At 39.8% G+C, this 72089-nt stretch overlaps 2 protein-coding genes across 3 annotated transcripts; both read right to left on the bottom strand.

Annotated features, from left to right (window-relative positions):
* Nucleotides 1-14135: 14135 nt before the first annotated feature.
* Nucleotides 14136-16907, bottom strand: LOC127649237 (BMP and activin membrane-bound inhibitor homolog). The gene is made up of 3 exons (XM_052134249.1): nt 16210-16907; nt 15409-15690; nt 14136-15195 (listed from the first exon to the last, which is right to left on the bottom strand). The coding sequence occupies exons 1-3, from the start codon at nt 16283-16285 to the stop codon at nt 14780-14782; spliced, it is 774 nt and encodes a 257-aa protein (XP_051990209.1). The 5' UTR covers nt 16286-16907; the 3' UTR covers nt 14136-14779.
* Nucleotides 16908-18706: 1799 nt separating this feature from the next.
* LOC127649784 (WW domain-containing adapter protein with coiled-coil-like) lies at nt 18707-41843 on the bottom strand. 2 transcript variants are annotated; one of them, XM_052135015.1, is made up of 13 exons: nt 41617-41843; nt 41379-41412; nt 40585-40774; nt 36632-36708; nt 33763-33878; nt 33566-33678; nt 31049-31285; nt 28919-29041; nt 22208-22353; nt 21303-21394; nt 20547-20715; nt 20301-20428; nt 18708-20177 (listed from the first exon to the last, which is right to left on the bottom strand). In XM_052135015.1, the coding sequence occupies exons 1-13, from the start codon at nt 41655-41657 to the stop codon at nt 20108-20110; spliced, it is 1536 nt and encodes a 511-aa protein (XP_051990975.1). In that variant the 5' UTR covers nt 41658-41843; the 3' UTR covers nt 18708-20107. The 2 variants fall into 2 exon arrangements, with proteins under 2 accessions (XP_051990976.1, XP_051990975.1); XM_052135016.1 differs by lacking the exon at nt 28919-29041 and having other exon boundaries at nt 18707-20177.
* Nucleotides 41844-72089: the final 30246 nt, after the last annotated feature.

The raw sequence follows: 72089 nt of genomic DNA, 5'->3' as shown, positions 1-72089 counted from the left end.
ATACCATGCAACCCTGAACTGATCATCTGCTGTTTTACATGTGATTTGTTTAAGAGGGAAGAAAAGTCATTGTTTTTGAATAGCTTATAGTGTTAATTTCACCAGGACACTACCGTACAAAAAGGCATGTTAAAAAATTGCCAACATGTGGGTGTGATAATTTTATTCCGTGAGACCAGGTTAAAATGTGATCATGTTTTCATCATCAGTGATTTCAGGAAGAAATACAGGGTTAATGTTTAATAAATACTTTTTTCGGACAGGGAGGAAGTTTTGAAATATGGAAATTACAGTATGATTTCATTGAAAAATGGATTTATCTAAAAACATCAAGGGAAGGATTTCTTGTAACATAACCTTAAAAACACTGCAGCATTATTCAATGTAATTTAAACGTTATTCTAGTGAATTTAGACTTTTTACTGTGACTCTTATAACACCCACTTTAAAAAAACAAAAGCAAAAATTAAGGTACAAATATTTTGCACTTTTATATACAGTTCTCAAAAGAGACCCTGTTTTCCTTCATTCTCCAGCACAGGCACAGATGCAGCACTGTAATCTTGGCTGGCCTGTGGAGATGACTTCAAACCCTACAATCTTCCGGACCCATAATTAGAAGCATCGGGCGCTGGCTTGACTTAGAAAGAGAGGGTGAGAGAGAGAGAGCGCTCGGCACATTCAGGCTGGCTTCAAAGCTATACTATAATACAATGCAGCCCAGGGGAAGGACTAGTTTTAAAAGCAAAATTAAATTATCTCTCCCAGTTTCTACTGAGTCACCCTATTATCCAGCTTGTCCAGCTCACTTGGTTTCACGCTCAAATGTCTTTTGAGTGAAGCCTTATGGATTTTATTTCTGCTATCTGCCCTCTGTAATTTAGCAATTTTTAATGACCTTAGCGCCAGATTTTTTTAACCCTGAGGGTCCATGGAGATGATAGCTTACATAAAAAAATACAAAAATAATTGCACATTGTAAAAATGTTTTGTGAGGCAACCTAAAAATGTGCTTAATGTGGTAACATAAATAACTTAAATAAAATAAACTAATCTAAATGTATTACTACTAAAATATAAATGTATACTAAATGTATTAATAACTAAAGTTATATAATCTGACTTAATCAACCTGACAAAGTAAGTAACAGCAGCGAAAGTAATTTTATGGGTTATAACCCAATCATTATATAAATACGCACAAACATATCCTCGTGAAACCCCATTTACACATGTGTGGATGTTGTGTTTTGGCTTTGCTATATTCAACACAGTTTAAATTAATTTAAACCAACTGATCTCAGTTCAGAAGACTCTGTGCTGTTAATAAAGATTTAAACCTTTTGTAAGAAACCTCATTAAGTTTTTACATTGAAACAAAAACAGTCAAAAGAGTAGAATCTCTAGTTTCATCCGATATGCCATTTTTAAAGCAATTTCTCGCAAAAGGCCATTCTTTTCAACACAACACTAATATTTACTTCAGTGCATTTTTTCCTTTATAGAGAGCTAGTTTACAACTATCTCTCTCTCCCGCACAGTCCTCCGCAGTTGGCCTTTATCCCTCTCGGAGGCTTGATTAGCCTGATAAGGGACCGGGTGCATATGATCACGACCCGGCCCCTCCCTCCACTCTGCCACAGTATAATTTTATTTTAACATGGTTGCAGTGACTGGATGGTGTTGACCATAACTTTGAATCAGAAATAATTATGCTAATTTCTGATGTATTTCTGTAAGATCTCAAAAACATGAATAGCCATCACACCTGGAAACCTGATGAACAATTTGACAAATCTGACAAATTTTGACAAAAAGACAAATCTGACTTTCTATAGCTTGGTATTATTTAAAATTTCACAACTTAGTCCCACTGTCCACGTACACTGATGAGCCAAAACATTATGGCCACTCACAAGTGAAGCGAATAACGTTGATCAACTCCTAAAAAGGCCACATTTATGGGTCTGGGTAGATTAGATGGTAAGCGAACAATCAGTTCTCGTAGTAAACATGTTGAATGCAGGAGGAATGGGCAGGAATAACGACCTGAGCGACTTTGACTTGGGCCAAATTGTTATGGCCAGATGACTGGGTCAGAGCATCTCTGAAATGGCAAGGCTTGTGGGGTGCTCCCGGTCAGCAGTGGTAAGTAAATACCGACAGTGGCTGAGGAGGGACAAACCACAAACCGGCGACAGGATGTTGGGCGCCCAAGTCTCATCGATGCACAAGGGCAATGAAGGCTATGCCGTCTGGTCCGAACTGACAGAAGGTCTACTGTGCCACAAGTCTCAGAAAAATGTTAATGATGGTTACGGGATGAATGTGTCACAACTCACAGTGCATCGCACCCTGCTGCGTATGGGGCTACGCATCCGCAGACTGTTCATAGTGCCCACGATGACCCCTGTTCACCGTCAAAAGTGCCTACCATGGGCACTTGAGTGTCAGAACTAGACCTTGGAACAGTGGAAGAAGGTCACCCGATCAAATGAGTCCCGTTTTCCTTTACATCGTTTACCTGGTGAAGTGATGGTGCCAGGATGCACTGTGGGAAGACAACAAGCCAGTGGAGAGAGTGTGATGCTATGGGAAATGTTCTTCTAGGAAACCCTGGGTCTGGCCATTCATGTGGACATCAAACTGACAAGTGCCACCTACCTAAACATCATTGCAGACCAGGTACACCCCTTCATGGTAATGGTATTCCCTGATGGCAGTGACCTCATTCAGCAGGACAGTGCGCCCTGCCACACTGAACACATAGTTCAGGAATGGATTGAGGAACATGATGAAGAGTTCAAGGTGTTGCCATGGCCTCCAAATTTCCCAGAACTAAATCCTATTGAGCATCTGTGGGATGTGCTGGAACAAAATGGAAATCAAAAAGAGAAATGGAAAAGGCTCGCAGCAGTCATGCTCGGGTTTCAGGAGAACCTAAACATAAATATATGAACATAAATATATAAACTCTTCATTAACTGCAAGAGAAACACACGCTTTACAAAACTGCCTTCAGGAAAAAAAAAAGTAATCAGTGTACTGATTCCATCTCTTCCTGTTTCTCAAACACAATGTCATGCAATCCAGCCACCATCTCTATGACCACGTCATGGAACTGGTTGGTTGCCTGATCTCCATCATCACTACCAAATGTGCCCTATCAATAGTGTTTTTTTAAGCACTCATACTTACTCAGCTTAAGGCTCTTATTTTCATTTTACACAAGGCCTCTCACCACTCACAGTAACACAGTATGTCAAAGTTTAATAATGGTACAATTCACTTTTTCAATAGGGCCGTGGAGGAAAGCTTGTGAATTCTGTCCTGTCTTCTAATTAAATTAAACCCTTAACAAATAAAGTAACAAGAAAGAAGAACATCTCAAGTCAGTTTACATGCTTCTCCTTAGTTCTTGTAGACATTTGGGCTAACACAAACCAAATGGAGGAGAATAAATAGGAATGGATCACTTGCGTATGTCTGGCAGCCACTCTACAAACATGGCCTTTTGTTTGAGCTGAATATGCAAATTTGAAACAAAATATAAGTCTGTTTCTTTTACAATAATGACTATGAAATGTGTATGTAATGTGTCATGCATACACAGTGCCCATATACTATGTCTAGGTTATGTGTGATATTCAAAACCAGCTGATGTGTTTAGGTGACATCTGGTTTTGGTTGGTCATTGGGAGTCATTTTGTTGGCCATAAGGCAAAGTGACATCCTACCAACAGGAACAAACATCCCAGCATGTTATTAAGTTCTTAGCCACTGGAATGCACTCCATCCCATGTGACTAGGAACTACAGTTTAATGTCAAAGGTATGTGTGTAAGTGCATGTTTATCTTCTCTGTGTGTACCTGAGATAGAGAGAGGGAGACGATAATGTGGACTCTAAGAGCTCGGCTCAGAAGCAGACAGCTTTGTGTAATTACGAGCATGACAGGACATGATGGGGAAGATCTGTTGTCGGCTGCAGTAAGCCTCTAATGAGCTGTGTGCTCCCTTGATCAGCTTCTATCAGCCCTATACTTCACGTCCCACAAGTCAACACAACAGCTATTTACAGACAGCTTCCCAAAGTATAGTGTGTTGAAAGCATATACTCAGAAAGTTGCCTGATTTCTGCCCCGTTTACAATGACAGCAACCAAGGCAACATGAGTAAGAGCGATCATTGGCGATGTGTTGGAGGCATGTCCAGCAATGCAACAAAGTTGCTGAAAGTTTCTCTATGCAAATGAGTAGCGACGTGATATATCAACTACAAATAGGAGAGAAGACAATGGAGCACACATTACATGACTCATTTTCTGTTAGATTCTGTAGTCGAGTGCAAGAAAGACGGAGGATAATTTAATTTTACGCCGAACACTTACTACCATTTTTTTGTGATTTGTCTCTGCTTATATGCAGGGATATACTGTAATAAACAAAATTATGCATGGAAACATTGTTGGCAATCTGTTAGAGTTTGATTCATGCATGAAAGGTGCTGCAAGCAATTTTAGCCATTCTGCAATTTCCATAAGCCGAGCCACTGGATTAGCCACACCCCATCTGTCCAAAACCCGCAATTCAAAGATACCAAGTGAGCTTTATTCCCTGACAGCACATGTACATCATGCACCCAGACGAATATTTGATGTGTCTGTTTACATCTGCAAGACATATTTTTTACGATGTTTGCTCATCTGCAATACGTCTATAAGACATATGTCAATAAGTATGTCTTGGATGTAAATGAGACATTCAGCAGTTGTCTTTGAGACGTTTATAATTTAGAATGTTAATAAATCTGATCTTTATGTAGATGTTAATCAGATATTAATTATATTGTGATGCTTTCCAGATGAAAAGATCAAAAACAGACATCTTGGATATGTATGTGTACTCTCTGGGTTGAAACAACAGCAGCAAATAGCGCCCTTATCTGTCAACGGTTATGAGCAACATGGCATAAAAATGATATTAAGTCTTAATAATTCGCTGCAACTACAATTCTATGAGAATGCATAAATGATTGGCAGGCAGAAAGTGTCAGAGATCTTGGACACATTTTAGTTTTTTGTTTACAGAGTCTTGTGCTGTCACAGAGACCTGTGAGATATTTCACAACACTTATTTAATAAATATATTTGTTTTGCATAACTTTCCATGAAAAAAAAATCACTTATAGCACCTTTGAAATTTACAAACAAAAGCTATCCTCTGCAGAATATAATTTTTTTTTAATCAAGAATAAGAATTTTATATTTACTGGCAATATATCTAATTTGTGAAAATAATTTCAAAAGTTATGGACAGTTGCACAGCTCACAAGGGCCAGAAACATACTTTATGCAAGTACGCATACATAGATTAGCTTGGCCAATGTGCAGTTTGGTTTAACATGCTTAACATGCATTCTTGTGAGATACGTTTCCGCAACGTACTCTAAGCGGATAGAGTTACCTTCAAAAGTCTGCTGTTAAACTGGATGTTTTATTATTCAGGTAAGTTGCTATAAATATATTGACTTTAACTAACTTGCTCAGCAATTTTCTCTTCAAACTGTTGCTCTGCCATGACAGTAAAAAAGAAAACTCACAGTAGAAGTGAACAGTTCAGCGTAATGTTAGCTATAGCGCCTCTTGTGGCTGAGTTGAGAATGCAATGTGTACTTGTGTTTTGTAGTGAATTGCGATGACAAATATTGTAATCCAACAATGCATGAATTGGAGCTTTCATAGCTAGAAGTGTCTGTGTTTTTCATGTACTTGCGTGAAGTATGTTTCAGCTAGATAAAGTTAACCATCCAGCGGCAGGAACGTCTCAACAGTAGGCTACAGCGACCTGGCAATTGCTGGCAATAAAATTTCTCAGTAAACCCCTAACCCAATTCTTAACATAACCATAAAGCATAAAGCATAACCCTACTACTGATTTTAGCAGTAAAATTACTGTTGTCTACCATGGAAGAAAGAAAACCTCTGGGTATTGAATGAGCATTCTTACAAGTTTAACCTTTACCTAAAATCTAAATCTTAACCTAACCACACAGTCTAACCCCTTACACAGCCCCTAAACCTAAATAAAGTGATGGATAGAAAGCTAGCTAAAATGCGATGCCTGTATTGGATCAAATTGAAATTCTGTTATATACGAATGAGCCAAGTTGTACAACATCTTAAGATTTTGTGATCTCTTATGATTTTTTACTAGTCATGAGACTTTGTTGCAAACTTACCACAGAAAAAATTCAAAGATCAAAAAGCAGTTTGTGGCTCTCGTGTGCAAACAACCATTTTTAGAAACACAAAGGGAAACTGATCCTAGATCAGCACATCTGAGACACCCTGCAGCACAGCTGTGCCACTACTGCACAATAAATCCTCCTGTCCTCAGCTCAAAACCTTATGTACACCAACTAACCAGTATTTAACGAAGGCCACAAGGCGATGGAAGCCAGGAAGAAAAATGCTGTGGAGGAAAAGGGTGGTGCTGCTATACAGACAATTTTACTCAAATAAGAGCTTTCATAGCTCAGATCCTCTCTCCCCTCATCCGCCGGTAACAACTGCCTTTGTGAAGTAAATATTGTTTTTCAGCAGTTAGCATGAGGCTTTGATAAACAAGAACATAGTAGTTTCTGTAGAGTGGCTTTGTAAAGATCTGTCATTTTCAAACTTGCATTTAAAACTTGAATCCATCATCCAAGAAAATTACAGTTGTGAAAATCACTCCCTCGCTTAAAAAGGAGGCAGAAAATAAAATAACTGCAGTTGGGTTTCTCAACGTGGCTCAAATATCTCCGGCTATTTATTAGCTAAACACAAGAGAAAAACAGATATTACACCTCTCTGGGTGTTTGTGTTGAAATCAAATAAGATACGGCCACATGTTCCTTCGTTCAGTTTTACGGCGTGACTGAAATTTTAGTGAGTGTTGCTGTACGTTTGAAGATAAACATTTGCATAACATTGTGTGAAATACATGTGCCAAGCTTGTTTCTTGGTTATAAGACAAAAGATGATATAAGGCAAAAAGTCCTAAAAATTGCTTAAACACAAGTTAAGATGGCTGCAAAAACTGCTGAGGAAAGCATTCAGTATATGTGTTTATGGTGGAATGTGTGGGATCAGTGGGATGAGAATTTTAAGTTGAAATCTCTGCCAATATCCATAAAATACCCAACCCAAGTTATACAATGGATTATACAGTTTATTGGGTCCAATATACTGGAGAAACATAATGTCTAAATTGACTGTCTATCTATAGTGACTGTTTACTCAGCATGATTGAAGACCATTTTGTTTTGAGAGTAGCCTACCGACATTTGACTTGTAATTGCAAATCAAAAGTTATTTATGGCTCACAGTCCACCTATATCTCTCAGTACACACATCTACAGTACACTGACACCCATGTATAAAAATGTAGCTGCTATTTCCTAACTTTGTTAGGAATCTTAGATGCGCCAATTTGAGCAACATACAGTATGATGTAATATTTACTCAATGTCCTTTCATTTAGAGGATCTAAAGAGTCTGGACTGAAAGTGCAGTTTTCCTTTTGCTTTTCCAACTACTACAAGTTTAAGATCAAAAGATGAATATTCACATGTTACCAGTGTAAGAACCCTCAGGAATAGAGGGTTTGCAATTTCTGAGGTAAACAGCAGGTAACTAAGTACTTCCTGTCTGTTAGCAGAGCTGGCGTGAGGCTGAAGAAAAAGGTGGGTGGGTCTCACTGCTCTTTTCTCCCTCACAAGCATCATGCATCTCCAGCACAAAAGCTCAGCTAAATCAGGTAAACTATGTCTGTGATGTTAGAGAAAAATAGGAGAAAGAGAAAGGTGACTTAGATTTTGTATAATTTGTAACAGTCAAAACTTTCAACTAGCTTAATGCTAACAGTGGATTTTCACAATTCAGTTAAATATAGTTATATTTATTTCCATTTCTTGTAATGCTGTTCTCCATCTTGAATGAAATGTGTCACAAATTATGCCCAGAGACCATTTAGATTGAGATGGACAACTTGTAATAAAAGTTATGAAACCCCAAAACAATTTTTTTGAGAAGTTAACATATGCATTGAACATTGAAAACAATTATTATGTTCAATACTTAGGGGTAAGTGATAATTTTTCTTTTTCTTTTTAAAGTAAATGTCACAAAATGTGAGGTAAACATTTCTACACCCATTCATGAGCCCTTTTTTTAAGTCCATTTTTTAAGGTATTTCACGTGACTTTAAAATGAATGGGAGAAATTGGAACAACCAATATGGTGAGTGTTGAAAAGGAAGTCCCGCCTTGCAGGTAAATGAGCCAAACACCTTTTAGATACATACATACATGTGTCAGTTTACTCGAGAATGTGCATGTGCATTAGCTGGACCAGCCTCAAATATAGTGTCTTTTAGCATAATCTTGGCTATAAAAAAAGCACAATTTATGATTTCACTGTTGTCAGATTCTACTACTGATTTGAAATATGTTATTTTATCATAATCTTGAACAACCATTTTGGGTATTTTGGTCTTTCCCCAGTCAAGTAGATAGGAGCTGTCCTTTTACGCTGCTTGTATCCATTGAAAATAGCTGCCCAGGAGGGTTCCCAAGATGGCTGCCGAGTGGACTGACTTGCCTTGAAAGTGACTTTCTTTTGCCTCATTCACAAAGGTGCTTACATAAAATATGATGCCTTGAAGGAATAGTTCACCCCTAAAAATGAGAATCTACCATAATTTACTCACCCTCATTTTTTGCAGAACACAAAAGGAGAAATGTATTAATATTCCAATACAAATATTATCGCTAACTAATGCACGTTTTTGTATGAACACATCTCCCTCTGTGAATGAGCTTCTATCACGCACTCATGAATGAGTACGTTGAAATAATTTTTTGTGGTAATCAACATTATACCACAAATGCAAATATCCCTTAAATTTCAGGTTGTTTCTCACCAAAACACATATGCCTTCAAAAGACTTGGAATGTGACTACTTTTATGATATTTCTGCATCTTTTTTGAAGCTTGAAAATTAATCCCTAACCTCTGTAATTGCATTGAAATTTGTTTTATTAAAACATCTCCTTTTGTGTTCTGCATAAGTCGTGCAAGTTTGTAACAACATGAGGGTGAGTTAATGATAACAGATTGTACTTTTAAAGTGAACCATATATTTAAATACAATTTTTATCATTTAAACATTTATTATGGTCTAAAATCAACATGGAAAATATTATTTTAATGGATGATTTTAATTTACCTTTTTCATCACTTTAACTATTTACTTTTGGCCAAAAAGTTAGGCAACTTTTTCAAAACCCAAAAAGGTTGATTCAATGTTACTATTCATACAGAAGTTGAAAACTATTACATTTACTAATTTAGCAGACATCCAAAGTGACTTAAATGCATAAAAAATCTTAACCTTTCTTGTCTAATTTAATTGATTGTTTAACTGATAAACATAACTACTGTATCAGGTCATTCTCTTTCTCTCTCATTCTGTGTGTCTGTATTTCAGCTGTCGTGGGTGAGAGTATGCCCCATGTGCCCTTGACGAGAAGGCTTGCTATGCACTAGTGCATTAATCCACATTCCTCACACTGCAAGTTCAAAGTGCACGCTTGCTCTGCTGATCATGTTCTGAACCGGCCTGGGATTTGAGAGATTCTTGAAAGGTTGAAGGCACAAGGCATTGCTAAAACCCCCCAAAATATGACACCTCCCCTCTTTAGACACACCACTCAAAAACGAATTTTCATTTAATGCTGAACAATGCAAAAAAGATTAAACAATAGAGGTCAGACCTGTTTTGAAAGAGCTAGAACACTGACGCTGGCCATATCTTTTATTAAGCTAAGTTAATGGGTTTTGCTGTTTTATTTTTCCTTTAACATGTTTTATTTGTCTGCAGGGACACCCGATTCCCTCCAGTTTCTAAGACTCTCATTAAACACTTTGATATCATCTGACATGTTTGAGCAGGCACATTTTAACAACACTTCACAGTATGAGAATGTAATGTAAGTAAGAAACATGCTGCCGGTTATTGTTAACAGCTCATAAACATTTGCAATTCCAATGGAGAGGATCATAAATATATCTGAATATGATTTAATGAATTCAGACAAATTCCAAACACTTCAATCCTGACAACCACGAGACCCTTGTGAATTGATTACAATTCATAAACATGCTTCAATCTATGTTATAACCACAGATGTACAGTTGAAGTCAGAAGTTTACATACACCTTAGCCAAATACTTTTAAACTTAGCTTTTCACAACTCCTGACATTTAATGTTAGAAAGCATTCCCTGTCTTAGGTCAGTTAGGATCACTACTTTATTTTAAGAATATGAAATGTCAGAATAATTGAGAGAATTATTTATTTCAGCTTTTATTTCTTTCATTACATTCCCAGTGGGTCAGAACTTTACATGCACTTTGTTAGTATTTGGTAGCATTGCCTTTAAATTGTTTAACTTGGGTCAAATGTTTTGGGTAGCCTTCCACAAGTTTCTCACAATAAGTTGCTGGAATTTTGGTCCATTCCTCCAGACAGAACTGGTGTAACTGAGTCAGGTTTGTAATCTTCCTTACTCGCACATGCTTTTTCAGTTCTGCACACAAATTTTCCATTGGATTGAGGTCAGGGCTTTGTGATGGCCACTCCAGTACCATGACTAAGTTTTCCTTGTGCCATTTTGCCACAACTTTGGAGGTATGCTTGGGGCCATTGTCCATTTGGAAGACCCATTTGCGACCAAGCTTTAACTTCCTGGCTGATGTCTTGAGATGTTGCTTATATATATATATATATATATATATATACACACACACACATGTCGATATCGGACTCGTTTTGCTGTGGATATAGATACTTGTCTACCTGTTTCCTCCAGCATCTTCACAAGGTCCTTTGCTGTTGTTCTGCGATTGATTTGCACTTTTCGCATCAAACTATGGTAATCTCTAGGAGACAGAATGTGTCTCCTTCCTGAGTGGTATGATGGCTGCGTGGTCCCATGTTGTTTATTCTTGCGTACTATTGTTTGTACAGTTGAACGCGGTACCTTCAGGCATTTGGAAATTGCTCCCAAGGATGAACTGACTTGTGGAGGTCCACAATTTGTTTTTGAGGTCCTGACTGATTTCTTTAGATTTTCCCATAATGCTAAGCATAGAGGCACGGAGTTTGAAGGTAGGCCTTAAAATACATCCACAGGTACACCTCCAATTCAGTACACCTCAGAAGCTAATGGTCTAAAGCAGGGGTGTCAAACTCAGTTCCTGGAGGGCCACAACCCTGCATTGTTTAGTTTCAGCCCTGCTCCAAAATTCTGAAGACCTTGATTAGCTGCTTCAGATGTGTTTAATTAGGGTTGGAGCTAAACTCTGCTGGACTTTGGCCCTCCAGGAACTGAGTTTGGCACCCATGTTCTAAAGGCTTGACATCATTTTCTGGAATTTTCCAAACTGTTTAAAGGCACAGTTAACTTAGTGTGTCAATTTCTGACCCACTGGAATTGTGATATAGTCAATTAAAAGTGAAACAAACTGTCTGTAAACAATTTATGGACAAATTACTCATGTCACGCACAAAGTAGATGTCCTAAATGACTTGCCAAAACTATAGTTTGATAATATGAAATCTGTGGAGTGGTTTAGTACCAATGTCTTCAACCGATGTAAACTTCAGACTTCAACTGTATTTTGCAGCACTAGTTGGTGAAGGGTGTGTAATATACACAGAAATGTGTGGTTTTTAAAAAATAAAGAGCAACCCCAAAAGCCCTAGAAGGTGAAAGAAAGAAAAGGGTGGTTCTTTTTCTCTGACCCTGATTTTAACCTCTGCAAAAATGCACATTAAACCATTTCAGAGTTTATGTTTTAAAATATATGTGGGCCAAGGAAGAAGTTCCCTGTTATTATATTGTCAAAGAAACATGCCTTTTATCCCATTCACAGCAATAAAGCATCCATTTGCCTCCAAGGGCCAACAATAACGGTTAACTTCTTGTGCATTGAGCCAGAGGCTGAGTGTCCAGGGCTGCAATGATTAGGAAAATGTACAGGGGACAAATTTGAGGGGAAGCATATGAAAGAGACTCTGGTTCTTCAAGCGAACTAAAATGTAAAATGACAGTAAATGTTTTTTTCTCGGAGTGCATTTCCTGTACTACCTCTAATATAAAGAAGTGCAATTATATAAAACTTGGATAAAAGATAGCATTTAAACACATTTCAGTTTTAAGGTCGACACTGAAAAATAAATCCTATGGGTAAAGAGACAAAGGAGATTTTTATAAGAGGATTTTAGGACTCACTTCACTTCATGTTTGCAATGCAGAAAAATAAAGGAGTAAACGGACCGACAAGCTCCACTGTCAAACACACCTTTCTTCAGACAGTGGAATTAACAATAAGTAGTATGAGAGGCCAAGTTTCCAGAGGATCAGTTCCCATCTGACTTCATTGCCAAAGAAACCTAGCAGCAGTAACTGTGAAAGAGTTGGAGGCTGGGCTACTGTGGCCTAAGGAAGAGTTTCCAGGGTGAGTCAGTCAGAAGTGTAGTGCTACTGTAAAACAAGACATGAGTGTAATAGCTACCACACTACAATCCCATGCCCTCATGCTGCTGCTAATGATTCCAATGTCTCAGTCAAGCGGTTGCAACTGTGCATGTGTTGACATACTGAGGTATTAGCCAAGACTTCTCCCTCTGGGGATAATGAGCTTGTCAATATTGCATGAAACTCAGCCTCACAGTACCACCTAATGTGGCGCCAAACACTCAGTGAATAAGAGCATTATAGAAACAAGAGTTTTGACAGGAAAGATGACAATACTACCGTGATTTGTTGTTGAACATGTAATATTTACAATGGAAGATCTGTACAGTGAGCAACATCTAAGCAGATCAAAGGTGGTGAATATTAACACTGAAAAGTCACACAAAAGCTCTGGTCCAAAACGCTGGCTACTGCCTATATAGGCAGCTGACTTCTAAGAGGCTGTTAATACCGATCGCATTCTTGCACTAAAAAAAGCTAGACACAACCAAACTGATCTCACTGTCAATTTGTAAACAGTTGGTTGACAATTCTTGAGCTAAACTCTGTCTGTGCATAGTGAAATTCGAAGCACTGCTCCCAGTGGCCAAAGCGGGAAGTGTTTTTGAATGCATGGGCACATGTGAGCTCCTGTTTCTGGGTGAAATATCCAGAGAGAGAGAATGTGCAAAAAGCATTCTGTTAATAACTGTTAATGATGTAATAAAGTGGAATGCATATTTTAGCAATTCTAGCCCCAAATCCTAACCCTAACCGCCATTGGAGTAAAAATGCAAACTTAGAGGGAAAATGTTGGTCGCAACAAAGAAGAAGGTAAATGCAATTGACCTTTGAGACAAAAATTTCCATCTAGCTCATGTTTACAAAGAAAAACAATGGAAAAAGTGCATAGACAGACACAAAAACAAATTCTGTGTATGGCCCTCTAAGGCAGCTTAACTAACTGAAATGGAACCTCATAAGTGGCTAATTTGGTATTAGCACACACAAAATGCACTGGAGACTCAACTAATAATTTATTCCAGTAAATGTTTATGTAAGCATGTTGATAAGCTAACAACATGATATTCTCATAAACAAAAAAAAAAAAACATACAAATATTTGGTAAAACAGTCCATTTAAATTAAGTTTAACTATTTTTATAAATACTTCACGGTATTGAATGAAATTGAAAGTCAATTAATAATTGACATGCTTCTACTTTTTGGAACAGCCTTTGCATCAGGAGCTTAGGCTATGATGCCTTAGACCACGTCCACACCAATACATTTTCATAAACGTTTTGGTCTTCCGTTAACTGTTTTTGACAGCAAAAACCAAGCTTTTCAAAAACGCTCTCCTAAGTGGATACATTTGAAAATGCCAACTTAGTATTGTAGTGTGGAAAGGGAAAATGGAGATATCTGAAAACGATGATGTCTTTGTTGTCATGTGACACAATCATGTGATCCATTCACCTCAAGATGGCATCCCAAATTGTAGTGCCATTGTTGTGCCTGCTATTCACTTTGATAGCATTGTTAAAGATCAATTTTACTTTGTACAACCTTCACTTTGCAGGAAGTTTACTCTGAATTGCTGTCCAGTGACAGAACATGAGGACAATTGCGCTTCAGACAATACATGGAACGGCTATTTTGTTGTATACACGGAAAGGGGATTTACGAGTTTTTATACAATTCAATGTGGATGAGAAACTTATGGAAAACAGCAGTGTGGACAGACAGTGTTTGGAAAAAAAATCAATTTTCAAATGTGTTTCTAAATTAATGTGAACGTAGCCATAAATGGCTACCTATGTAGGAAGCGAACTAGGTTTTGGAACAGAGCCATTCACACACAAGAGGTCATCCTCCACCCACTAGTCTAACACAACTAATAAATCAAATCAACCATAGTTTCTTTATACAAAAAGTGCAAATTTTTAAACTTATTTGGAATCCTTCGGTTATAAGAAAGAATACCAGTACGAAGTTGCTCCTTGTCTCAGCCAATAATACAAACAGTCTCTCTTTTCCTCAAGCCTCTAATTCAAGTAAAGTGCTTCAACAGCAACAACTATATGGTTGATGCTTTCAAGTGTTCTCTTTTAATTTCTTGCTTGCAGTACCTCCTTTTGAAGGGTTCAAATAAAAAGTCTTAGCCCAATGAGTCCTTTCCAAATCCACAAAGGAAAACAAACTCCAAAGCTATCAGACAAACTCCAGCTTCCCTCGGCCACTGCACTTTCCCCAGTGAACCAACGATAGAAGTCTCTGGCTACTAAGGTCAGAATGCCAAACCTTGTCGCAGCTCAGGCAACAGTTCTCATGGCCTCCCACTGGCACCATACACTCAAGGTCCAGTTTGGTAATATGACCCTTGGTGAGGTGCTGGCCGTGGAAGCTGTAGTGAAGGCGGGAGAGCATCTCTCGCCGTTGTTGCCGCAGTTTCCGGTTTTCACTGCGGAGCATGCGCAGAGCCAACATGATGAGGAGGACCAAGATGAGGCCACCAGCGATGGGTACGGTGATGACCGCAGCACGGAACCATACCTCTTTGGAGGAAGGGATTTCCTGTAGTCGTGCTACAACGTGACGGATGCCTTCGGTTTGATGCCGACTTCTGTCTGAATAAGAACAGATTTATACGTATATTGTCAAGTCTCTATGAAAATATTACAGAAATGCACTGACAGAGGTAGTTTCATCAAACGAGCAAAGGGCTAAATGTAATACTTCAGCTTCAGATTATCTCAGAATTGCCAAATATCAGTCACCGTATCGGTCTATCCCTAGCAATAACTAAAGAACACTTTTATTTTATTAAGATATCATCATACCATGACTTTCTCCGCCTCTGTATGTTAGATCTTGCAAGCCTCTGTAATTGCACATATCCTCACTGCAACACTGAAGTGTAGCAGGTCCATGGATGGTATCATAGGTTGACTCTGGATGGCAAATGTTTCCTGAGTTCAGGAGAGGTTCGTAACACCCGTGAGAGAGTGGAGACTTGGTGCTTTGAGGATCTAAGATGCGTGTGAAGCAGGCGTTCAGCTCCGATTTGCACATGTAACCAGTAGCCACACAGTGGGGAGCATCGCAGTAACATCGTATTTCTCCTGTTAAAACAAAATAAATGTTTAGAAAAGTCCTGCCTAAGACTAATGTACTGATAAAATGCACTTCTTTACAAGTTTCACACACAACTGTAAACAGAGTTAGCATTAAATTAATTACTGAGCTCCAAACTGATGTGACATTTATTTATCATTATACATTGCTGTATATTATTAATCATTATTTACATTTCATATGATGCACTTTTGGCAAATGACTGGTTACATGTTAGGAAAGTTCTTTAGGACCTTTGTAAAGATACTGATGATTAATAGCAATGCAATACCTAAAAAAGTGGCATATCTAATACATATTAATAGATGAATATGAATTGAAGAAAAACAATGAGATATTCAGAGATCTTTTGGTTACACTTTACATTAGTGTACATATTACATTGTAATTACTGCATAATAATAACTTTGTCACTATGTTAACGGCTTGTGAATACGCGGTGAGCATTATTAACATTTAAACCAATTAAATGTATAATTAGGCTAATACGTGCTCCATTCACTCACCTTTAGTGAGAAGAACAACCATGGCGCAAAGCTCGAGCTGAAGCCAAATGGAAACGAGACTGCTGTGCCGCTCCATTTGAGAAAAAAAAAACCTTTCTTCCACAGTTTCAGTTTTTCATCGATACGGACTTTACACCAATTAAGACTGCATTACTGTCAGAAACGTTTTCCAACTCGCTCTGTTCAATACTTCTCGGACCATGTTTGGCTGGAAATGATCACATCCTGACTCGGTCTTCGCGGCTCTTCAAAACTCCAGATTAAATCATCTGCGCGCAGAAAAACAGCAGTGCTGTTGTTTGAACAAACATTAAAAGTCCATATTAGACATAATCCATTTTCTGTTAAAGGTACAAAGCAAGACTATTCAAGCTCGACAACTATTCAAACGGACAACGTCTTATGTAGTCTGCGCTTGAGCACTCTTAAACGTTGAAGACTTAAGAATGAGAGAGAGTCATTGGGCTAGTGGGGCTTGTTCACTGACATGCATGTAGAAGCTGTGACTGACTGTTCCCTCCCCATGTGCCCATCGACAGCACAGTCATGTTCTGTAGGAATTGACTTGACTTCCTCATTGTTTAGGGTTCTAGTGACCCCTATGCTGTGAAAAAAGTTATAGTAAATACAACTGTTTCTTCTGATTTAAGGCAAACAGATTTTTTTTTTTAAAGCTTTTACACTCGGTGTTACCTGCCGAGTAGGCATGACAATTTCAGAAAAATACCTTAAAACAGCAACACTCCCAATCATGAAGTATTATGATTTTAATATTTTGAATTTAATAATTTTTAATAATTAAAGATATAGTTCACCCAATTCTCTCATCATTTACTCACACTCGTGCCACCCCAGATGCATATTACTTTCTTTCCTCTGCTGAACACAAAGGCTTTTAGAAGAATATCTCAGCTCTGTTGGTCTTCACAATGTAAGTGAATGGTGACCAGGCCTTTCAAGCTCCAAAAATCACATAATCCATATTCAGGCGCAGCTTGAAAACATAGATCCATACCATAAACTGCCAATAATGTAATTTGTTTGCCAGTAAATGTTAAAAATGCGGGCATGTGTATTTAAAAGCAGGCCTAGTGTAAGATTTTATCCTATTTTTAAGTTGTAAAGTAGCTGAAAGCTTCAGTGTTTAATATAGATATTCAAGCATGTGAGGCAGAAAGACTGCTGCCCTCACAAACTCCACAGTGCCCCTCAGATTTTCCAATGGAAATCTTTGGTCAAATATGGTACTGCAACGAGCCCTTATTGAGACCCATTGGGGAAGAAATATATCTGCCCATAAACGTAGTGCCAAACCAAAGGTAACTTTAGTATAACTATGTGACAGATAGCAAACAAAGTGAGCACCAATGATGACTATGTGTAACAAAGTGTTGTTTCGACAGCAAATTCAAGACAATTTGACCATCAAACAACTTGGTCCTGAAGAGCCGGACTGTTCATAAGACACCAGTGGATTAATGTATGTCTTCTGAAGTGATATGATAGGTGTGGGTGAGAAACAGATCAAAATTTAAGTCCTTTTTTACTACACATTATTCTGCCTGCCAAGTAGGTGGTGATGCACAAAGAATGCAAATCACCAAAAACAAAAGAAGAAAGATAAAGTGGAGATTTATGGTTAAAAAAGGACCTGTATCTCACTCACACCTATCATATCACTTCTGAAAACATGGATTAAACCGTCATATAGATTACTTTTATGTTGCCTTTATGTGATTTTTGGAGATTCTGGTCACCATTCGCTTGCATTGTTAGGACCAACAAAGCTAAGATACACATCTAAAAATCTTTGTGTTCTGGGATGGCATGATGCTGAGTAAATGATAAAATTTTTGGGTTAACTATCCCTTTAAGATTCATGTATTGAAATACTAAAACTTAAAATGCATTCACAGAAAATGGTTTGAAATAAATAAAATGATTATTTACAATAACAAAAATGTTCTCTGGTGTCTCTGAGATCACAAAATAATTTATAGTGGATAGAAGACTAATCTCATTAAATTAGGGAGTTAGGAACTGTTTTTTGAGTGAATAATGAAAGATAATGAACTGCAACATTGAACATTCTGCTGTAAACAGAAATGTAAACATGTCCTTGGTCCCTGCATTGTCTTATTTCACATGCAAGTGAAAATATGTTCCACAAGAGGGCAGACATGGACAAACTCCAATCTCAGAAAAAGTGTGGGAGAGTGAGAAGTGTGGGTGAGATACGAATCAATATTTCAAAATCACCCATCAATAAAAAGTAATTTTTTACTATTAATCTCCACAAAATGTTTTTTCACATTTTGAAAATGAAAGTGGAGATTTATAGAAAAAATGACTTAAATATTGATCCTTTTCTTACTTCTGAAGATATGGATTAAACTACTGGAGACTTATGAATCACTTTTTGTTGCCTTTGTGCTTTTTGGACCTTTAAAGGTCTGGTCACCCTCCCTTTAAGTAAACCTGGCAAAGCACAAAAGCAAACGTGCCAAAACATAATGTGGTAAATGTTTATTTCCTGTAACTTTTAGAAACCATAATATACAAAGCAACATACTCATCTCTAGTCTGAGATCTCTATTTACACAATCTAAAGCATTTAAATTGGTCTAAGGTCAAACCGGATCAGAAAGGACAGTGGATCAGAAACTATGAATGACACTGCGAACATCTAAGAGGATTCCCCCTTTTTGCTATTTTTTGCATTCTTGCCACATACAAACCGACAAATTGACCAAGCGCTTACTGATTTAAAAAAAAAAAAAAAAAAAAAAAACTGGTTGATATTTTATGTGAAAGTGGAGCAAAACATGATCTGGTTCTCCATTTTATACCCCGCTGACCAGCTTGCACAGTCCCATGGTCCTATTCCATCCTTAAAGGATGCAATTTTGATGTGCAACAATAGCTCATGTACGAAATATAGAATATTTTCACTGCAACTTCCTAAACTTGGGAAATAAGGGAATGGCTTAACTCAAATCTATGAGTTAAAAGTACAGTTGAGCAAATATAAACAAATACAAAAAAAATTATGCAAAAATAGTCAAAGAGTGCTGGGGTGCAGCATGAAAGTAATCTCTGTTAGATGTGTTAACTGTACAGAACAGGGACATTAAAGGCATATATCGACCAAACACATTCAGGATCTCAGCAAATGTGTGTCTACCACAACAGCAAAAGCTTTTATGTGCCTGTCATCATTTCAGAAATGCTAAGCACCGCTTTCGTATCTCTCAGAGAAACAAGCTTGTTGCGATTTAAGGAAGATCACTTGTACATCCTAAATAATCCTGCTGAGAGTCAGCAAGCCATGCCTAAAATTTAAGAATGAATACTCAGAAGTACATTAGGTTTATTTCAGTTGGTCACTTTAACGCCACCACAGCTGGAAAATCAAAACAAAACGTGCCCTATCATCCTTGTAGAGTGATAGCCCTTCTGACATTATTCAAATTCACTGTCAGTCACTGCAGGATGGAGGTATATTAAACCTTCGGTGAACTTGACAGCTTAAACTTTTGGATATACAAACACAAGCAAAACCTTGAAGAACCAACACATGAATCGCTAGATCCAATGTAAAGTAGGATTCCTCATTGCTTGCTCTAGGTTGAAGAGTGCTTCTCTGCACATATCTCTTATCACATTTGTATCTGAGAATAGAGAAGTGATGTACAAAGGATATTCAAATTAATTTATTCTCAGGGCTTCATTTTGCCATGATAAGCACTTTTGTCAGCTTCCCTTCTCTCAGTCTTATTTCAGGCACTACAGCCTACAGTGCAACTGCGGTTCTGAGAGCTCTGGCCGAGAGCAGGGGTCCCAACAGCCAGTGGCTGAACTCATTTGGAGAGAGTTCCATGAGCTCCATAATGATCCCTCAAACCATGAAGGAATTCTGATTCTTCAGTTTGTCAAGTTCTTTGATCTGCTGTCTCAAAAACAAAATCCTGTTGGGAAACAATGAAAACACCACTCTCAGCTTCATGAAATATTCCTTATTTAGTTTTATTGTTGAAAAAAATCCAAGAGATGGATAGATATTTGATTTAGCCTTAATCTGCATTACAAACCTTTGCTCTCTCAATGTGGCCTGGATTTCACACACTCTCACAAGCGAGCGAAGATTTTTAAGTTCAGTGCAGATCTCTGACATGTAGAGGGTTCCCATGTTGTGGATGTCCTCACGCAAACGTGAGACCTGGGTGAAAGGAAATTGAGAGAACAGAAACAGTTAGATAATTGACGTATGATCATAGAAGATCTTAACTCAGCTTCACATGACCTTGATGAACGTTTGATTAAATGTATGCTTGCACCTGCTTCTCTACATGTTCTGCAGGCCAGCCTTGAACATGTCTGATGAGATTTTCATCAAAGTGCAATGCTAGAGAAGGAGTAAAAGTGCTCTGGGTTCGATGGGTGTTGACTGGGGCGGGGATGCTGCTGCTGCCCGCACTGCCATTAGAGCCCAACAAACTCTCTTGACTGCAATATAACAAAACAGCACATTCATTATTCTTTAGGGAAAAATCTTCAGCCTCTTAATCAGTAATGAGTAAACATCACATAAATATATATAAATATATATATATATATATATAAATAAACAGCTTTGTGGGCGGCTGTGGCTCAGGTGGTAGAGTGGGTTGGCGGTTCGATTCCTGGCCCACATGACGAAGTGTCCTTGGGCAAGACAATGAACCCCAAGTTGCTCCCAATGACAGGCTAGCGCCTTGCCTGGCAGCTCTGCCATCATTGGTGTGGGAGTGTGTGTTTGAATGGGTTAATGAGTCACAGTGTAAAGTGCTTTGAAAACCGCTAAGGTCTTCAAGACCATTTACCATTTATTTTGAATGCACTTCCACAAAGAACAAGTAGATGGCGCTCAAACAACTTCTGATAGGCTGCTGCCACATTGTCAACAAATATATATATATATTTTTTTTTAAAGATTTACACAGCAGCCATTGTTAAAGAATGCAAAGAAGCAGGCCTATGGTTTCTAGTTTTCAGAAATAAAAAACTACAGTTTTCTTACAATGTTAAGACTTATTAAAATAAATGATCTTTACATTTGCCTGTGAAGACGGGGATCACTGAATTGTTTGTCAGAGTTGGTTGACTGCTGGGATGTTGATCCTGATCTCTGAATTGATGCAGTAACCTGAAATTAAAGAGGGATTTTTTGCATCTGGACTAAGAAACATTGAAAAACGATTTCCAAATATAGTTACTCAGTACAACTTTACAGCTCAGTATGTGTTGTGACTGCACCGAGACTTTATACACATATGTAGCAATGTTTTTTTTTTTTTTGAGAACGTATCAATACTTTTAGTACTCGCTGATACGGAGTCCGATACTTGTTTTTTTTTCTGAACTCCATATCAACAGTTTATTTAAATTTTATCAGAAAAATGAGCTTTAAATAAATAAAATTTTATCAAATGAAAGTATAACATTGTGATTCCGTCTGTTTTCCGCATGTCAGAAATCATGGGGCCCAACGTGTAACCGCAGAATAAGCGGACTCCGATTGTTGAATTATTAAAAATGTATTCACATTCTGAGGTGTAAAGGCTGCATCACCAAGCTACCACCTCCTCTAGGTGTGGATTCATTTGGGAAAAAAAAAAAAAATCAGCGGTCCAACCATCATCATTAAATGTGTGACAGGGCTTCGTTCATGACAGTCAACTGTTGATTTTGTTTCACAATGCACAGCCACTGACAGTGACAAAACAATAGAAATGTGTTATTCACCCCTATCCCGAGTCCTGATCGTTGCTATGTTTGTGTACATGTAGCACAAACCTTGTTAGTGACAAAGTCAAACAGTTTCATTATACTCAAATATTTTCCAGGACAAATAATTATTTTTCAGGACATTTAAGTATTTTTCTCATTTCCATGACTGGAAAACTGCTTTGCAAAATTCCAGGATGCGTGGAAACCATGAGTGTTGGCTGCTACTGACCTTTGGTTGAAAGGAGAGGGATGCAGAGCTGTGCAGGGGTTTAGAGACAGCATTGGTCTGAGGTGTGCTGACTCTAGGAGACACATACGACCTCGGTGAAGAGGCATCTGATGCCAATGACATGGGCGACTGACTGGACTGTTGAGCTGTTCATTAGAAACAATGAATTACAGAAATTATAATGTAGAGCCCAGTAATTATCTTATGTAACTAACAGGCCATACATTTAACTAGCAACAGATTAAATTTAACACCAGGGGCCTGATGTACAAACATAGCGTACGCACAAAATGGGCATTGAAATGTGCGCAAGCAATTTCCCACGAACATATCGGGATTTAGAAAAAATAAACTTCACGTAAATGTGCGCACTGTTCGGACACGCTTGACTATCCATACGCACTCTTTTACTGGTGTTAATCGGCAACTCCAGCTGGACAAATAATGAACTGAACAGACTGATTATAAACTCTGATTTTCATTTAATTAACATTTAGAATAAAAAAGTATCTAGTTAAGCACTTGAAACAGAAGTAATCGTTATCAAGCCAATAGTCGCCAATATTATGTTTATGTAACTAATTGAAAAGTTATTCAAATATAGCCTATTGCTGTAAAAGGGAAATATTGGTTTGGGATGTGCTGCGTTTGAAGAACTTTCCTGTGTCATCATAGAGAAGGAACATACAGTAACTAAAAATGATTTCTTAAAAAAGCAAAGACTTCTTAATTTGACATATTTTCTGTTCTATTACAATCATGTACTGTGATAAGTACAGCCTTTGAATAAAGATTATCTGTAATGTGATGAGTACTTGATTCTGTCTGACGTTAAATGGCTCAGTAAAACAGACAGTAGCTGTAAGACAGGAACTGTTGGCCATATTCAGTAGTCAAACGGACCATTGGAGAGACATGCCTCATCAGAAACAGTATTGTACACCTGCAAACAGGTACAACAATGCACATAAAATGCGCATCAAATGTACTGCCTGCTCCACTTCATCCCGAACCTCATCACCATGAAACGAATCGGTTACCTTACGTAACCTCGGTTCTCTCTAGATGAGGGAACGAGTATTGCGTAAGCTAGCTTACGCTACGGGAAAGATTCATATTTTCTGAGATATTGAAGCCAAAAAATTATCCTTAATTTTGTATCCATTGTCAACGCAGTGCAGCAGCTGCATACCTTGAGCGGGCTAGCTAGCGAGCTCATTGGTTACTCTGCGGCAACTGCTGCAGCCTATAGACGAACTTGAGTGAACTCGCGTCCAATGAGAGGCGCTCGCGCTGTCACTGTATCAAAGCCCGCCAGAATGGGCGTGGCTAGAGTGCATATAAGCGTAAGTTCGTAGGCTGTAACCCTGGTTTTCATTGAATGAAGCGAAAGTCGCTCGTGGCGCGAGCACGGCCGGCTACGCAATACTCGTTCCCTCATCTAGAGAGAACCGAGGTTACGTTAGGTAACCGATTCGTTCTCTTACGAGAGGTTCTCTCGTATTGCGTAAGCTAGCTTACGCTACGGGAACCCATTGTCAACGCCGTGCGCACCAAGCATCCACTGCATGAGCCCCGGGGTGGGGGACCCGGGGAGCCCTTGTGAGTGGGGGAATAATATTTGGCCGGCAAGAGTGCGGGCCAGTGTGTGTGTAATACATAAGCACATAGTGGGAAGGGAAAAACAGAGCGGCGGTGCCGGTCTGTGTGGAATGTGTCCCGTCAGTGCAGCTCACCAGGGGAGCTGTAGCGTATTAAACCGCTAGTAGTTTTGCCTGCAGGGCGGGCACTTCCAGATTGTAAAATCTGCCACACATGTGTCGTGAATGGAAATCCCGCTGGACCATGCCCACTAGGAGGCCATGCCTCTAGTGGAGTGAGCCCTAATGCCTAACGGGCATGGTAGGTCTTTTGACGAGTACGCGGCAGCAATAGCGTCCACTATCCATCTAGACAGTGTCTGTTTCGAGGCGGCGAAACCTTTGGTGCGCCCTCCGAACGAAACGAAAAGCTGCTCAGAGCGTCTGAAAGAGGCAGAGCGCGCAGTATACAATCTCAGTGCTCTGACTGGGCAAAGGAGATTGGCGTCGCGTTCGCTATCGGATGCTGGCAGTGCCGATAGGGAAATGATTTGTGCTCTGAAAGGAGTACCGATCACCTTGGGGACATAGCCGTGTCTAGGCTTTAAAATGACCTTGGAGTCACTTGGTCCAAACTCAAGACACGCAGCGCTGACAGACAGCGCATGAAGGTCTCCCACACGTTTAACTGATGACAGGGTAGTTAGAAAAACGGTTTTGAGTGAAAGGTATTTCAAATCCACGGATTGAAGCGGTTCGAAAGGGGGGGCTTTCATAGCGTCGAGAACTATAGAAAGATCCCAGATAGGAACCGATGGGGGGCGCGGGGGGTTCATCCTTCTAGCTCCCCTGAGGAAGCGGATGACCAGCTCGTTTTTTCCCAGTGACAGGCCGTGCAGGGGTTCAGTGAACGCCGTGACGGCCGCCACGTACACTTTGAGCGTGGATGGGGATCTGCCCTTATCCAGCAGCTCTTGTAAAAACACAAGCAGCGACGACACCCCACATGTCCGTGGGTCCAGGTCTCTGTCGGTGCACCATTTTGAAAACACAGACCATTTGGACGCATAGAGTCTTCTCGTGGAATGGGCTCTAGCGTGTATGATAGTGTTCATTACTCCTTCTGGCAAAGCGACGGGTAGTCGTTGATCACCCACGCGTGCAGCGCCCAGCGCTCTGGGTGGGGATGCCAGATCGTGCCACGAGCTTGAGAGAGGAGATCTGCTCTCACTGGAATGGGCCACGGGGCTGTCAGTGACAGCTGCGTAAGCTCCAGGAACCATGTCTGATTCTCCCAGCGCGGGGCTATGAGGAGCACCGAGTGACGCGTTTCCCTGAACCTCTGCATTACCTGTGTCAATAGCGAGACGGGAGGGAAGGCGTAAAGCGGGCGGTTGGGCCAGTCCTGGGCCAGCTGCGTCCTCGCTTCGAGAACAATACTGGGCAGTGAGAGTTCTCTTCTGACGCAAAGAGGTCTATCTCTGCTCTGCCAAATATGCTCCATAACTTCTGGACTGTTTGAGCGTGCAGGGACCATTCCCCTGGGGAAATATTGTCTCTGGACAGTCTGTCTGGGCCGTCGTTCAGGTGGCAAGGCACGTGCGTCGCCCTCAGCGAGCGCAGGTGGCACTGGGACCAACTCAGTATGCGTTTTGTCAGATGGAAGAGGTTCCTGGATCTGACACCGCCCTGACGGTTTAGGTAGGATACCACAGATCTGTTGTCCGAACGGACCAGGACGTGGTGACCCTGAATGACCGGGAGGAAGCGCACGAGCGCGTACTCGACCACTATCATTTCCAGACAATTTATGTGAAGGAGCTTTTCCTGAACTGACCATAGGCCAAAAACCGGAGAGCCCTCGCAGACCGCGCCCCAACCCGTGTTGGACGCGTCTGTCGAGATGACTTTTCGGCGAGATACAGCTCCCATCGTCACTCCCTGCTGATACCATTCGGCCACTGCCCAGGGCTGCAGAGCTGAGATATAGGTCTGAGTCACTCTGATCGGCTGGCGGCCCGTGGCCCAAGCCCGGCGAGATGCGTGGGTGTTTAGCCAATGCTGAAGCGGGCGCATGCACAGTAAACCCAGCTGAAGTACTGCTGCGGCTGAGGCCATGTAACCTAGCATTCTCTGAAATTTTTTCAGAGGCGTGAGGCTATTCCTCTGAAAGGACGCGGCTAGTCGCTGAACACGGCGTGCGCGTTGTGTAGATAATTGAGCCGTCATCGCCATGTAGTCTAGTTCTATTCCAAGGAAGGAAATTGCCTGACTGGGCTGTAGTGAGCTCTTGGTCCAATTGACTGCAAGACCCAAACTGTTTAGATGACTGAGGAGAACTGTCCTGTGAGACAGAAGCTCCGTATGTGACTGTGCCAAAATCAGCCAATCGTCCAAATAGTTCAGAATTCGCAAGCCCTGACTCCGCAGGGGTGCGAGCGCCGCATCCATGCACTTCGTGAAAGTACGGGGTGTTAAAGACAGGCCGAACGGAAGGACGGTGTATTGATAAACCTGGCCATCGGCTGAATCTCAAGAATGGCCTGTGATGGGGATTTATCTGAATCTGAAAGTAGGCATCTTTCAGATCGAGAGAAATAAACCAGTCCCCTGGCGCATCATGCGCGAGGAGTTTCCTGATTGTAAGCATTTTGAACGGTCTTTTGCGAGCACCTTGTTCAAAACCCTGAGATCTAATATTGGTCTGAGGCCGCCGTCTTTCTTGGGGACAAGAAAATAACGGCTGTAAAACCCCGACTCGCTCAGAGAAGGTGGCACTCTCTCTATGGCCCTTTTGCACAGAAGGTTTGCTATTTCTGAACGAAGCATGCAGGCTGCTTCCGTGTTCACAGTAGTTTCGAGCAGCTCTGAAGCGGGAGGGCGGCGATTGAACTGTAGCAAATAGCCCTGTTTTATTGTGCTTAACACCCATTTGGATATCCCTGGGATAGCTTTCCATGCTTTGAAGCGTAACGCTAGAGGGTGAATGGCCAAGTCGCCCTGTTTGCTGCACACAGCGAGCTGAACAGAATGTGTGAGCGCGCTTACTGTGCTTATGCATGACTGCTCGCAGACAGCAGGGACAGGCTGTTCTGTGAGTGACTTCCCGATTGAGGTGAACGGGGAAAGAGTCACATCTGTTAAGTGATGCGCGAGCATAGTCACGGGCATGGGACTTACATACAGAGAGGTGTTTGCTGGCCATGTGACAGAGCGGGCAGAGAAGGGGCGCGCGCACGGATTCGTGGGCACGTTTATTGACTCTAACACTCGAGCTGGCTGTGCCCGCTTTATGTGAGTGGGCTCTGATAGGGACACGGGAAGTGTAATGCTTGTGTATAGGGGTGAACACTGGATCGTGGGCACATTTTCTACACATAAGGCATGTTTGCTTTTTACAAGATTTCTTTGGGTCGCCGTGAAAACGGCATTTGAGTGCAGGCAAGCGGGCAGTATCACCGGCTTGTTGGCTGCTGAATCCACCACTGCAGTAGCCTGAGAGAAGGGGACTGACAGGGGGCGAAGCTTTGACGGTGGTCCGGCCGCGGCGGGACTGAGCCGTCGTTTCCTCAACAAAGCTAGGTGCAGGTGGTGCGAGGCATCTTTAAAAAGACGCTCGTTGCTCTTTTTGTGAAGTTCGCTGAGGAACTAGCTTGCTCTAAAAAGGATACGTCACCGGATGGCGTAGCTCGCTGGATGGCTGAAGGTGGCGAAGACGGCCGGCTTCTTCGAGCGCTGTCCAAGCTTGCTAGATGCCCCTCGAACGGCGACGCGGCTTCTGCAGTTCAGAGATGCGAAGAGCTTCGCAGAATAGATGAAAATCAGGGTTCCAGCCTACGAACTTACGCTTATATGCAATCTAGCCACGCCCATTCTGGCGGGCTTTGATACAGTGATGGCACGAGCGCCTCTCATTGGACGCGAGTTCACTCAAGTTCGTCTATAGGCTGCAGCAGTTGCCGCAGAGCAACCAATGAGCTCGCTAGCTAGCCCGCTCAAGGTATGCAGCTGCTGCACTGCGTTGACAATGGATACAAAATTAAGGATAATTTTTTGGCTTCAATATCTCAGAAAAGATTAATCTTTCCCGTAGCGTAAGCTAGCTTACGCAATACGAGAGAACCTCTCGTAAGAGAACCCCCGTTCTAGTGTAATAAAAACATTATGAAAAGTATATTTGCCGTTTAGCTGTTTTTTTTAATTATTTATAAAAACCAATCAAATATAAAATCTTAGTAATCCAATGATATCAGACAATGCTGCATAAAGAATTGTAATAATTTTCATTTTGTTTCCAGTAATAAATATTTAACTTCTCAATAAAAACAATTTAAATTAAAAGGTTTTCTGAAACGCAAAATTGCTTAGGTTAGATGTATGTCTGAAAAGATAAAAACATTTTGCCAAGAGATATTCAAGATATATTCTTTGAAAACAAGTTAATATCTTAATAAATTGTTTCTTCACAGTGCAGTCTCAAACCTTATATGTGGCATTTAGAGTCTTATTTCTTATAATACAGTTTCTCGTATCGTTAAAAGCAGTAAACACGTATCTGGGTGGTGAACTGCATATGGCAATTGTATGCAGATGAGGATATGCATAGTAAAAACAAGTGCTCCATATATAGTTATTTTGGGGAGGAGATGGGGTTGAGAATGAATAATGTGCAAGTATGCACAATCTCCCACAAGATGAGATTTATTAAGGGAACTATGCGCAGGTTTTATAAATCTGATTTTTATTTTTTGAGCATATGCAAAATCTGACTTTTGTATTTACGCACACTATTAGGAAGATATCTGAGCAGAGTTTTATCTATGAGGCCCCTGATGTGGGAATACAAGGCCTTTTAAAAATGTGTTGATCAGATAGTTTTGAATGGTTGCAATAAAAAATAAAACATTTGAATTTAACATCCAAATTCAACTAATTTAACATTATCTTCAAAATATCTTGTTTCTGGCTTAAGACTTTAAGAAATGCTGCCCTAGTGTGTGTGTGTGTGTGTGTGCGTGTGTGTCAAACAATATTGTGAACAGTGCATACTAGATCCTTAAGAGCATTAGATGAACTGTTGCACAACATCAGTTGGCAGAGATGTTGATCATGACTGGGACTTTAGCAATACCTTGTGTGGACAGCTGAGCAGTTTGGGAAAGCAGAGTAGTGATGTTGAAATTGGATGGTCCAGCAGTGAGAAGTTTATGAAGCAGAGACTGCAAGGAAGCTTGTGTGACAGCGGCTGTGAGGACTTGGAGAAAGAAAAAGGCACACACACAATCAAAGCAGAACTAAACACTGAAAGCAATCTGGGAAAGGCTCTTTTGGTGAACATAAATCATTTTTTCAGCTTATTATAGATTTTCACAATGTGAACCAAAAATGCCACATGTAGTGCCACAAAAAAAACAGTTGTCAAGGTGTTGATAAAAAAAATTAAAAAAAAGCTAGACCACAACTTTTCTAACAGTTTTGGTGTCGGTATAGTTGCAAGTATAAAAGGCCCCTATATACTTCATGATATGCCTCTCTTATCATCATTCATTTGTCTATATTTTACACATTAACACTCTTTTATCACTCATCTTTGCAGGTAGTATCAGTGTCATCATAAATTGCAAGTGTGTAATTGGCACATATTATGGACGTGTATACCTTGTTAGCTCAACAGCTCCATGATTTCAGAATGTAAACAAGACAAATTAAAATTTTCTACTGCATATACACCGATCAGCCACAACATTAAAACCACCTTCCTAATACTGTGTAGGTCCACTCGTGCCAACCGGCACCTACAATTGTACAGGGGGATATCAGAGTTACCGTAGACTGTCTGACCATTCTCTGTCGACCTCTCTCTCAACAAAGCATTTCCATCTGCAGAACTGCCACGTACTGGATGGTTTTTGTTTTTGGCACCATTCCGAGTAAACACTAGAGTCTGATGAGTGTGAAAATCTCAGAAGATCAGCAGTAACAGAAATACTCAACCCAGCCCGTCTGGCACCAACAATCATCCATGCGTTTATCTAATCAGCCAATCTTGTGGCAACAGTGCAGTGCATAAAATAATGTGGATACGTGTCAGGAGCTTCGGATTCACATCAACCATCAGAATGGGGGAAAATGTGATCTCAGTGATTTCGACCCTGGAATGATTGTTGGTGCCAGATGGGCTGGGTTGAGTATTTCTGTAACTGCTGAATTCCTGGGATTTTCACACACAGTCTCTAGTGTTTACTCAGAATGGTGCAAAACATAACCACTCTGTAAAATTGTGGTGAGAAGAATATAATCTCAGAATGCTATTCTGAGATGTGGATTGGCGCTGTTTTGGCGGCACGAGGGGTACCTACACAATATTAGGCAGGTGGTTTTAACGTTGTAGCTGATCGGTGTATATTACTTTAAATTATCATTGAGTGGTTAAAACAGCTTTTACTGATCTAGTGTGAATTGTTCTCATAGAATGAGGCATAAAGTCATTGATAACACATTTTAATGTCACATTAGTTCAGGTTTTACAGGGCGTCATCATATTTAAATGCACTTCAAACGTCTCCCACAGCAGTCTGACGGGTGTCTGAATGTTCACAAACAGCATAAAAGTTGCTAAGCTGTTTCGAACTTCTTTTTACCCCTGAAAAAGAACTTCTCCGGAAGTAAATAGGGGCCATTAGCCTAGCTGCTATATATATCCTTATTATTTGTTTACTTCGGAAATCCTGACCATGTCATAGGTCAACAAAAACCAAACGGCAAGTGTATTCTAAATGTATTCTAACCATCAACATGATATATTTTTTTATGAGACAATGCATTAAATCTATGAATCTGTCCCACTGATTTAAAAGGGTTTGAAATCATGAACCCTCAGAAGCAGCAAGAAAAGTTTAAGTATAAAGATTTATAAACCAAGACAGTTTAAAGTAAATATTTGTGTTCTTTAGGAGTTAAATGGCATGTCACCTTACAAAATTTAGCGCACTGTTCTCAAAATCAAGAAAGAAGCAGACATTGAATTATGTACCGTAAGGGTCAGTCAAAGTCTTTAAAATGCAAAATTACATCAATTTAATTTCTGAGTGGACTTTCCCTTAAAACAACAGCAAAAGCAGCAGGGTAACACAAAGCCAATAATAGCAAGAGTGAAAGCTATCAAGAGATGCACACGTGTTTTCATCTAAGTAGTGAGAATATGCAGAGGATCTTGTAGAGGATCGTGGATTCAGACCAAACTATGCTTAGTCGAGCTTACCTTCATTGATTTTGCTCATGTCCATGTTGGCATGGTTCATCTGCAGGGTGGCCTGCAGTGCAGGCAGCAGCTGTCGGAGGAGTGCTGGGTCCTGGAGCAGAGTGGAGGCTGAAGCCTGCAAGGCAGGTGACACAGCCACTGTGGAGGACGAGGAGGAGCTGGGTGTACTGGAGGGGTTTATGGATGAAGGCTGAGAATAACTAGAGTTTGATGTCGGCTTCTCCGCTTGAGTAGATTCTGAGGAAACAAAAATACATGTCTTATGAAACACCAAAGTCATAGGAAACTGTATTTATTCTAACTAAACCTGTTCATTAATAAATACAGTCTAATACCACTTGGGCACCTGGTATAAACGGTCTCAGGTGATCCTATCAAAAGTGGTTAGACAAGACAGATTTGAGATGTTCCTGCTTCAAATGATATACATTTACTAATTTACCAGATGCTTTAATTCAAAGTGAATTATCTGTGTCACTGCATAACTGACGATCTGAAAACTGTTGAATATTCAAGTATGGGCTTTCCCAAAATGTATTATTATTTGATATATTATTATTATTATGTGGATTGTTATTTTCCTTTAAAGCCATACCTAACAAAAGCTGCATTTTCATTGCATCCAACAAATGATGAACACTAGACCAAAGGCAGTCATTTCCAAAGGACAGTTTGAAGGTGGCTGTGTTGAGTTCCGACCATCTGCGGATCCGGAATTTTCAGATCCAATCTGAGCTTCAGCTGCATTGAAATTCAACTTCTGTGACTAAACCGTATCTGACAGCTCGAGTGGATGTGATGTATTCATTCAAAACTATGAGTGCAAAGTCAAACTATCAAAAGATTAAGTCCTAAAAACAATTCTGCTACTTCTGTATATTGGACGATTATAAACGTAAAAGTCTGAAATTAACATTTACATAACTAATACCGTAATTTCCTGACTATTGATCGCACCTGAATATAACAGGCTTTAACGAAACACGGTGTGGCAGCGGGGGCGTGGTCAAGCGCCCGTCCAGGAGAGAAAAGCGGTAAGGGTGCTTACACCTGAGCTAAATTATGTCTAACACCTGTGTCTAATTTCAGTAAGCATGGGGCGAGCGGCATAAAAAGGCAGCAGCCACAGAGCTGAGAGAGTGACACACGTCAGTCTAGTGTTGGCGCATAGAAGAATTGAGAAACTTTATAAAATTTATTGTAAACATTGCTGTGGCCATTAAAAGCCTTACCTGGAACGTCAAGTGCCCTGCTGAAAACTGTCACACTGGTGCCCGTGTGACAGTTTTCCCAAGAAGGACACGTGCAGCAGGGCACTTGAAATTAGACACCGGTGTTAGACATAATTTAGCGCAGGTGTAAGTGCCCTTACAGCTTTTCTCTCCCGGACGGGCGCTTGACCACGCCCCCGCTGCCACACACGGCTTGTAATCAAAAATAAAAAATTTGCAGTAAACAGTAGCCTACCAAGAAAGTCATTGGTCACTATCTTCCTCGTCCTGTGCACTGAAACCACTGAAGTCATCTCTTTCGGTGTCGGAGTTGAATAGCCTCAGATTAGTTGTCTTTTTGCACTGAGTCAATTCCTCACGCTGCTGTTTCCAACGTCTTATCATCGACTCATTAAGACCAAGCTCCCGTGCAGCAGCTCTATTTGCTTTTCCAACAGCCAGAGCAATCGCCTTCAACTTGAAAGCAGCATCATATGCATTTCTCCGTGTCTTTGCCATGATGAGGGTGACAAAATGACTACCGTAATCAGAATTATGGGAAGTTTGAGCGTGCTCGATTTAATCTAAACAGTAAACAAAAAAAGTAGTTTGACCTTAACCCGTTCGGCAATTTCATTGGTCTAATGAAAGCATCACGCCTTTTTTTTAAATAAAATTTGAAAGCGGGAAAAATCCATATATTATGGATTTGAACCTCGCGGCATTGTTTAAGCCGCGAGGTTCAAAGCGTGGGAAAAAAGTTGCAGCTTATAGACCAGAAATTACGGTATATCATAAAAGGCTTATGTAATTAAATCAGTACTTGTCATTTATTTCTGCACATGCAAAACCTTTGTATCTAAAATATAATATATGTCATTCTGCTTCTTCCTTACAATGAATAAAATCAATTCCGAGCAAATTGCTAGTTTATCTCGATTGCCACTAAGGGGAAAATACAGTGGTATGTTAATGTCAGAGACAACGAAAAGGCTCCTTAAAAACCTTGTTTCAGTGTAATGATTTAGATTGGAGTAGGCAGTCCTTTGCTGTTGTCCAGGATGCATCAGATCACATTAACATGTACACAGCAAATGCGAATTGTCATGTGCATTTCTGAATACTTCCAAATGTGGTTTGAGCGATACAATCATAATCTTTGCTTTGGATCCTTTTTAAATTTTCATTTAGTGCTTTCAACTTGTGATCAGATCACCTGAGATCGATGTTAATACCAGGTGATAAATAGGGCCTTGAATGAACCCAAGAAATAAATGCCTGTATTTCTGAAGGTTCTAATACTTACTTGTACTACTGAGGGAACTTGTTGCACTGGCCTGCATGGCCTCTTGTCTATAGTCTCTGTCTTTGGGAAAGCTGTTAACCACAGTCTTCGCACCATCTCTCGGTCTCTGTTCTCTGCTCAGACAGGATGTTTGGGTTAGTTGAGGGTTGAAAGAGTCAGTGACAATTTTAAGTAACAGGAGATCTTTAGTAACTCACCTCTCCAGCCATTCTTTAGGTTTCTCCCATTGAGAAACCTCTGTCCTGCAGTTGTAATAGTACTTCTTCCCAGAGGAACTGATATGCTCTGACCAGTCATCCGCTGGCTCCCGGGGCTGCAGCGGACAGGAAACATATGGGGTTATTTAGATAGACAGAGCAGGAAAATCTCCCAGGAAGATAATGTTTAAGTATGTGCTAGTTATTTAAGAGGAAGTTTAAATAGGGATGGGTTAGGATAGCCCACTGGTCATCCAACAACTGACTAGTTGATTAGTGAGGTTTTTTTTTTAGGAGGGGTGTCATAAAGGGGACGTCAGCAACCTAAAACCCTCTCTAAATTAATCACATTTAAAGCTCTGCCACAACATTCATCAAAGCACAGTTTGTTTGTAACAAAAGTACCTCCTTCAGCAATAAATCAAGAAAATTCGGGTACTGTCAGACTTCACGTCATGCTGTGAGAAATGTTCTTTTATGCATAATCCATGGACCTTTGTTTGTTTGTTGGGACTATGAAAGCTTTATGCAATAAACATGCTGAACAACTGTAACCTTTCATTTAGTTACCCTATTGAAGAGTCAACTTGGAACGGTCAACAAGGAGAGCTGTTAGAATCGGTTTGAATGCAATCCAAGCTCCTTACTAAGACCGTTACATAAACAATTTTTGTGTGGAAACAGTATTGTGGACCAGTATCTGCTATTAAGGTATCCATGTATGAATTCCTATAAAGAGGAGGCTTGCGTGCTTACGTGACGCAAGAGGCAGTTTGAACTCCACACTCGTAAACGTACAAACCACAAGCTGGCCGGTAAATACAAAATAAATTATATATATAGATCTATTTCATACACACCTAGCAATTCACTTCAGAAGACATTAAAGGTGGGGGTATGTGATTTTCTTTTTTGACCATTTTTTCAAAATAACTTGAAATCCTATTCCTAACCCACTTACTGGCTGTAAATTAGAAGCACTGAAATGAAAATTAAGCAATTTAATCATCTGTGGAACGGGCAGGACTCGAAAAACTCCAGCCAATCATTTTCAAGACCATCTAGAATCATTGGACAGAAAATGTGTCAATCAAACGGTCGTACCATGCCCCCCTCCCCCCACCACCCTGGCGTGCGTGTCCCGTTCGTGCGCATACTCAAAGCTCATGACCCAGTAACAGGAAGCGATTGTATTTATGTATGGAGAATAGAGCTTTTATAGTGCTAGTGGGGTTGTTCCACATTTCTATGAATCCTGTTTTGAATAGAAGACCGCTGTACAGACGCCAGGGCTGGCTATGTTCTTTTTTTTTACAGTTATGAGAAAATCAGCTCTACACCTTTCAAGAGTGGTATGCGAACCCCTCCTCCTGCTGTGTCAACAATTTGCTCTGAAAAATTGTCTGACAGGTGAATGCACTGTTTGACTAGTGAGTCTAGAACACTGCTAGAACACTGCGCATCTGAGTTTTCGCTCATGCATGATTGCGCGTCCATGTTTTTCGAATGGGTGGAGTCAGGGCCAGCGTTGGAGGAGAGAAGGTAGGACCTTAGAGTTGTGTATTTTCAAAATCTGCCAGCCATTTTGCAAATCACATACCCCACCTTTAACTAATCCACTAGTGATATGGATTACTTTTATGATGGCTATATGTGCTTCAAAAATGTGGCACCCATTCCCTAGAATTTTATGAGCCTAGAAAGCCGAAATAGTCTTCCAAAAATCGATGTGTGTTTTTTTATAAGTTTATTTGTATAGGGACAGTACAAAAAAAACATGATCCCAGTCAAAACTGGAAAATATGTATTGCACATAGACAGTATAGCCAAAGCTAATTTGCATCTCAGGTCCCTAGAAAGGCTATTCTAAACAAAATAAAAAACAAAAGCACAAAAAATAAAACTACTAATAAATTAAAACTACCACAATGTTTCACTTATATACACCTACCTAAATTATACATATTAGAATGGAGCTTTCAACTCGAGCATAAAACTTTTACATCACATTACACTTTTACGTTACACTACACTCTTATATTACACTTGAATAGAAGAAAGTCATACACATCTGGGATGGCATGAAGATGAATAAATGACTAGCTAATTTTCCTTTATGGGTGAACTATCCCTTTAAAGTTGCTCTCAGTCAACTGTGTTTATGTTGCACTGACACCTAATGGACTAGATGTAGCCTCACTCAAAAACAGAAGTTCTCAGTTTCCTATTAAAAACATGCTATTCTTAGTTCATGATTATTGAGATTATAAGCAAGTAATCAGATGGTTATAGGATCTCAACAGGGTGGATATCAACATCAAATATTATTATTCTACTAGGGGTGGGTGATTTATTAACATTCTTGAACTTTTTAATCAATAACAATAAAAATGTTTTTTTGTAAAGTTAATTAAATAACAGTTGAACAGAAGTTTTTGAAATTAAATAATTAAAAGTAGAATTAGAGTACTCTCATCCAAGACACAAAATAACACAAAAGCAACTAATGACGAATAAAAAGAATACAATCATGATTAGGATATCATTTGTAACACAACCTCTGATTGGAGTGCACATTCCCTGCCATGCTGTGGCATTCTGCATAACCGCAACAAAAACAATACTAAAAATCTGTAGACACATTTCTGTAAATCGATTTAACTCCTCTATTGCTCACCCCTTAATTCTACCATTACAATTTCTTTGTTTAAAAGTTTGGCAATTAGAAGAAAAAAATAATAATAATAATAACTTAGTCCACCTTTAACACTGACTACTTTTTTTGTTGAATCCACCGGCTGGTCGAATTTGGAAATACTGCATGTAGTTCTCAACATCCCTACAAAAAGAAAAGTTTAAGTTGACTTACCATCTCTGAAGTTCTGTTCTGATGAGGGTGAGAGATTGAGACATGATGGGAGTTTTCTTGTGGAGATGAACTGACACCTGAAAAATGATTAACAAGACTTGAAACAAACTACTGAAGCCTTTCACACAGAATATTAAATAATTTAATTGAAAAATGTAATATTCAGGCTTCTGCACTTATGTTTAACACACTGGAAAGCTAGTTTATAGACTTGAACCGACAGTCCAGTGGCTGAGCTCTGGAAACATGGCCTTACGACAGGATGAGCTGAAGTTTCCACTGACTTCCTAGTTATATGACACACACACAGCACCACATTGCTTTTATTCCACAACACAAAGACCACTGCTTTCAGGAGATCAGGGAATACCCATGTTAAAGCATTATATAAAACAATAGCAACACTGCCAAAAGATGATTCAGATACAGCCATAACTGTCATGCAAAAGGGCCTCTAAATAGTCTAAATTAATTTATAAAAAGCACTGTGCACCTGCTGCAGCAATGTCACATCTGTGGCGGCAACAGGAAGTAGAATAGCAGTGAAAAGCACGCAAGATGTCTCAGAGAGAGTACCCTGTGTTTTCATGTGATGCATTTATTTCCTGTTTAAATTTGGCAATCATATTTACTACATGAACATTAAAAGTAGGGGTGCACTGATCTAAATTGGCCGATATTAGTCTTAAATTCGTGATCGGCCGATTGTGCCTAGAATCAGGGCTGATCATTTTTGCAGCACGCAGGGAATCACACATGCACTGCTCCTCTAATAAATGAGCGCTTGCTCAGCCCTTGAAGCATGACAGTGTCCTTTGGAGGGTGAGTTGTTGGCAATTCAAAGCATTCACAAATTAAAATTTCAGACATTATATAATTCACATGAATATGCCGTTTTGTTTTTAAAAATGTGCAAGAATTACACGTGTATGAATATTAAGTTGCCCATTTTCTAGAGTCAATATGGTAGTTATTCTGACTCGCTTAATAATTTGTGATACAACAAGACGCTAATGACAGTAAACAAATCATAGATATTAATGATTTCTCATTGGAGCAGATTTAGAGCTTGTAATGGATATATTTTTCATATTTCTGAAAGTATCTCTGCTGTGTGTGATGCTCTCATGTTTTTGATTTTGATATTGACAAAAGAACTATCAATAACTGTTTTCATTAGGGGTGTAACTGTTCAAATTTCTCACGGTTTGGTTTGTGGTTCACGGTTTCGGTATGGTTCAGTATTTGCTTTGTTAAAAAAACATGTTTTCAATATATATAACTGCCAAATCCAAAAGAATAATCTATTGATAAACACTTCAACAGGTTTGCCCTTTAATAACAATCATTGTTTTACAACAGTAACCATAGTTTAACCATGATATTTGTAGTAAAATCATAGTAACCACAATATAAACATGGTTACTGTCATGGTTACAAAATATAATGAAATCATGGTTACTATAGAAACTATTATAAAACCAAGGTTATTATATCAAAACCTTGATTTCTGCTCAAAAAACCATGGTGACAGCAGTTATGGTTACTGCAATATTACTAGAGTAAAACCATGGTTAATTTTGTCAGAGTCCTTAACTAAAAAAAAAAGAAAGAAATCTCTAATTACCTAATCAACATTATAATTTAATACCTGCACTAATACGCTACATGCATCAACAAAGTGCACTTCAAACTCATCTGAACATATTCAATATTCGGAAGCTGTACATCACTATCAAAGGAATACCCTTCCTATTAGAATGCATATGAAAAGGGATGTTGTGATAATGCATCTTGAGTATTTTAATCATACATGGAAACCCACATGGACACCCCAAGTGCTTTAGTTATTGTTTCATGTCTGTCCAAATTAGCACCGAGTGCCTGCTTAAAAATGGAAGGAAGTGTGTGCAGTTTCGGCTCACCTGCTGGTGTTTCACTGGGTGATGTTTAATCGGGACATGTTTAATCATGCGTCAATGTATTACTATAACAGCATTTTAATGCCATTAATCAAATCGCATTATTGATGCTTGTAATAGATTACAGCCGTGCATTTTACGTGCGCATTTTAAATAAACACTCAAGCACATTATTTACATATATTACCAGTATAATGCACTCGTGTTGAGAAATGTCTGCAAACAGTGCCTGTTTTGTAAACGTCTTTTGACCATCGCTGTTGTAATTGACTGCAAAAAGATAATATTCCCAGAAAGGAGAAATGCAGGGGGCTTCTCTAGCAGCATTTTGTTTCCTCCACTTGCCATTTTCAACTAAACACAACGCTTGCAGAACAGTAATGTCATCAAGTTGACCCACGTGAAACACAGGTGGAGCATATCCACTTACAATCCATTCAGGTGCATTAGCAGAGGTTGTAACTGTGCCTGTCTGTTTGACACTTCGTTTTCTTGACCAAAACTTGTGCTCCAGATTGTCATTAAACGTGATGTGAACCGACCACAATGCCAATGCTTCCTGAACCGCGGCGAACCGTACGGTTTGTTTTTTACCCCAAGAACCGTTACACCCCTAGTTGTCAATGCAAATAAATGTTAGCAATTCACAATTAAAGTCATTTTTATGTAATTTTGGTAACAAATAATAAATAGATTTCATTACTTTAACATTAGTTCATGCTTTAGGTATCATGAACAAACAATGAACAATATATTTTTACAGCATTTATAAATCATAATGTTAGTTAATAAAAATACAAATGTTCATTGTTAGTTCAGAGTGTATTCATGTGCATTAATTAATGCAACTTTTGATTTGAACAATTTATTAGTATATTGTGACAGGGTGGAGCCGGGTCGTGATTATACACACCCCGTCCCTTATCAGGCTGCTAAGTCGCCAGTCAGTCTAACTTTGAACTGCTGGCTATCTCGCCCACTTATGCCACTCTCCCCATGTTCACTGTAATCAGAAACAGGTGTTAGGCATAATTTAGCTCAGGTGCAAGCACCCTTAACACTCTTTCTCCCTCTAGACAGACGCTCGACCACGCCCCCACTGCCACATATATGTTGAAACTAACATTAAATTAATTAATTCATGTTAACTCCAATAATGTTGTTAAATAATTGTGACGAGAAGGAGGGTGTTGCCGGGCCGTACAGCATACAGTGTCTTGACCCCTGAAGCACCCCCAGATCATTAACGATCCTCCACCAAATTTCACAGTGGGTGCTTAAGCAAGGCTGGAATCAAGCAGATTCGTCTTTGTGAACGACGCATGAATCAAGCCAGAAAAAAAGAAAAATCAGTTCAAAGTCGACCGATTGGCAGGTCTTGTGATGGGTTCTTGCCACTTTACGAGAGTCCTGGAGCTGACGGCCGCCTCTGTGGAGAAGCAACTGCCTATAGTATTGATGAAGCAAGTGACATAAGCAGACTCGTGTAACCGTGACGGATCGGCGAGGCAGACTCGTATAACCGTGACGGATCGCGAGGCAGACGAATATAACAGTGACGGATCGCGAGGCAGACGAATATAACCGCGATCTCCTTTAAGACTTGACAGTAAATGGCCACTCTTCTGATTGGCTCTCTAAACTTGCCATCTAACTGCTCACCGCAAATGGGCGGGCTACAGAAGTGATAACTTAAATTAGGCTTTGATGTATTGTTGTGGAGGCAGTCAGATGCAAATGTCTACCACTAGTGTGACAAAACAATGTGCAGGAAGTAGAGAAACAGTCATTTTGGCAGCTTGGTTTCTACAAATGCACCTTTTGCATTGAGGAGAAAGTTTTGAGTTCTGAAACTTACATAAAGTTATAAAATACATTTTTTATAGTAAAACGGCCTCTTATATGTCAAATGATCAAGGAAAATTTGATTCCTCATGTCATGACCTCTTTAAGCAGGATGTTGGGATTCTGGTGAATTAGGGAAAACATTATCAAAGTGCAGGTCCAACCTCTCCTTGCTCATGTTCTTACCGGTCTCCCTCTCTCGAGGCCGATGAATGTGGAGTGCTGTTGTTTGGCTGTGTGTTCCATCGCTGTGCTTGTTTTCTGGACTGTCTGATCGCCGCAGCATTTTAGTTGGTGGGGTAGAGTCTGATGAGTCTCGCATCTTCTCATGGCGTTGGTCATTTGTTGATTGACCCTTTGATTGGTATTTGACAGACTGCAAAATGCAATGGATGAGAATAGGTCTACATAAGTTTTCAAAGCTATTGAGCTAATAAAATAAAAAGCAAGTGACCTGACGCTTTTGACTGGAATTTAATGGCAGGTGTTAACAAACCAGAACAAGATGATCTGCAATCTTCTCTGTGTTTATGTTCACAGTCAATACACAATATAATTTTACACTATATCTGATAAACACACTAGCTGCTGACGGTAATTAATATGGCATTGTAATTCATTTTCTACTGGTAGTGGTAAATGTAATGAGGCTAGCTCACTACAACACGAGCTAGCAAGCTAAAAACATCAGTTGTAAAGATATGTTTTTTCCTCTAGACAAACCATTACAACTATTAAGCTAGCACTCAAGTTAGACTAGACAATAATTTTACCAAATACAGAACACCGAGCGCTACAGGTACAACTATATGTAATTTGGGATGCCTATCATAGTTTCAGTTAGCTAGCAGGAACTAGGCCTGCGAGCACTAATGTTATGCTACAAGTGAGCTACAGCCGGCTAATTCAATTTTGACACAATTTAGGCTTCTCTCCTAAACATATAACTATTCTTAATAGTAAAGTACATCTATATGTACCTGGCAGGCTTGAGGATCTCTTCGATCATTACACCTGTAAAAGAGAGAAAAGTTAATGAAGTCAAAATCGCTTTTCGGCTAGCCAGCTACAATGCTAACTTGTTTAAAATGACTTAAAACAACACACAAGCAAACTAAGAGGAACCTATATAATTTGAAACCAATTCTTCAAACATGTGTAGTTGAAGGTTTAAAAGGTAGAGAGAAGAGTGTAAACTGGAGGTAAATGTGTGTTTACCCATCATTGACTCTGGATGGATTCGTTGCATGCATTACCATTAATGCTGCAGAATTGTGGAAAAGTGTTTTTACGGAAGCAGTTTTGCTAAACTACAGATCACAATCGCTTTACAAACTACTATCGCCAACAACACAGTTTGATCTGCAAAAATAGCTTTTGCTGCAGTGCTGCTTCGCTATTCGGGAAAGGACTGACGATCCATCGCTTCGTTTTACTCGCGACTGCGCCCCACAAGTGCACGAGCACAGCGCAGCGCAGCGACTGGTGCTCGAGAACGGACAATCGCGCGACTTGCGCGTGCACGAGACAAATTCTGCTCGGACTAGGTTTTGTTTTTCTCAGCTGCAATCAAAAGTAACATCTTGACACTTTAGTTTATACTTGATCATTTACTCACATTAAAGGGTAACTAAACACCTGTTCAGCGTCTGACTCCACCCACTAGAAATATTTGAAAATGCTGGAAAAGTGGGCAGACCCGGCGGGGATAGAGGGAACGAAACGAGTGCGGGGCTGAGCGGGGGGGTTGGGGCACATGAGACTCGTAGTGACGGATTAATTGACAGCTGCCGTCAGACTCTATGTTATTATTATTCCTCACACGGTCGCAAGACGACATGTACATGAATCTGGCGTGGTGAGCTGGAACCTGCTTACGTCAGCTGTCACCGCTTACGTCACGAAGTACCGCAACAGCCAATAGGAAAATTCAACTGCAGTAGCTACCGTTCAACCTGAAGAGGGCAGCACTCAGACGTTTTTACACCATATATTGTAGAATTAAAACACTTTATACACAAATGTCAAAAAAATTACTTGAATCAATGACCAGTACTAATAAAGCCCCATGCTTACAGATCATTAACTAAAAAAAGTTGGTTTAGGGTTTAGTTACCCTTTAATGATTATTTAACTTAAAGTAATACTCCGGGTTCAATACAAGTTAAAGGCAGACATGTGAAGCTTATACAATACTGTGCAAAAGTTGAATAGTGAGGATGTCTACAAAAACAATGCCATAAATAGTTTTAATTTATCAATTAACATCATACAAGTCCAGTAAGCATAAAAAACAAGTCAATATTTGGTGTGGCCACCTTTGCCTTTAAAACAGCCCCATTCTCCCAGTTACATACAGTTTGTCTTGGTTCTTGGCTGATAGGATGTTCCAAGCTTCTTGAAGAATTCACCACAATTCTTCTACTTCAGCTGTCTCAATTGCTTCTATCTTTTCATGTAATCTCAGACTGACACAATGTTCAGTGGGGGGCTCTGTGGGGGCAATGTCATCTCTTGCAGGATGCCCTGTTCTTCTATTTTAATCTTTTCTATTTTCAAAATTAATGTTTGGGATTCTAACATTTATATTTCCTATTGACACACTAAAGCTGAAGATATAAATAACCATCTTCAGACAAATATTTTTGTGAAACATCTTATGTGCCTAAGACGTTTGCACAATACTGTAATTTTATTAAAGCCGGGGTTGCCAACTTTGGATACCAGGCTGGAGTGAGTTTTTGATGAGAGTTTTTATTTTTTTGGCCAAATTAATGAACAAGCAAATCAGAGTTGAAGCCCAGGGGCCCCGGGCCTTTGGCACCTTAATGTGTACCTGGACATACAGTGTGTGTACTAGATACTTGTAGCCAGGCCCTCTATCTTTAATTTAATTTACAGTTTTTCTCAATGGATTTGGCACATTTACTGAAACAAACTTACAATTGTCAAAACTCTAAGTACAATCCTCACATCACATGGTACATTCAGCACACCACTCTATATGACCTGCATAAAGTGATCACTCAATCAAAAGAATTAACTCATGTTTCAAATGTAAATAAATCCATCAATTAATAAATCTTTATCATCAAAACAAAAGGTTCCTTTAGCATTAAGACAATCAAAATGCAAAGACATATTGTCAAATGACAGTGTACTCTAAAAATGTGATATTGTCCCATTGCTAATATTGTATATGTAGGCAGCTGAATAGTATTGATGTCAGAAAGTCATGGCACACACTATACTTTCAACATAAAACATTTATTCAAACATTTCTCTTCATCGTATGTACACATGTAAACAATAGATACAACAGCAAAATTCAGGAACAACAGTTTGTGCAAGAAAAAATGCTGCAAGCTCATCAACCTCATGGGTCTTCCAATTTCTCCTCTCTGTCTGGCCACAACAATTCATCTACATCACACCTATTCTCCATTGCAATGCAAATAGGGAAAAATCTTTTGCCATGATGCAGCCACCCCCTACAACAATCTGCTGTGATATCCTCACATCCATTACACCCAGTAAGGACAACTGGTCATGAGGACGGTGATCATAGACTTTCCATCTCCATGCAGAAAATAACTCCTCAATGAGATTTAGGAGAAACTCCATCAAAAATGTGGGTGGGAAAAAAAACATTCCCTGACTCTTTGAACAATGGAAACTTACGTTGTCCCAAATTCTAACATACGTTGGCAAGTCATTTTTAACAACCCCCTCTCATTCTCAGGAATGAGATCCCTGTGAAGAGTTTTCAGGAAATTGATGAGATAGGGCCCAATGATGGTAATGAGTAAAAGTACATCATTCTCACATGGCAGCACGCATTGTAAAGTTCCCTCCATGCTGGCCTGGCACATCATCAGTGGCCCGGTGGCCAATAATATTACGGCCAGTTGAATGTGTGGGGATTCATCAGCCTCCAGCTCCATCACTCTCTATAAAATAAGGTAAAGCAATTTAGGAAATAATTTACAGTAGATATTGTAAATAATACAGATACACATATCCCACATTGTGCAACATATTCTGCATATACAGGTTGTAATTGTCAGTTCTGAAAGACAAGGTGATTACAGCACTATGTATTGTACAATGATGAATTATACCTGTACATACATTACTCTAAATTGTGAGGAAATTGAATTGTTCCCCGTCTAGCCTAAGTCTGTCCATCTGACAACTATTTCAACAATACCACATAACTATTATGTATCTAATATAGGTGTGACAGGTTATTTTGATTGTTGGTTGTTCTATTTAGCATGTAGGGATTTACACAATGAACATGTGTATAATTGTATTTTAGAGTAATAGCATTCAATAGCAAATTAATGCAAAATATTTTGATCTGCAAGGCTTACTCAATGCATTTCATGCCATGACTATAGTTGTGAACAAATGACCTAATGTTCATATAGTTGGTCATATAGTTTGATGAAGTTTAATAGTCATTCGACGATTGTGCCAAAGCGATTGAGAAAAACTGTAATAAACACTGAATCAAGACCTCATCCAACCCTACAATTGTTTTTGGCTTAATTACCAATTTACCTACCATTCACTATTTCAAAACACCCATACGCTGTGGCACAACTAGGGTTTTCTTGGGTCCAAAAATGGTGTTCAGTGGTGGCTGAGGTACCAAGCTCACCCAACCAAGTAGGTTGGTTACATAATTGCAATTAATAACTATAACAGAATTACTAAAATGCATTTCATGTTTACATTGGAAATCTGGAACTTTTTTCATTTGACAATTGTTTTACTTCAAAATGCTATGGGAAATTAAATTGTGCCTTTTTTAAAGAAAAGAAGGGGGCAAGTCAAAATAAATTTTTGTGGTAATCAATATTTTGCCAAAAATGCTGTCAATAAGAGCTTAACCCGCAATAAAAACAGGTGGATGTACATTTGCAGTTGGAGACTTAAATTTTCAAATAGGCAGATACGCTTACATTAGCCTACATCAGTTAAAGATCATTTATTTGTACTGTAGTTTCATTAGTAACGAAATAGCTGAGCATTTGTTTAAATAGGAGTTGGTGGGTTTACACAGAACTTGTCACCAAAAAACACTAAATGAGCTCTTTGTTTTCTTCTTTGGAGTGTAAGGTCTGTTAAGGACCTTTACAAAAAAGCAAATGGCTACAAGGCCATATTATCAACTATTTACTTACATTTAGTTGCTAAATTCTGAGAGTTTAATTATTTGTTTGTTTGCGTGTTAGTTTGTGTGATATAGGAGCTGCTGAGGTCAAACACACTGCTGTTTTATTGAGCGTTTCTGCTTGTCCGTTCCATTTTGGTCAGCAATGATGATGATCAGACAATGATGCCATTTTAAGTCTTTGCATAGACTGTAAGTGAGCCACTATCACACAGTTTTCCTTTATTCAGAATTCAGAAGACAACTGAAATACTAATCAATGTGAATAGGCTATTTATTGGAGAGTATTAAAACGTAATTCTGCATGATAGGTAAGCTAGAAGAGCAATATTTTAGTACATACAGACTTGCATAGACAGATTGAGATATGAACAAGATTTTGTAACTGTTTAAAGATTAGGAAACATAATTAGCCCTGGTGTAGTAAAGATTACTTGTCTTAGAAATAATTAGGCTAAAATACATGCAAAACGTGTAGTGTGTTTGTTTTTTTTTTGCCATGTACTGTATGTTGGAGCCATTGCGTCACTTGACACATCTATGTTATGCTAATACCAAGTAAACCACAACAATGTAAGGAATCCTATTACCATATAAAGTAACTGTTTGCATATAAACTGCATTTGTACAGGATATATTTTTCCTTTACAGTGATTATCAAAAAGTTATATTGTAAATTCTGATGCATTTTTACTACAAAGTAGGTCCAATTTAAACTATCATTATTGCAGTTTCACCCTATTGATATGAATTGATATTTATTGATATATATTTACCTTCGTGCTTTACACATCTTAAACCTGTTTATATGAGCAAGATTAAATAAAACAATTTCATGTTTATCAAGATTTTATTTAAAGACAAGCTGCAAAACTGCATGGTAACTTTAAGAGGCTGATAATGTAACAATAAAATGTAATTATTTATATATATATATATATATATAAATTAAAAGGTACATATTTTTTTTAGAGCTGAAATGCTTTGAAATTTACAGATATATTAGAGAAATCGTTTACCCAACAATAACAATCCTGTCTTTATTTTTCCAATCCTTATGTCATTCCAACCCTGGTATTTTTCTTTGGAACTTCATTTTTGGGCAAACTATTCTTTTACATTTACATTTATTAATTTAGCCATGACTTACAAAATGAGGAATACAGCAAAAGTTATTAATCCTACTGGGCAAATAATGAAAATGAGGAATTAACTTAATTTAAGTTTAAATAAAAAGGAAAAATGTATGAGCAAAAAGATATCACTAAAGTAAGATATTTGTAAACAAAAGTGTTACATTGAGACGCTTTACATGTGACAATGAAATGATGAAGTTGAAAGGAAAATACTTACCACTAGATGGAAGTGTACTCATATGTGAAACCACTGCAGTATCAAATTTACACAATTACAATCTTTATTTGGATTTAGTCTCTCTGCTCTCTCTCTCTCTCTCTCTCTCTCTCTCTCTCTCTCTCTCTCTCTATATATATATATATATATATATATATATATATTGAGCCACAATGATTGATAGATAATATTTGCTTCATACATTTTAAAACATTATATACAGACCTAGGTATTTTGTTTTTACATATTCATATTCTTTTATTACAGGATAAAAGTTATACAGTCCATCTCAGCTACGATTTAATCTAATAACGATTTAAACAATTAATTAAAACTAGGCTAGGCAACTAGGGAAAACAAGCTAAATTAGACTATTGCAAAATATTTTTCTGTAGTTACTGTAATATACCATTGTCCTGTGTTATTACAGTGTAAGTCCAACTTGTTTTTTCTATGTAGTTGTAGGGTAAGTGTAACATTTGCGGGTTGTAAATTTAAGTGGTGCTTGTTACCCCCTTGTTCCATGTAGTTACAGGTAACTTGTATCCTGTAATAATAGAGCATGTACCCCGTAGTTAAAAATACCTACAGTAGCCAATATGTGTAGGTACACTATTATTACAAAACGGTACGCTGTGTATGTTCTTGCTTAATTGCTATGATTGTTGTTTAGCATAGTATAAGTTCATATACCACATAATATTAGAATAATTAACCTTAGACATAAAATACTTCCAGTATAAATTATTTGTAGTTTTCCAGGTTGTTACCCCTTTATTCCCCAAACTTTTTATATTGTTCCCTTATACCTACAATTGCGTACTGACTATAAAACAAAAAAGGGTATGCTGTAAATTCGGTGCACGAAAGGTGCGTACACACTGCCAGCGACATCGCGCGCGACAGCGACTCCATACATTTTCAATGAGAGCACAGCGACTTCCGGCGACACAAGCTGTCGTGACCGTTGGCGACTAGATGTGGGCGTGTCCAGCGACGCGACAAAGATGAGACAAGTTCAACTTTATTCAAATGAAGAGCGACTAACGGAAGCGACAGCCAATAGGAGAGAAGACGGGAGAGCTCACGTGATCCTCTCTCTCTCTCTCTCTCTCTCTCTCTCTCTCTCTCTCTCTCTCTCTCTCTCTCTCTCTCTCTCTCTCAGCTCCTGCAGTAACGGAAAGATGGATGAAAGGCTAATTCTTGCTGTTAGCAATTTTCCAGTGCTCTATGATATGGATATGGTATATCCAGCCGCAGCTCTTGCACCAGCCGGTGGTACTCGCCATGTTGACTCTGAGATTTAATGGTTTTGTGGACCCAGACAGACTGCCGTTTCCGCTATGGCAAAGAGCACGCCTTGTTTCTCATTCATCTTTGATATAAAGCATTTTATGTACTGATTCCATTTATATTTAGTGTTTTCCCTCCAAAACGTTTGCTTTTAGCGCCAAGAAAAGTCAAAGTCGCTGGCAGTGTGTACGCAGCTTAAAGGTGCGTGCACACTGCCAGCGACTTTGTCGCTGCAGGTCGGCAGAGGCTTTACACTGTAAATTGCTGGCTGTAATCTAAAGCATTACCCAACTGTTTCATTTTGGAGCCCATTTAGATGTTACTTTGTGTCCCGTCTGAAACCTCTCCAGTACAAACTTTTCTTTGTGCCATTAGGGGGCATTATTTGAAGTAGAAAAATCATAAACGTACATTGACAATATCTGAGACCCACTTGAGAGCATGAAAATATACACTGAGAAATAGAGCTGAGAAATACACACACACACACACACACACACACACACACACACACACACACACATACACATATATACATATATATATATATATATATATATATATATATATATATATATATATAAAGGCTTTATTTCTCAGTGCTCCTGTTTCTCGCTCCTCGCAACATACGTTGCCAAGCAGGAAGCGAGGACGGAAAGTTTAACTCAAACAATGGGTTTTATTTTCACACTCATTAGATAAATACTACTTTTCAGCACAGTCTTGACAAACACATTAACACGCCGACACACACAGGACATGTGTGCCAGTCTCTCTCTCTCCGCCTCTGCTGTTCTCTCCCTGTTTATAGCTCTCCCCAGCATGTCTGCAATGAGATACAGCTGTAATCATTAAGAGTGCGCTCAGGTGTGAACCCTTAACACTCCCTTTCTCTCCGGATGAACGCTCAACCACTCCCCGACCCCCACATAACCCCACCACCCGACTCAGAACAGGGAGACATCCGGCCTGTCAGCAACAGCCATCTGCGCCCCCAGTCTGTGGACCACCTTAAAAGACTGTAAAGCCAGATACCAACGGGTCATCTGCACGTTAGCATACTTCATGCGATGGAGCCACTGGAGTAGTGCGTTGTCAGAACAGAGGGTGAACGCCGCACAGCCGATAGTATTGGAGGGTAAGAATAGCCCATTTGATGGCCAGACATTCCTTCTCAATGGCTCTGTACTTAGTCTCTCTCAGCGATAGCTTAGGACTAATGTACAGCACCAGTGCATCCGCCTCCTCCACTACCTGTGAGAGCACCACCTCCAGCCCCCTGTCTGAAGCGTCTATCTGTCAAATGGGAGAGAGAAATTAGTTGCATGTAAAAGCAGTCTGCCAAAAAGTGCAGCTTTCACCTGTGTAAATGGCTGTTGACACTGCTCCATCCACTGGACCGGTCTGGAGCTCCCTTTCCAGTGAGCTATCTCAGCGGGCTGGTGACATCTGAATAATTAGGCACAAAACTTCTATATTAGCCAGCCAGCCCCAGGAATGGTCTCGCCTAATTTTTTGTCTTGGGTCTATGGCTTGACCCAAGTGGAACCCCAGATACCATACCTCCACCTATCCAACTGCATACTTATTAAGATTTGCCTTGAGTTATGCTTGTCGCAGTGACCTCAGAACAGTCCTCAGATGCTGCATGTGCAGCTGCCAATCGTTACTGTATATAATGATGTCATCAAGATAGGCAGTGGTGTAAGCAAAGTGTGGTATGAGGACTTGGTCACTGAAATGTAGCTGAGGCCCCGAACAAACTGAACGGATAGGTCACGAATTGGTATAATCTAAATGGTGTTGAGAAGGCCGTTTTTCATGGGAAATCGACATTAATTGGATCTGCCAATAACCCCTTGTCAAAACTAGGGGTGAGTAAAAGCAACCTGTGCACAACCAATCAAGCAACTCATCAATACGAGGCATTGGGCATACGTTAGATTTAGACACCGTATTGACTTTCCTATAATCCACACAGAACCACACTCACCCATCACTCTCAGGGACTAGAACGACTGTGCTGGACCAATCACTGTGGGATTCTTCTATTACTCCCATATCCAGCATTGTATTAAATTCTTCCTGAACTACTTTTCTCTTGTGCTCAGGAAGATGGTAGTGACGACTACGTACCACTTTCCTGGGCATAGTCTTGATGTGGTGCTGTATGAGGTTTGTACGACCAGGCAGAGGCGAGAACACGTCTGCAAATTAATTTTGCAACTTGGCAACCTCTGTGAATTGAGACAGTGAGAGGTGGACCCCACAAGTGACCGGGGTGATATGATTGACTTTTAAGTTCACCTCCAGCCCGAGCTCTGCCCTCTCCAGAACCACAATTGCCAGCGTCACAGGGACCACCTCCCTCCATAATTTCTGGAGGTTGAGATGGTTTATTTGATGTGCATCACCCCTATATGTTTATTTTACCTTTTAATTGAGATCTCCCACTTGTCATCGGACCTCAAAGGGTCCTTGCCACTTGGCGAGTAAGACATTCCCACCAAAAATGTCTGGGAACTTACACTGTGAAACTTGTTCAGTTTATGTCTTAGTTGTTGAATCTTTTTATGTTCATACAAATATTTACACATATTAAGTTTGCTAAAAATAAAAGCAGTTGAAAGCAGTCTCCCGGTGCATATTCCCATAGCCGAGTGCCCATATCATACAGCCGGCTTTGACATTCTTGAGCTTGGAGCAAATCATCCGTGTTAGTTGACCCAAAGTGTGGAGTTTTGCTCTTAGATCAATAATTTTTTTTATTTTATTTTGACTGTCCCTCCTCCCAAGCTTCCCGCATGACGTTGAGCATGCCGCGTAGCCGACGCCGATACAGCAGCTCAAATTGGAAAAACCCTGTGATGGCTTGGGGAACCTCTCAAACTGCGAATAACAGGGGTTCAAGCAACTTATCCCAATTACTCTGCATGTGCTTGTTAAGGTCAGACTTTATTTTGCAGCAACCAAATATACTGATGATGAGTGCGTTAGTGTTAGGCCACTTAAGGGACTGCTCTTTGCCATTGCTGTGACTTTTCAGTTTTCAAATTATTCAGTTCAGTTGGTTACATCTGGTTGACCATAACAAAATATAATATAGCTTCATTTACTTAAAGGGATAGTTCACCTAATAATGAAAAAGCTCTCATCATTTAGTCACCCTCATGCCATACCAGATGTATATGATTTTTTTCTTATGCAAACAAAGATTTTTAGAAGAAAATGTCAGCTCTGTAGGTCCTTACAATGCGAATAAATGGGTACCAACATTTTGAAGCTCCAGAAATGACATAAAGGCATCATAAAAGTAATCCATTACATAAATGGATTTTAAATGGAAATTAATCCAGTGTTTATATCCATACCTACAGAAGTGATATGATAGTGTAGGTGAGAAACAGATCAATATATAAGTCCTTTTTAACGACAAATCTCCATTTTCACTGATAAATTCTTCTTCTTTTGTTTTTGGTGACTGGCCAGGGAGGAGAATTTATAGTAAAAAATGACTTAAATATTGATCTTTTCTTACACACACATATCATATCACTTCTGAAGATATAGATTTAACCACTGGAGTCTTATGGATGACTTTTATGCTGCCTTTATGTGCATTTTGGAGCTTCAAACATTTGGTACTCATTCACTTGCATTGTATGGACCTACAGAGCTGAAATATTCTTCTAAAAATCTTTGTTTGTGTTCAGCACAAGAGAGAAAGTCATGCACATCTGGGATGTCATGAGGGTGAGTAAATAATGAGAGAACTTCCATTTTTGGGTGAACTATCCCTTTAATCGCTCACTCATTCATACTGTATATTTGCCCACTCAATCACTCACTAACTCACATACTCACTCTCTAATTTATTCAATCACCCATTCTTTCACACTCACATATTTATTCACTCGCTCACTTGTTTATTAATTCACTCACTCACTCACTCACTCATTCACTCACTCACTCACACATTTATTCATTTATTCACTCACTCACTTACTCAGGCTCAAGTAAGGGGCACACTGGCATTTGTTCCTGATGAAATCTGTTGTAAGCTGAGTTCTCTAAACACTGCAGCGAGTGCACACCCAGCATCATCATTTGCTGGCCGACGGGTTTAATGAATCCAGCACATGCTGTCTGTGACACAGAGAGAGGGGGAGGTGAGGAGGGCGGGAGGCAGGAGAGGTCGAAGGGGAAGGGGAGACTGCGATAAAAGCGCAAACAGAGCTCAGCTGGACTGCTGATTGCTCGGTTCAGTAAGTCACATGTAGCTTTTAAGTGTGCAGTGCTCTTGCTGAAAGTTCGTCTTGTAATGCAAAGATACAATCAGATTTTCCATTTGATCGGACATAGTCTACAAAACTGCTCTGGAAATTCTTTCATAAAAAATTTCAATCAGTGTTACAGAAAATGTTTAAGTATACAGAGAATCTATACAGCGAAACACTGGCTGCCATATTGATAGCTGTCATAATTTCAAAATTTACCAATACTTTTCCCATGTAGTCTAAATGAATGCACCATCATGCTGTCATGAGACATAAACTCACACAAACATGCAAGCACCCACCTGCTGAGGGACCCTGTCAAAGTTATGTGTTTGTTACATAGACAAGTGTCTCCCTTGAGGCAAGCTATGATTATTTACGAATCGAGCAAAACATTTCTGTGTGAGTCTGAAATATCTTAGATTGATACACCAATTCTCACCACACAGCATGTTCCAACTAATGTCAGAATCCATCTCAGAGCAGAACACAAACATGCAACTAAAGGATTATATTAAGTATTTGTGAAAAAAATGTTTTTTCCAACGCACTGCCATGTGACTGACTGTAAAGGAATTCTGACTCTTTTCCTGTTGGAAAATAAGCAATTACAAACAAAAAGAATCTTTACAAGAAATGTACCATAAGAATCTAAATATAACTGGATAAGAGTCGCATATCACTCGGCTTTTAATGTTTCCCTGCAGCTTTGTAATTTCACTTTTTATATATTTATTTAGCTTCATGAATTCAAATGATTTTTTGGCCTACCTCTGTGTAAGGTGTGAATTTTTGCTAGTGGATACACAGAGACAGCCAGTGTGTCGAGAAAATGTATGGGCAGTTTTGTTGATCCGGTCTCTGCCCCATACCTACATCCCTATATGTAGAGGTTTTCAGTGTGTGATATCATTGTTTAAATAAAAAGTAACATTCTTTTACTTAATACAGCTGTTGTGAAACATGTTTTTATGAGCACTGTTAGCTGTGTGAGGGCCGTAAATATGATTACATATTTCCCATTGCCTGAGCTGAACATGAAATCCAGCCAATGGACAAACAAATGGCTTTTTCTTGAAGCTATTTTCTTTTGTTTTATTTGAATGTCTTTGAATGATTTTACACAATCTGGTGGCTTGTCTGCTCAACAGATTCTCAGGCCTCGTGACACTGTGTGATATATTTCTCAGATATTAAGGGTCAATGGCATGATGCAATCTTTTTTGTCCAGGTCAAAAAACGTACTAATTACTTGAATACACCTCTACTATGATGTTGAATATGTTTTCCATTTCTGAGTTCAAAGTCATTTTTAAAGCAAAGAAAAAAAATTCTAAGTGATGTAACTGAGAATTCTTGAAATAAATTTATGTTAGCAAATTCTCTCATCATTTACTCACCCTCATGCCAGCCCAGATGTGTTTGCCTTTCTTTCTTCTGCTGAAAACAAACAAAGATATTTAGAAGAATATTTCAGCTCTGTAGGTACATTCAATGTAAGTTAATGGTAGCCAAAATGTGAAGCTTCAAAAAGCACATAAATGCAGCATAAAAGTAATCAATATGACTCAAGTGGTTACATCCATATCTTCAGAAGCAATAGGTGTGGATGAGAAACAGATCAATATTTAAGTCACTTTTTTACTCTAAATATCCACTTTCAATTTTACATCTGAAAGACACACACGGTGCCTGTTTACTTTCAATTTCACATATGTGCTTTTTGGAGCTTCAAATGTCTGGTCACCATTCACTTGCATTGAAAGGACCTACAGAGCTGAGATATTATTAAAAAATCTTTTTGTTCAGCAGAAGAAATAAATTTATATACATCTGTGATGGCATGAGAGTGAGTAAATGATGAGAATTTGTATTTTTGTGTGAACGATGCCTTTAAGACCCTCTTGTCTGAATGAAGTTTTTAACTTTTTTTTCATTATTATTTTTATGAAACAGCCTTTTTTGTTCAGGTAAAAGGGAGTAACCCTGGGACAACATCTTGATATTCATATAAAAAAAGAATTACCATGAAAAATACATTTAACATTTTCTTTTTTAATTAAGTTGCATTGACTCGTGTGTATTCAAGGTGCAAGGTTATTAATTTAATACCTTTTTTAAACAAGAACAAGATTTTTTAAACATTTCTAATGTGTATTGCCTCAGTTAGACAACTTTATTTGTCACATTTTCCAACTAGATGAATTTCGGGGTTGTGGGTGAAAAGTGTGATTGGCACCTCAGTGGCACACATTACATCGGTCTGCAGTCTAATGCCACTTCTCCACTGATCACAGATCTATGATAGGCTGCAGAAGTACAAGGCACTGTGACCTGTTCCACTGCTGGATAGCGCACAGGGCCTGGCTCAAGAAGTAAGTGCTCCTCTGGGGCATCTTGTGGTCTTTGTCTGCAGACTAGAGTCAGACAATCCAGTTGAGCTGGAAGAGGTTTCAGTTGCAAGATCTTTAGTCTGTTTAGTGTTGTCTGTCTGAAGCTTACTGAAAGGGATAAATAGTAAACACTAGAGTCACATAAACATACATGCATTTGCACAGACTTTCACTTATTTATTGTCAAATGTTTTATGAAAACAGTGGTTTGGCAAGTGTTGTATATATTCAGTGCCAAAATGTATTTTATGTGTATCAATGCCTGACATGACCAAATATCCAATTGACTCTTAAACTGTCACTTTCAATCATATAGCAAAAGTATATGATGTTCATGTTATCAGTTGGATTTTAGTAAAAGGGATGAAAATTCTGCCATCATTTACTCAATTCATGTTGTTTACAACCCGTATGACTCCCCTGTGACAAAAAGAGAGAATATTATACATCTACAGTCTTAGTCACCATTCACTTTCCTTACTTTTCCTTACAATGAAAGTGAACGCTTCATTATTAGAGACTAAATATTCTGCTTAACATCTCTTTTTGTGTTCCACGGAAGAAAGTTGTTTTTTTCTTGTGTGAGCTTTCTCTTCCATTCTCATTACAGTTATCTCCCTTTATTAGTATTAAAACTATTATTATAATAACTTTATTAAATCCACTTCCTTGACATCTTGCAGAAACAATCAGCCCTTTCTTTGTGCTGGTATCAGCTCAATTCTGCAGAGACTTCTAAAACAGAAGATTATCTCCAGCCTGTGACTGTACATGCCGTATTTCATTAAGGCAAAGTGTAGGTTTAAAGTGATATCACTTTCCATTTTCCCGTTGCCTAAAAACGAGGGGGACATTTTGGAGCATTAAGCCGTTAAAAGTGTTTTCCTTCTGTTGCAGCTCAGTGTAAAATTTCTGTTTTGGAGATTTAATGTATGTTTAATGTCAGGTCCGGTGTCGCTCACAACCACATTCAGTCTAGTTGGTCGCTGTTTTGGCTGAGCCACACATTTCTCCAGGGATCCTGGTACTGTGGATTTTTGACCTGCTATGCAGACACTCACATTATACTGTCAAGTGGGCTTGGATCGATTGAACTAGACTCCCAAATACTGCCAAAGCAAACTGGCACCAAATCGTTTTATGATACCTGGAGCATAAACTAATCTAAATAGGATGGTCAGTGGTTCATTAAGAGACTAATTCTTACCAAGATGGCATATGAATTCTTTTTACATTACATTATACAGACTGTATAGAGATTATTAAGTGGTGAATGTTGAATGTCTTTCGCCTTTGATAATATTTGCCTTTTGTTCCAGTTGGCAGAGGAGCTGCATGACGAAGTCGCTTTCACAGAGATGACAGAGCTGTTATACCTGCTCTCCAAACCTCATTTACGGGTGAGAAGAGAACGTACAGTGTAATTCAGAAGTCCATATTGAAAATCTGGGATTCAAAATTTGTTTAAACCTGGAAATAAGCAGAAAGTTTTAGGATTACAAAAAAATTATATATATATATATATATATATATATATATATATATATATATATATATATATAATGTAAAAGGAATAATACATATTTAAGACTATGCACTATTTCTCACTAGGTCACCAACAATAAGCAAATTAGTGACATTGACTATTTTAACTCGTGTACCAAAAATGTACAGATTTCTTTGCTTCTTTTCTTTGCGTGGATCATCAGGCTTTGCACAAATTGTGGAGTCCATGCCAGCTCGAGTGCATGCTGTCATTAAAATAATATTCTGGATTCAATACAAGTTATAGCAATAGTTCACCCAAAAATGAAAAATGTCTCATTATTTACTCAACCTCTTGTCATCCAGGATGTGCATGACTTTCTTTCTTCTTCAGAACACAAATTTGAAGCTCAGACCAGACATTTGAATCTCCAAAAAGCACATATGTGAAAGTAAAAGTTAACAGGCACCACGTGTGACTTTCAGATGTAAAAGTGGAGATTTAGAGTAAAAAAGTGACTTAAATATTGATCTGTTTCTCATCCACACCTATCATGTTGCTTCTCTACAAAAAAATCACATAAATCATCATAAAATTAATCCATAAGACTCCAGTAGTTTAATCCATATATTCAGAATCTAAATAATAAGTGTGGGTGAGAAATAGGTCAATATTTAAGTCCTTTTTTGTACCATAAATGTCATAAATGAAGATATAGATTTATCCACTGGAGTCTTATGGATTACTTTTATTCTGCCTTTATGTGATTATGTGATTATGTGATGAAGATTAAAACTTCTGATCACCATTCACTTCCATTGTATGGACCTACAGAGATTAAATATTCTTAAAAAATGTTTTATTTGTGTTCTGCAGAAGAAAGAAAGTCATACACATCTGGAATAGCATGAGGTTGATTAAATGATGAGACAATTTTTATTTATGGGTGAAATATCCATTTTAAGCTCAATTGACAGCATTTGCAGCATTATCTTAAATACCACAAAAGAATTCTTACGACTCGTCCGTCCTTTTAGAAAACAAAAATGGAAGTGAATGGGGCCAAATTTTTGGAGGGTGTAAAGGCAGAAATGTGAAGATTTTAATTTTAGAAAAGCACTTACATTAATTATTTTCTTAAAAATCATGTAAATTTGAGCTGTACATTTTTTTATATAATAATTTTTACAGTCATTTTAGGCTTTTAGGGTTTATTGACATTACAATGTCATCACAACTTAAAAAGTTGTAAAATTGACTATAACTTTTCACAGAAAAGTTTAGTAAGCGATTTTAGCACACTAAAATCATACTAACATGCATAATGTTTACATCTTGTAGCTATAATTCTGAAACAGTGAGTATTTTAATGTTTACGGATTGGCCCCATTCACTTCCATTATTGGGAAATCACTGTACTCTGTACGCCCCAATTTGGAATGTGCTCTAGGTCCTCATGGTGGCGAAGTGGCTCACTTCAATCCAGGTGGCAGAGGATGAATCTCAGTTGCCTCCGCATCTGAGACATCAATCCGCGCATCTTATCACGCGCCTAGCGCGTGTGGAGGCTTCACACTATTCTCCGCGGCATCCACGCACAACTCACCAGGCGCCCCACTGAGAGTGAACCACATTATAGTGACCATGTGGAGGTTAATCCATGTGACTCTACCCTCCCTAGCAACTGGGCCAATTTGGTTGCTGAGGAGACCTGGCTGGAGTCACTCAGGACACCCTGAATTCGAACTCAAGACTCCAGGGGTGGTAGTCAGCGTATTTACTCACTGAACACTGAGCTAAAAAATAATTTTTTGTGGTATTTCACATTGTCACAAATGCTGTCGATTGAGCTCAACTTGCATTGAATCTTGCAAATATTAAGAAATTCTAATTTTTCAACTTAACTTTTTATTCAAATTTTACTGCTATATAATTGGTTATTAATAAAAAAACTATTGTTAATTTAGAAAAAAAAACATCAAAATTAATGCATTTTCACTAGTGGACTTTTTCAACGACACTGTACATTTGCGTAAGGATTTGTTTGCGATCATGTGATAGGCGGAGGATGGCTCACAATGGAGCGTGACTATCTCTGACTGACTTAAAAGTAGAAGCAGATGAATGAATTCCTGCTTTGATGATGGGCTGTTGTCTCTAAAAGACACATGACATGACTGTTGACTAAAGACACATGAATACCAATTTTTTGGGAAAATTATTCCAAATGATGCGTGTTACTTCCCTTTCATGTCATCTGCTTTAGACATGTATGTTTTTCTGTTGGAGCAGTTGATTGAAAAATAATCATATATAGTTGACAAAATATGGAAATGAAGCTTTCTCTTACAAAAGACACTAGTCATGCACTTGAAAAGACAAAGTCAAAAGAAAATAATTCACCTTCAGCTCTGTAACTTTTAAAACCAGACCCATGCATTAAGTTCAGGAGTTTTACTATTAAGGGCCTTGACAGCTTTACTGTTGATAATTTTAATGATATGCTTGTTCTTGGATCATTTGTTTAGCTCAAACATTTTATGAGTGAGTTGAGGTGATATTGAGTGAGGTGATATTCATCGTGGAAAGAGTCTTTATCAAGCCATGGGTGAAGACCAGTCAACAGTGCTGATTGTTCACTTGTCTTCTGACTTTACACCACTTTTACTATGGATATGAATAGTTGATGTATAACATGATTTTGCATTTATTTTGTATCAACCTCAAGATTTTAGGTTTATGTTTGTATGAATGTATGAGAGAAAGTTGATAGTTTAGGTGCTGTGACTGGTCGCCATATTCTTTGTTGTCCCTCAGGTCATACTGCCACTACAGACAGTGCTTTAACGCAATCAATTCTTGCAGGGTTATTTGGCATTGATCAGCCCTGATGATGGTAAATTAAGCCAACGTTTTTGTGGTGGCTATATAGATCACTATGCAGATACATTGAGAAACAACAGGCTCATGTCCATCTATATAACTATATAATATAATAATTATGAAAGGATTAGGAAAATGCTGTAAAAATAATAGATTGAGTACAACATCTCACACTGCATGACACATTAACTTCCCAATAGTATTTCATGTCAAATACCCATGTTGAAAGCAAATGAAAAGTTGAACTGAAAAATTAATAGGAATTAAATTGAATTGAAAAATTACTAGGAATTTCAGAATTTCTTATTCTTTGGTGTGTTACCCTTTTGCTTTAAAAAGAGTTGGCATGCACTCCACAAGTTTGCGCAAAACCGGATGATCCATGTTATCCAGGAGAATGTTCCAAGGGCATCTTGTGTGCTTCAATGGAAGCAAGAAAATCTGACCTTTTGTACAAAGGAGTTAACATGATCAAAATCACATATTTGACTGCATTTGATTAGTGACCTAAAAAAACAGTGCAGAATCTTAAAGGTGTCATGATATGAAAAATCTAAATTTCCTTGATCTTCTTTTGACATATAAGAGGCCATTTTACTATAAAAACATTCTGTAAGTTTCAGAACTCAAAACTTTTTCCTCACTGCAAAAAGAGCATTTGTAGAAACCAAGCTGCCAAATGACTCATTCTCTACTTCCTCCACATTGTGATGTCACACTGTGGTAGACCACCTTCACAACAACACATCAATGCCTGCTTTACCTTATTACTTCCATAATATCTGGTTAACAAAAGTAAAAAATAATAAGAATGCAGCCTGTCGGGGGCCTGGGTAGCTCAGCAAGTAAAGACACTGACTACCACACCTGGAGTCACAAGTTAGAATCTAGGGCGTGCTTAGTGTCTCCAGTCAGGCTTCCTAAGCATCCAATTGGCTGGGCAGCTAGCGTGAGTAGTCAGATTGGGTTAACCTCCTCGTGGTCACTATAATGTGGTTCTTGCTCTCGGTGGGGCACGTGGTGAGTTGTGCATGGATGCCGCGGAGAATAACTTGAGCCTCCACAAGCGCTAGGTCTCCGCAGTAATGCGCTAAACAAGCCAAGTCATAAAATGCGTGGATTGGCGGTCTCAGACATGGAGGCAACTGAGATTCATCCTTCGCCACCCGGATTGAGGGATGTTACTATGCCACCACTAGGACCTACAGCGCATTGGGATTTGGGAATTCCAAAGTGGGGAGAAAAGGGGAGAAAATAAAAAAGAAGAAAAAAGAATGCAGCCTGGCTATACAGTACTGTTAAGATGGTTTGAGGTAACAGGTTACAAAAGTAGCAACTCTGCAGTTAAGATATTCTGGACCATCAACATATCAATAAATCTCATCCAGAGAGCTCTGCTTCAGGTTTCAATTTAAAGCGCATGTGTCTGCCTTGAACAATGTCAAATGGTCAAATACATCTACATGGGGATAACTCAGAATATACAATTGTAATATCTTAAGACTATTGTTTGACTAAGCCCTATGCCATTCATTGGTTAACTTTCCATAAATTATACTGTGAGTTATTCTTTATGTTTAGATTAGGGTCATGGCACTGAAATTGATCTGGACAACTTCACAAAATTGCTTTTGATTAGAATCACCAGAACACAATTAAGTCACGCATTTAGAGTCAAGATTTGGATTATACTAGTAAAGAGTATCAAAGCGGAACCTGGATCAGTCTTGCCCTCGGCTCTACCTCCAGAATCATATTTTCCATCACTGAACAAAACCATCTGCTCATGCATTTGTGTTAGATGTGATGCTTTTCAATACAAATAGGAAACACAGTACAGCGCTCGCCAAATAAAACGCACAACTTCAGAACAAACGCTCTCAAGCAAGGTTTATCTTTTCATTGTGGGTTATCTGTTGCATTCTAACATACAATGTGGAAGCCTTCCCAATCATAATGCATAGCTTGTAAAATATTTTTTTTTTTGACTCCTTTCGTCTATAACATCTTGTGAGTAATGCTGAAGGAGGCAGCCATTTGAAAGGATTCCAGAAAATGAATGGAAAATGTATCATAATTTTTTGTACATCCGTGATGAAGTGTCCCTCCGTGCCATCCATTTACTGGACTGAATGTTTTTTTTTCCACCTGTTGTCTGCCATGATTGTGATTGGAATGTAACAGTCTATGATGAATTATTTAAGTGGCTCATGATATTTGACAGAGACTGATGTGTACATGTCATAATTCATAAACCATCCATCCATCCGTCCATCCGTCCGTCCGTCCGTCTATTTGTTAGTCTATCGATCTTTCCATCCATATGAGCTTTTAGTACACGAGCCTGTTGTTTCTCAACGTATCTGCAGATATCTATATAGCCACCTTAACGAGATTAAATATTGCTATATTGCCCATAATCAGGGTTGATCAATGCCAAATAACCCTGCAAAAATCGATTGCATGTTAAAGCACCGTCTGTTGTGGCAGTACGAACTGTAAGTACATTTCAACTCTGTCAGACTGACAAATGATGGTTACCTTTCATAGACGAACATTTGTGTTGCCATGGGGCTACATGAACCTTTAATCTGATTGCTCTTTCCCTAAACAGGCCATTTCATAGAGGCACACACCAGAGCACATCTATTTTCTCCACACCATGGGGAGAGAGTTATAAACATTGGGTCATGGTTTCTCCATTCTCTATTTTAAAAGCAGCTCCCTTCCAGCAAAATCACTAGAAAATACTTCACAGACCTTCTGTGCCTCTGATAGGGGGCTTGAACCCTGTGATTAAGAACAACAGGCCATTTTGTCTTCTCCCATGGTTGAAGAAATATGCAGGGCTTCCTAAATCCTCTATAAGTGCCCCATGCAGCCTGACGAGTTTTACCATCATGTACCTCATTGTCTGCTTCTCCACAAGCTTGTTGGAGCTTCGAGTGGCCCTATGAAACCAGTGATCTATGAGGCCCTGTAAGGACTAAAGTGTGTGCTTCACCATAGCTTGGACTACAGTTTATTTTAGGACCTCAGCAAGTTGTTAATATATTTTGAAGGGTTTAACCTAAACACTGTAAGATCAGCTGTGGTATGGTGGTCATGGTGGGTGTGTTGGCCGCCATGGGAGTCGATGCACATGTTTTGTTACATGAATAAAACACCAATGATTCTTTTCTCTAAATGAGAAATTGATGTGATATGAGATCATACTAATGGATATGGAATTGAGGCAAAACACAGACGTGTATCTAATTCATCAAGGCCAAACCTTATGTGTGTTTGGATCCAATGAACCTGAAAGATTAATTTCACCGGCTGCTGATTTTTTCCTTTATACACCAAAATAAATGTATCAGATGTTTGACATATAATGTCAACAAGCTTTGTGATTTAAACAAAAGCTTTCTTGTCTTAATTTGTGCCTTCAAGAATAGAATTTCACTCATCGGGATTTACATTTTTCATCGTGGTCTCATGCAATATTTAACATGCAGCCCCCACTGCATAACTTTTTTAAGATTCCTATTTACACCAGTATCGCACCTCTGAAGGTATTTTCGGCCAGATTTCTACTTGGCATTGTCTTGACAGTCACATATTGATATACAAGGCAAACTTGAGTTGTTTGCTTGAAATTGGTCCCTCCAAATTTATGAACTTGAGCTTTAAAGTCGATTTGCTTTTAATAAATAATGGAACCTTTAGATTTGTTTTTCTGAATGACAGCTTACATGTCCTTGATAAACATTTCTCTGTTCCAGGGAGCCACCATAAAGAGAGATGAGTCCACTGCAGCACTAGTAGTGGCTCGGATCATGAGAGGAGGTGCTGCTGATCAAAGTGTTGAGAAACATTTTAAATGGATTACAAGCTCTATATACAGTATCAACATGTGTCCTTGATCAACACTCAAAAATAAAGGTTCCAAATAGAATGCAAAAAACATTATACAGCCTACATAGAAGATTCTCTAGCTCTTCAGAAAAACATCTATGTACTGGTGTTTTAAAGAAAAGAAAAGAAAAAAACCACAAACACAAACAGAAAAACTTATTTGAAGAACCTGTAATGTAAGATCAGTAACATCAAGGAAACATAGTCCTGCAAGGAACCATATAGCCAATTCAGGAATATTATATGTGTAAAATATTTCTTAATAAGAAGAGGGTGTCTGAGGTGCTAAGCCTAAGGTGTTGCAAAGAACCATGGAAGAACATTTATTTTTAAGAGTGAAGTCTTCAACTCAGATTGTTATCATTTTCTCACATTAATTGTTGAAAAGTTTGTTTATATAACTTTATTCATATTTTAGACATAAATAATTCAGATTTTAATGGGTTCTGACAGTTTCATATTCAAAGTCTGGGTCTAGGACAAGGGTAACACAGTTATATTTATAATTAAATGGCATTTGTAAAGTATCAAATAAACATGATGAAGGCATAGTTAAAAGTTTCCAAGTAAGTTTATATAATAATACAATATAATAAAAACAAAAGAGTTGCAATCTGGTCGTTTTAATAAAAATCCTACCCTTTGACCAAATTTGAAGAAACATCACTCTATATCTTTGCATCTTTCATATGTCTGTAGAGGCATACTTCATACAAATATATATTTGTAAAAAACAAAACAAAACAAAACAAAACAAAAACAGAAAAAATACATGATTTTCAATATAATTTATTCTGCTTAATTATTGCTTTCTAACTCACTGTGTCACTGATAAATGTTTCAGGTCTAATTCATGAGGTTGATGAGCTAAAGGAAGTCAATGCAGTTCCAATGGAGTACAAGAACCTAGAGGAAATGATTCCCATACTAGTATGCCTCTCTTTGTATGCGTGTGTGGTGGGGGGAGAGTATGTATTTGAACATTTCTTTTGTGTACATATGTGTATCTGTGCATTAATTTAATGTGATGTGTTTGATTTTCAGGATTTTCTTAAGGACAACAGTTCTGCATTCTGTCTCTGTTCATGTGTATTATCGAATGTGAGATTCAATATGTAGCTTGTGAGCATGCCTTGGAACTGTCTTATAATCACATCCTGCAGGCCCAGTCAGAAGGAGCAGTGACCTTCAAAGTAATCCCAGGCACCAAAGAAGAGCTGGAGACCAAAGATGCCAAGGTCCCTTTAGCTGAATCAAAGCGTAGATGGAGCACTGTATTCTGCAATGCATTTTATACTCCACATAATCAAAACCAAACTTGGTGACATCAAAATGTGTTTGTGAATTCTTTCAGATCTTTGTGAGAGCACTGTCTGACTACGATCCCAAAGCAGATCCTGCCATTCCATGCAAAGACGCTGGGTTGGAGTTCAGGAGAGGAGATGTGTTATAGATCGTAAGCCAAGAAGATGACACCTGGTGGCAGGCCAGACGGCACGGTGACGCCAACCTCAGGGCTGGACTGATTCCCTCTAGACAGCTTCAGGAAAGGTAAGAAAACTTTCGTAATCAGACTATCTCTAAGTTTCACTTCAAGTCTAGACTGAAGAAACTAAATCCCTTTTTTGTCAGATTGTAACTCAGACTTGTCATTCAGGCTTAGATGTTGTCATCTTCTTCTGAATGTTGAATTAGACACAGTCAAGAGCGGACACAGTCTGACACTCCCTCAATCAAACATTCAATCTCATAAGAAAAACAATCATTCTCATCAAAATCTGAATCAAATCCATTTTGTAGGGACAGTTCTGTACTGTAGCCTGTAAATAGTGATGGGAATCTATCAAGCTGCTGTGCATGTGCTTTTTGTGTGCCTACACAAAATCAATACTTGGTGACATGATGGTGACATATTAGAAAGTTTACTGTATTACCTGATATGACTCTGAAAAGACAACTTTGTGATATTGAGAAATGTGTGGAACTTGTTGTGTGGAGGGGGTATATCACAGAGCTGACTGAAATAGTTAATGATTTTCATGTAATTCATATGTTTTCTCTGCAGACAAGTAGTTTTACAGAGGCCTGAACCTCTGTTTCACCCAGCCAGAGTGGATGCGTGGAGAATAGTGTGAAGCCTCCACACATGCTATGTCTCCACGGTATCGCACTCAACAAGCCACGTGATAAGATGCGTGGATTGACGGTCTCAGACTGGGAGGCAACTGAGATTTGTCCTCTGCCACCCGGATTGAGGTGAGCAACTGCGCATCCACGAGGACTCAGAGCACATAAGAAATTGGGCATTCCAAACTGAGTAGAAACAGGGGAGAATAAAATAAATAAAAAATTTAAAAAACGCATCTCGAGACCCTCTGCACTCTGCTCCGTCCAGCTGTCTTTGAACATCTGTCGGTTTGCTGCTTGTACAGCTGTACTCTGCCAGTACGGTACGCTGCTGACTCAAACTCGCAAAAACATGAAGGTGGCACTCCAGGCTTGAATAATTCTGTTGGTAGAAAAATTGCTTATTACCAGTGGTCGATTTGTAAAAGAAATATAAAAGTTGTCAAATAATTGTTTTTTTTAATAATTAACTTAATACTTTAAATAATACTTATCTAAAACTTATTAGATAAGGGTCTAATATTTATGGGTCATTGACAAATAAGGATGTCCAAGGTGTTAAAATGAGACAACTTTTAAAAATGTAATTTAAAACACTTGTGTCATGTTTTCAGAAATGTAAACTTTGTGTCCAATGAATATGATGACTTTTTGAGTCAAGAATATCATGACTTGAACAAAATGTGCCTTTTCATAAAAAAATGTAAATGAATATCCAATGTTTTTAAAACGTCACACTCAGTCTTGAGCGTCTAAAGGTGTCTGCTCTATTTTATGTTTTTTATGGTCAACATAAACAACAAAATGGCTACCATGTTGGTTTCACCCAGTGACTTTGATTTTATGGACAAAAGCATTTTTAAATTTGAATTGTATTTTAGAACACACAAAAAAATTATAATAACAATAACATAATATTCTGCACTGGTCATGCCAAAATTTTAGCTTTTAATCAGACTTGACTCTTATTTTTTTTTATGGTCTCTGGACACAACATTTTTTACTTTAAGCCCCAGAAAGAAATATCAATATGACATTAAACTCAGAAATTGGAAGCATGCTCATCATAGAAGAGGTGTTTTCAAGTAAATGGTTTGTGTGAATTGCATTTTTTAAAAGGTCTGGACAAAAATGAGTGTCACTGCATTAACCCTTAGGACACATGGCCATAATATAGACCTGTTAACCTCTGTTATTGTATTTTATGATGAATTTTGAGAAAAGAATCCATGTTATGATCACGAAATTGTTTTTTTCTAGATCACTCACCTGCTGTCACGGACACATTTTTCCTACTCCAATAACCCAACTAGTAAAGGAAGTTTGGGCTTCAGAAGGATGCTTAAACAGTGGTGTAGAAAAGTTGTTTTACACATTAAAGCGTTTTATGGACGAAACCTTGAAAATTGTTTGAATTAAAGCCATGTACATACTCCGACATACCTGTTTGACAGTGTTTTCTGAAAACTGGCTCACGCGTTCAAGGTTGCCATTTTGCGTGACTAAAGCGGCACACAGGCAGAATATTTCCAAACTGTACAAGGGTCAAGATCTAACTGGCGGATTTCATCTATATAAGGTAAGGGGGATGGTGGTTTTACAAGGGGGATGCTTTTTGGTATTTCTTGCAGCAAGGGGGATGGCATCCCCTCGCATCTCCCCTTAGCTTGAGTCCTGCTTATTTCAGAATATACGTACAGTCAAAGGGCATGATTAATTTGCATACATTTGTTATGTAATTAAATGCAATGAATTAACGTTTAAAATCGACAGCCTTGGGAAAAAGCTTAAGTTCTAAAGTTAATGCTACAATCCAGCATTAACTACATCATAATCAAAGTGAAAAAAGCAAAACAGGTAAAACCTGAAAAGAATAGACATAAAATGAACTGATCAGTGTTGCCCAGTCTAACCATTTATGTTCCCCGTCTGTCGCTCACTTCGATGTTGTGTCGGAGAAGTTACACTAGGGGTCTCTCTTGAGCGCCGAATATGCCTCTGATCTATGAAAAAAGGCCAATGAGAAGTTGGCGGACAGAATTTGCATAAAGGCGGGGAAATGCGTCTGTTTCATTCAGAAATTTTCTTCGGAGCTGATGGTCGTGCATACAGCGAGCTGCGAGTCACACACACCTGTTCCTCTTACCTCTGGTCAATCTGCTGTTGGATCTACGGCGCACATCAGTGGCTTTCTCTTTCTCTGCACAACAGTGCAGTTTGCCCCTGGGCGCTTCGACAGCGCAAACTTAAAAGGGTATAAAAGAGTAATTTTCTCTAAAAGAGTATTTTCCTCTAAAAGAGCAATACATGTAACAGATTAAAAGTCTGTTAATTTAAAATAAATCTAATTTCAGATTCCCAGCCACACCAACACAGCGAGAAAGACACAAGAAATATATATAAAATTGTATTTTATTATTTTAAAAGTTAAGTTGACAATAACTTTATTAAAATAACATCTCAAAAACCCGGGGAGACAATAAAACCATGGATTGTCCAATGTTCTGTCCCAGGGTGAAACAATACCCAAGTCCAGTCCAGCCTGGAGTCAGCTCCGTGTTTCCCCTGTCGCCGGCGCACAATATCTTGCTTCAGCGGGACTTCAGATAGCCTATTCCAAATCCAGAAGTCCAGAGCCAGGAATTCCGTGGTGCCGCTCCGCTTCTGTCAGTGGAGAAATCATAAAATCAATGGGCAGCCTGCTCATAGCCGGCAACTTCAAAACAGTCTCACGTGACTAGAGTAACGACTTTCCTTTCCTGTACTTCATGTGGGCTCCTCAATAACACTGCCGTATCCGCTGCTCTGCCGTCGGCACCTTCACAGAAATGAACAACAACTAAACGACTCCTTTAGCTCGAATGCAAAGACAACACACACACACACACACACACACACGCATCAGTGTGGGAGAAAAAGAACCACTTCCCTTTAGTCAGAGTTTTGTGAGCGTTGATACTGTAAAGTCCAAGAGTCGGCTCCACCAAGGCACAAAAGCTCCAGTTAGCAGCAACACCGAGGGAAAAGAAGATTCACAAGCCAGTCCGCTACCACACTCGGCACGTCCATCCGCCCAGAGCGTTCACCTCCTCGGTAAGAGATCTAGCCTCCTTTTATTAGGAGTGATCTAATCAGCTGGCAAATTAGATCGCTGATGGGAACGGGGTTCTACAGGTGTGTCAATTAGTGTTTGTTGTTGCAGTTTGTGAAAGAGGGAAAACAGTACTATCAAATGTCCAGCAACATCACAGCAAACAATATAATCAATCCACAGCAAACCATAAGGAAAAACACAGCAAACAAATATAAAGTTTTAGAAGAAACAATCACTACATCAATCAATAACAATTCCCAAAATTAAATAAGGTTAACCATCAATCACACTGCTCCACTTGTTTTATATTATTACATACACAGCGGCGTTGAACGTCCTCTTCAAGACGTGTCTTTATGAAGATGCCCTTCTGCCCTGTGTAGTTCCTGGATGCGGTAGAGTGCTCTCCGCTTCAGATGGCCACAAGCATTCTGTCTCATGTGTCTGGGCTGCGATCACACCGAGGCAGCATTTGTGGATGGTTCATGTTCTCACAGCGAGAACATGACCATGGCAACTTTGAGGTCACAGCTTTCCTTCAACCGAAGGAACGGCACTCCAGCTGCCCCCCGCGCCGCTCCTTCTTCCCAATGGATTGAGGACGACGAGACTGGCGATGGAGGCGATCTGGGGGTGGCAGCGGGCTCGGTTTCGCCGGATATGTCCCCGCGAACCTCCCGCCCGCCAGCACGCTCGTTGACTACTGTCCAGGCTCAAGGCAACAGCGCCTCGCCTCACAGCCAGCCTGCCTATCTTCTAGAGCCCCCCGAGCTGGATGAGCTCGCCGCTGCATCGGAGAGCGGTCCGGCATCTGACACGGATGACTCGACAGGGCTACCGCCTTCGGGCCAGCACGCCCAGGCTGAGGCTGATGCCCAGATGTCTGACATGCTTGCCCGGGCCGCTGCCAGCGTGGGGCTGGACTGGAACCCTCCATCCTCCCCAAAGCCGTCGCGGCTGGATGATTGGTTCCTGGGGTCTGCACGCCGCTCACAGCGAAGCCCCCCCCCCGGTCCCTTTTTTCCCGGAGGTGCATGATGAGCTGACGACTGCTTGGTGAGCACCCTCTCTGCTCGTCACAAAGCCCCTCGCTCATTCGCTGTCACTACCATTGACGGCAGCGCGGCCCACGGTACACAGTGATTCCCCAGGTGGATTGGGTGGTTGCGTGATGCTCCAATAATGCAGCCACCTGGTGTGTCGCCCTGTGCTCCCCTCCAAGGCCTGTAGGACAACATCATCATTGACCGCCAAAGCCTACAGCGCCACTGTACAGGCAGCTTCCGCCCTGCATGCCATGGCCCTCCTGCAAGTTCACCAAGCAAAGGCACTTAAAGATCTGCACGAGGGTAGATCCCGACGTGCCGCAGGAACTGCGCTCAGTGACCGACCTCGCCCTCAGGGCCACGAAGGCCACAGCGCAGTCACTCGGGCAGGCAATGGCCACTCTCGTGGTTCAGGAACATCATCTGTGGCTGAACTTGGTCGAGATGTGCGAGACAGACAAGACACGCTTCCTCAACGCGTCGGTCTCCCAGTTCGACCTCTTCGGTGACACCGTCGAGGACTTTGTCCAGCAGTTCTCCACGGTGAAGAAGCAGACAGAGGCCATTTCACATATCCTGCCCCGCCACATCCCTGCCGACACGTCAAAAGTAATCGTCCCTTTAGTGCCCATAGCAGCTTGGATGCATGGCTTTCACTTCCCACCCCGTCTTGCTGGCTGGCCAGGACCATCCGACTCGGTTACGCAATTCAGTTTGCCAGGCCCCCGCCCCCCTTCGCAAGCGTCCGCTTTTCCACAGAACATGGTGAACACGCCAAGTCCCTGCACGACCCTTTTGCTCAAAGACGCGATAGAGCCTGTCCCTCCAACCGAGATGAAGAAGGGTCTCTACAGCCCTTACTTCATCGTACTCAAGAAAGGCGGCAGCTTACGACCGATCTTGGACTTGTGAGTTTTCAATCGGGCCTTACACAAACTCCCATTCAAAATGCTCATGCATTTTAACTTACGTCCGGCATCTACATTGGTTCACAGCAGTAGTACGTATTTAGACGTCTCACGGTCAATGGGTTAATGCATATGAGACCGCTTCAGCACTGGCTACAGACTCGAGTCCCGAGATGGGCATGGTGCCACGGCATGCACTGTGTGATGGTCACCTCCACCTGCCGCCAAACATTCAAACCCTGGACAGACCTCTGCTTTCTGCGGGCAGGATTCCCCTTGCAGCAGGTGTCCCGATGCATCCTGGTCACGACCGACGCCTCCAGATTGGGTTGGGGCACCGTGTGCAATGGGCACGGAACTGCGAGCCATTGGAAAGGGGCCCCACTGCGCTGGCACGTCAATTGCCTAGAGTTGCTGACTGTTTTCTTTGCCCTGCGGAGGTTTCTCCCACTAGTTCAGGGCAAACACATCTTGATTAAATCAGACAGCACCACTGCGGTGGTGTACATAATACACCAAGGCAGCGTGCGCTCCCGCCACATGTCACAACTCGCCCGTCGTCTCCTACTTTGGAGCCAGCAGCGACTCAAGTCACTGCGTGCCACTCACACATGTGGTAGCGGACGTGCTATCACGACAACGCTTGCCCAGTGGAGAGTGGAGGCTTCAAACACAGTTGGTACAGCTGATTAGGGAACGGTTCGGCAAGGCTCAGGTAGACCTGTTCGCCTCCCGAGAAACCGCCCACTGCCTGCTCTGGTATGCCCAAACAGAGGCTCTCCTCAGGACAGACGCACTGGCACACAGCTGGCCCGCGGGGCTGCGCAAGTACGCATTTCCCCCAGTGAGCCTTCTTGCACAGGTGCTATGCAAGGTCATGGAGGATGAGGAACAAGTCACTCTAGTGGCTCCCTACTGGCCCACTCGAGCTTGGTTCTCGGACCTCGTACTCCAAGTGACAGCCCCACCCTGACAAATTCCCCTTAGGAAAAATCTTCTTTCTCAGTGATGGGGCATGCTCTGGCATCTGCATCCAGACCTCTGGAACCTCCACGTCTGGCCCCTGGACGGGACACGGAAGATCTAGCTGATCTACCACCTGCTGTCGTAGACACAATCAACCAAGCCAGAGCTCCTTCTACCAGGCAACTTTACCCTGTACTGGAATAGCTGCTCCACAGGTTAGAGCTCCTACGTGGACTTTCCTCCTGTGTGTATTTTCAGCAGTACGGTCTCCCGCTGCCCCCGGTCGCCAGTGTCTGTAGCAACTCCTCCCTTCGAAGAGGCGGGATCTACCACCGCGCCACTTCCCACATGTGACCTAAAAGCCCATGTGGTGTATTTCATCACTTTTACCTCCCCCTCTCTGGGCGGGTGTGGTCTCCGCAGGGTCTTTTCCCCCTGAAAAAACAGGAAACTGGGTAAGACCCCCTTCCCACGATGCGTGTAAGGGCCCCAGCCCTCTATGCAAGAAACAGAGAGAAAAGTGGCCCGGCAAGGCTCGTCCCGTCGCCTTGTTCCCCTGTCTAGGGTAACTATAAGGGTTCCGTTGACTTTATGGGGCATTGGGGAAGGGCATGTGCAGTCTGATACAGCTGGTCATTTTGGCACGTCAAGTACCTGCCTGCTCCTGTGTCAGCAGTACACGTACACGGCTCAGCGCATGGCGTGATTCAAATTGGACCCCTATTGTCGCTTCTTTGACACAACGTCGAAGTGAGCGACAGACGGCCACGTTGCTGAGCCGAG

This window comes from Xyrauchen texanus, chromosome 9 (assembly GCF_025860055.1).
Source record: "Xyrauchen texanus isolate HMW12.3.18 chromosome 9, RBS_HiC_50CHRs, whole genome shotgun sequence".
Lineage (NCBI taxonomy): Eukaryota > Metazoa > Chordata > Actinopteri > Cypriniformes > Catostomidae > Xyrauchen > Xyrauchen texanus.
The sequence above is the reverse complement of the archived record's forward strand: the minus strand, read 5'-3'. Positions and strand labels throughout refer to the sequence as shown.

What these genes read in the sequence shown, in the direction of transcription:
- LOC127649784 (XM_052135015.1), bottom strand. Translation starts at nt 41,657, where the DNA reads ATGGTAATGCATGCAACGAATCCATCCAGAGTCAATGATGG. An exon ending in CCTAAAGAATGGCTGGAGAG is followed by an intron (nt 33,679 to 33,762) that starts GTGAGTTACTAA and finishes CTGTCTGAGCAG; the next exon opens with AGAACAGAGACCGAGAGATG. An exon ending in AAGTTCCCTCAGTAGTACAA is followed by an intron (nt 31,286 to 33,565) that starts GTAAGTATTAGA and finishes TTGTTTCCTCAG; the next exon opens with AATCTACTCAAGCGGAGAAG.
- LOC127649237 (XM_052134249.1), bottom strand. Translation starts at nt 16,285, where the DNA reads ATGGAGCGGCACAGCAGTCTCGTTTCCATTTGGCTTCAGCTCGAGCTT. An exon ending in GGTTGTTCTTCTCACTAAAG is followed by an intron (nt 15,691 to 16,209) that starts GTGAGTGAATGG and finishes TTGTTTTAACAG; the next exon opens with GAGAAATACGATGTTACTGC. An exon ending in CAGAGGCGGAGAAAGTCATG is followed by an intron (nt 15,196 to 15,408) that starts GTATGATGATAT and finishes GTTCTTATTCAG; the next exon opens with ACAGAAGTCGGCATCAAACC.